The sequence below is a fragment of the Arachis stenosperma genome, chromosome 8 (assembly GCF_014773155.1).
Source record: "Arachis stenosperma cultivar V10309 chromosome 8, arast.V10309.gnm1.PFL2, whole genome shotgun sequence".
Lineage (NCBI taxonomy): Eukaryota > Viridiplantae > Streptophyta > Magnoliopsida > Fabales > Fabaceae > Arachis > Arachis stenosperma.
Genome location: NC_080384.1, coordinates 16546238 through 16618326, shown reverse-complemented (window position 1 = coordinate 16618326; position 72089 = coordinate 16546238). Strand labels below are relative to the sequence as shown.

Genomic DNA, 72089 nt, shown 5'->3' with positions numbered 1-72089 from the left:
AACCTTAGTGAAGAAAAAAGAGTACAATATCCTTTAGAGATGGGGACTGCCTCATTAAAAACCTTGTCAAGAAAAACTCAATGGGAAAAAACCTTGACCAAGGAAAAAAGAGTACAGTCTCCCCCTCTTGCCGACATTATTTTATATCTCGAAATCAGTGCATCCCAATCTGATGTACCAATCTTTCAAAAGAAGATTTTGGGAGTGACTTTGTGAATAAATCTACCAGATTATTACTTAAGCGGATCTGTTGGATATCAATTGTCCCTTGATTTTGAAGATCATGAGTGAAGAAGAATTTGGGAGAAATATGCTTTGTTCTATCACCTTTGATATATCCGCCTTTAAGTTGAGCAATACATGCTGTATTATCTTCAAACAGGATAGTTGGAGCTATCTTCTGATCAATCAGTCCACATGATAACAGAATATATTGGATCACACTCCTCAGCCAAAAACACTTGTGACTAGCTTCATGTATCACTAGTATTTCAGCATGATTAGAGGATGTTGCTGCAATCGTTTGTTTCGTGGACCTCCATGATATAGCTGTACTACCATATGTGAATAAGTATCCTGTTTGAGATCTCCCTTTATGTGGATCAGAAAAATATCCAGCATCTGCAACGCCAACTAATTGTGACTTTGATCCATAGGGATAAAACAATCTCATATCAACCGTTCCATGAAGTTATCGAAAGATCTGTTTGATTCTACTCCAATGTCTTCTGCTTGGAGAGGAACTATATCTTGATAGTAAATTCACAGCAAATGATATATCAGGTCGTGTATTATTAGCAAGATACATTAGTGCGCCAATAGCACTAAGATATGGTACTTCAGGACCAAGGATATCTTCTTTCTCTTCCTTAGGACGGAATTGATCCTTTTCCACATCCAAAGATATTACGATCATTGGGGTACTCAAGGGATGTGACTTATCCATATAAAATCTTTTCAAGATCTTATCTGTGTATGTTTTTTGATGAATAAAGATCCCATTTTTTATTTGCTCGATCTGCAGGCCGAGACAAAATTTAGTTCTTCCAAGATCTTTCATCTCAAACTCTTCTTTTAGAGTTTTTATAATTGTTGGAATCTCTTCAGGAGTTCCAATGATATTTAAATCATCAATATATACAGCAATTATAATAAACCCAGATGTAGATTTCTTTATGAAAATGCATGGACAGATATCATCATTCTTGAATCCATTTTTGGCCAGATACTCAGTAAGACGATTATACCACATTCGTCCAGATTGTTTCAGACCATATAAAGATCTTTACAATTTGACTGAGTATAACCCTTGCGAATATTCATTGGATGGTTTAGATATCTTTAATCCTTCAGGGACTTTCATATAGATATCACGATCTAATGAGCCGTACAAATAGGTTGTTACCACATCCATTAAATACATATGCAGTTTATGATATGTAGATAAACTGACCAAATAACGCAACGTTATCGCATCCACTACAGGGGAATACATTTCTTCATAATCTATACTGGTCTTTGTGAAAAATCTTGTGCCACAAGTCGGGTTTTGTAGCGCACAACTTCATTTTTCTCATTTCGTTTTCTCACAAATACCACCGGTATCCAACAGATTTTACATCTTCTGGTGTACGGACTACAGGTCCAAAGACTTCACGTTTTGCAAGTGAGTCTAACTCATACTTCATGGCTTCTTTCCATTTTGGCCAATCATTCCTTTGTCGAGATTCTTTGACTGATCTTGGCTCAAGATCCTTACTTTCATGCATGATATTCAATGCCACATTATATGAAAATATTTTATTGATAATTGTCTTATTTCGGTCCCATTTCTTTCCTGTAAAGACATAATTTATCGAGATCTCGTCATTTTCACAATTTTCAGGTACCTGAACGTCTTCTGGCGTTAAAACTATATCAGAATTTTGTACAACTGCAGGTGTCTTTACTATGTCTTTTTCAACAGAAATCGTATTTACCTCTTTTCTTTTTCGAGGATTTTTGTCTTTGGAACCGATAAGCCTGCCACGCTTCTGGCGTGAATTTGCTTCAGTGGCTACTTGTCCTATTGGGACATCAATTCGAATTGCAGAATTTTTCGCTGGTATATAAGATTTAGTTATCCTCTTTGAATCAAAAAATGCATCGAGCAATTCATTTGCTATTCTTTGTAAATGTATAATCTTTTGAACTTCTAGTTCACATTGCCCTGATCGAGGATCTAAATGCATCAATGATGATGCATTCCAATTAAGTTCCTTTTCAAGAAGCTTATTCTCTCCCCTTAATGTTGAAAATTTTGATTCATCAAAATGACAATCCGCAAATCAGGCTTTAAATACATCTCCAGTTTGTATCTCAAGATACCTCACTATAGAGGGAAAATCATATCCAACATATATCCCCAATTTTCTTTGGGGTCCCATTTTGGTGCGATTAGGTGGTGCAATGGGAACATATATTACACACCCAAATATTCTTAAATGGGAGACATTTGGCTGCTGGCCAAATGCTAATTGTATAGGAGAGAACTGATGGTAACTCGTTGGCCTCAAACGAATAAGTGCTGCGGCATGTAAAATAGCATGCCCCCAAACTGAGGTTGGAAGATTTGTTCTCATAAGTAAGGGTCTAGCAATTAATTGGAGGCGCTTAATAAGTGATTCTGCTAACCCATTTTGTGTGTGAACATAAGCTACTGGATGTTCAACACTTATTCCATTAGTCATACAATAAGCATCAAAAGTTTGGGAAGTAAATTCACCAGCATTATCAAGACGAATTGCTTTGATTGGATTTTATGGAAATTGTGCTTTTAATCAAATAATTTGAGCCAGTAATCTCGCAAACGCCAGGCTGCAAGAAGATAATAAGCACACATGTGACCATCTCGAAGATGCGTCTATCAAGACCATAAAATATCTAAAAGATCTACATGGTGGATGAATAGGTCCACATATATCACCTTGAATCATTTCTAGGAATTCAGGGGACTCAAATCCAATCTTTACTGGTGATGGCCTTAAAATTAACTTCCCTTGAAAACATGCAGTACAACAAAATTCACTAGATTTAAGAATCTTCTGGTTCTTTAGTGAATGTCCATGAGAATTTTCAATAGTTCTCCTCATCATGATTGTTCCCGAATGACCCAATCTATCATGCCAAGTTATGAATTCATTTGGGCTAGTAAACTTCTGGTTTACAGTGGCATGTGATTCAATTGTACTAATCTTTGTATAATATAATCCAGATGAAAGTGAGGGTAACTTTTTTAATATAACCTTTTTATTTAAATTATGAGTTGTGATACATAAATACTCATGATTTTCCTCATTTATTGTTTCAATATGATATCCATTTCAGCAAATATCTTTGAAACTCAACAAGTTCCTCAGAGACTTGGTAGATAATAGTGCATTATTTATTATAAATTTTGTTCTTCCAGGAAACAAAATTATAGCTCTTCTGGAGCCTTCTATCACATTGCCTGAGCCAATAATAGTATTAATATATTCTTCTTTTGGCACAAGATGGGTAAAATATATATCACTTTTAAGAATAGAGTGCGAACTTGCACTATCCGCAAGACAAATATCTTCAGAATATGTCCTTACCATTTTTCTTTAAAGACAAATGATAATAATAATAAAATGAGTAGAAGTACATGCACAGTAAAATTATTCACATGAATACTTAACAAACACATACACATATCAAACTATTCCATCATTGATCAAATAGCCAATATTTCATTAAGAATCCTTAAAGAAATTAGATACATCATAATGAGTGGTGGAATTTTCATCATTTGAAACAAAATTTGTTTCCTTTCCTTTGTCATCCTTTTTCAAGGATGCTTGATAAAGATCAACTAGGTGCCGTGGGGTACGACAGGTACATGACCAATGGCCCTTTCCACCACAATGGAAGCATTTATCCTCAATTGATTTACTTTGCCCATTGTTTCTTTCTTTATCTAACTTCTGGTGAGATCCTTTCTTGTGAACATAATTTCTTTTCCTTCCATAATTTTTCTTGTTATCAAAATCTTGCCATTTACCTCTTTTGGGGTTATAATTTGCCGCATTTGCTTCAGGAAATGGGGTGGCGCCAGCTGGACGCGCTTCATGATTTCTTAAGAGCAACTCATTGTTGCGTTCAGCAACAAGAAAGTAAGAAATTAGCTCAAAATAATTTTTTAAATCCTTTTTTTCGATTGCTACTGCAGGAGCACATTCGAGACATAGAAGGTCGAGAAAGTTTTCTCTAACATATCGGGCTTGAGGAAGTATCACATGATTGTACCTTTTTTCAAGGTCTTTTCACAGATCTGCAGGACTTTTAATGTGAAATATTCAATTTTTCAATCATACGTCAAGATGACGACGAAAGAAAATCATGGTCTTAGCTTTATCCTTCTGAGATATATTATTTTCACCCTTAATGGTATCTCCAAGATCTATTGAATTAAGATGGATTTTAACATCTAGTATCCAGATATATCAAAAGCATTATATTCAAGATGAAAGAGTTTCGACATAATAAAAATTTGTTACCTGAAGTCTTCCTAAAATTTCGTTAGAACTTCGTGCTGATAACGTGTTATGAAATAACTAAATAAATAAAGAAATATAAAGAAAGAGAAAGATGTGGTAGTCGTATAAGAGATAGAGAAATTTTTATTACTGTATAGAATACCTAGTTGCTTCTCTATATATAGGTAAGGAAGTTTTACATTTTTCAACTTCATTAATTTGGTTTGCCTTGAGAAGTTAAACTATTCATTATTGAAATCAAACACCCATATTAATGATGGTCATCCACTTCATCTTTCATCCTTATCACAACAGTTAAGGTTTATTTGTGTTGTTTTAAATTATTTTCTTTTGTGTGGTCTTAAAGGAAACTCATTAAATTGAATTTGGATCCTCTAAATTTTAATTTTGTACTTTAAAGGATAAAATGTGATCTTCTATCCTTGAATGATTTCTCTTTTATATTTATTTTTGGTCTCACCTATAAAATAAATGATAAGAGATTACACTTTACTATCTAAAGTGAATTCAAACTTTAAGAATCCAAATTCCATTAAATTAATCGTGACATTTTAAATTACTATTTCTATTCCGAATATTTAGAATCATAATAAATTAAACGAAAATAATTTTATATTTATAAAAAATAAATTTTAGTTGATAAAAATATTTAAATTTTTAAAAAATTATTTAAAATTTTTAAAGTATTCCCACTAATCGTTCTAATTTTCAACCTTTTTTTACTATTATCATCCAAAGTCTTCGTCAAACTCTCACCACAGCTTATGACTTGATTCTAGTAGATCAAGTTAACTAACTAACTAACTGTAACTGATTTTTTTCTTCTTCCTACCATGACCGTCTTTACCACCACTAACGAATTAAAAAAAAAAACTAATGACCAAAGAAAAACAAATGAAGACAACTCATTTTAAAAAATTAATAAAAACAAAATGATACACTCCTGAGTCCTGACTCCACTAACAATAGAAAATAATTTTCATTCTATTCATCATTTTTTTCTCTTGACGATATCATGTATCTAGATCTGTTTATTTTGGTCAACTCAATTTCTTATAGGAAATCTAAATCCAGGTCGTTGAACACTTACAGAAAAGGTCACTATCAATAAGAAATATCTAAATCTGCACTGCATTGCTCACACACATTTAATCAAACACATGGTGGGCAGTAACAGTGGCAGTGGTACTATCATCATCAACGAAGCAGAGAGTCCCCTGCTACACCAACCACACGACGAAGCCACTCTCATACAACGAACATGCTCCGAATCAAACAGCCTTTGGCAAATTGCTGCCCCTTCCATCTTCACCCGCCTCGCCATGTTCTCCATCACCGTCGTCACCCAGTCCTTCGCCGGCCACCTCTCCGACATCGACCTCGCTGCCTTCTCCATTTCCTGCACCGTTCTCATCTCCATCACCTTCGGATTCTTGGTAACCATTTTCAACCTTCTCGCATTCCTCCACGTTTCTTCCATCTTCACCAACCTTTTCGGTTTCGTTCCTCTTTAGCTGGGCATGGCGAGCGCGCTTGAAACCCTCTGCGGTCAAGCTTACGGTGCCAGAAAGCATCACATGCTGGGAATCTACCTGCAACGCTCGTGGCTCGTTCTCTTCTTCTCTTCGCTCTTCATGATTCCGATCTTCGTGTTCGCATCTCCGATCTTGAAGTTCATTGGACAGCCTTCAGCGGTTGCAGAACGCACCGGTTTGGTTGCCATATGGCTGATCCCTCTTCACCTCAGCTTTCCCTTCCAATTCTCGCTGCAAAGATTCTTGCAGTGTCAGCTCAAGACACGTGTCGCGGCGTGGATGGCAGGTGTTTCACTTGCCATCCACGTGGCAGTGACTTTGGCTTTTGTGTCCAAGATGAAGGTTGGGATTGTTGGTGCTGCGCTTTCTATTGGGTTCTCGTGGTGGGTTTCGGTTGTGGGAATGCTTTCGTACACTCTCTTTGGTGGGTGTAGAGATACATGGACTGGTTTCTCTTCTGAAGCTTTTCTTGGACTCTGGGAATTCTTCAAGTTATCTTTTGCTTCTGGCATCATGCTTCTGTTAGTGTTTTACGTAATTCCCTGTTATTATGTGTGGTTTTCTAATTTTTAGAAATGCGTACTTTTAACAAAGAGTGAAGATAGTTTTTTTATATTAGAGAAAAAATAAAGATATCCTATTAAGTACTCTGTAATTTTTGAGTATAATGTGTGTGATATTGCAGGTTAGAGAATTTCTATTACAGGTTGTTGCTTATAATGTCGGGTTATATGGACAACTCTGAGGTTGCTATCGATGCTCTTTCGGTTTGGTATGGTAGATTGAGATTCCTAGTTTAGCTTGGTATTAATTGCATCCATAGCTTTTCATTTATTGGATTATATTTTATTTTGTTTCGGAATTTTGACCTTGGCAGTAATACTATTTATGCTTGGGAATCCATGATACCTCTTGGATTTTTAGCTGCATCCGGGTATGTTACTTGATTGTAACTCCGCCTTTCTTCCTCTCTCAAAGCATGCTAAATAGTAAATAATGGATTGATAGTAGGGAGAAAAGTATGAGTATATTGAAATGTTAATTATTGGATGAGAAAATGCTCTAAAGTTTGTGTTATTCTGCTATTGCTCTCTATTTGGTTGTTGAATGTTTCCTCTCAAATTATTGTAGCAGTTAGTTCATGTTATATAAGTTCTCTTGCTGAAATTTATCTAGATGAACCATGAGATCCTTATTATTATCATTTGTATTCGATTTTGGATGAGTTTTCTCAAGAGAAAATTGTTTTCTTTCCCCTGCTTCCAAATCATGTTACAGTTTCCTAAACATGCTTCAAAGTTTGTCAATGCTTGACATTTTAATTTGTAACTGATTTTGTGAGACAGAAACTCGTTGATCTCTTGGAGATTATTGTCTATATACTATGCTGAAAACTAAGGTGCTCTTATTGTCTATAAGTCAGAAGTTCCAAGAAAATGTCCACGAGTATTCTTGAAGATTTTCAAGTTAAGATTTTCGTGAATTTTTCAAAGAAAATATCTACCTACATGGATGAAACTTCTCAAAAATCAATTAGGTTGTAGACTTTTGTCTATGATGTTATATATCCAGGGTGCAACATCAACTTGAGATTGTATTACAATTTACTAGGTCTATAAATACACTTATCTTCACCACATAATTTTATCAAACATAAATTCCTCATTATTAGATATAAGCAAATAATTGCAGAAACAAAGTCCAACTGTTTAATGATACCGAACTAACAAAAATCCCACCTGTTTAATTATATAAAACTAATTCTCTGTCAACTATAAAACCAAGTAATTTTTTTTTCTGCTTTACATGATTGATTGACATTATTTAACTCAGGGTGCGTGTAGCAAATGAGCTTGGCGCAGGCAACGCAAAAGGGGCAAAATTTGCAACAGCTATTTCATTGCTAAACACTGTGGTGGTGGGATTTATATTTTGGTTGATAATTATGATCTTCAATGAGAATCTTGCTTTGATCTTTACCTCAAGCTCCGCTATTGTCCAAATGGTCAATGAGCTGTCAATCATGTTGGCTTTTACAATTCTGATTAATTGCCTCCAACCTGTTCTTTCAGGTTAGTATCTTTCTAATATCGACTTTAATGAGCACCAAAGTCGAATCTCTGTCAATGATGCAAATTCTGATGTTATTTGTCTCCAATAAATATGTGGTATCTATTTGGTCTTCACTTTTCTCAGGGGTAGCAGTGGGATGTGGAAATCAAGCAATAGTGGCATACGTTAACATTGCAAGTTACTATTTGATGGGAATGCCTCTTGGGATCCTCCTAGGCTGGTTGCTGCCTTCGGGTATTATTGTAAGTCTAGCTTATACCTAAGTTACCACAAATATATGCCAAATATAAGAACTTGTTAGGTGGTTATTAGGCATTCGAAAATGCTACTTGTCCTTTAAATTTCAGCCTTTGGTTAGCCTTTAAATTTAATAGTATATTATTTTAATTTTTTATACCCACTTTCACGATATCAGTTGTTTAAAAAATTCGGGAAGTTACTTGCTTTTTATTTTTTCTCTTCTTTAAAGATTGAATAAAGGACAACTCTCCTCTAAAGATTGAATAAAGGACAATTTTTAAAGAATATCTAGTTGCACTGTTAAACATTTTGGTTGATCATAACCATAGGAAATTAGGGATAGGATACTCTAGTCAAATGTGACGAATAAGATGATCTAATTTAAATTGATTTAGACTTAATTATTTTGTATGTCTTCATAGTTTCTTTAAATTTTAAATTAGGTCTTTTTAGTTTAAAATTTTGTAATCAAATCTTTATATTAGATAAAAAATTTCAATTAGGTCTTTTCTAATTATATTTTTTACTGAGAAAAAATACAATTTTTCCGGAGTATTCATTTTTGTGTTTAATGTAGGATGAATTATGAGATATTAAAAACAAATATTCAAGATTATTGCATTTTTTTCTAAAAAATAATAATTAATAAGAATTTAATTATAAATTTTTATCTAACATAAAAATCTAATTACAAATTTTTAAATTTTAAAAATCTAATTTAAAATTCAATAAAAATTATAGAGATTAATTGAATAATTAAATCTAGAATTTATATCTAATAAACAATAGTAAATGAAGTATCATGTTGTATACATATCATAATATTAATATGTTAAAAAAATGGGTACAAACTCATAATTTATGTTTATTGCGGATAATGTGATGCACGCTAGAACTTGCTATAAAGTTTGTTTTACCTAAATGATTAGTTAGCTGTAATTGTTATCATGTCAGGGTATGTGGACGGGAATGTTGAGTGGAACGGTGGGTCAAACGTTGATTTTGATCGTTATTACGATGAGATGTGATTGGGATAAAAAGGTATGTAAGAGCAATGAGCACCCTACTATATACGCTGATGACAAAATCTACTGTTTTCGATTCCATATACCTGAACTATATAGTAAGAACGCTAACTTTGGTTAATTTGTCATGATAGGTACTGAAAGCTCAAGTTCTTGTCAAGGAGAAAGCACTAGTCTCCAACCAGTAATACCCAACTTTCACGAGGGCGTAAAGATTCGAACTCATGTATATGCTTCGTGTTGGTATATTAGTACGAGAAGATGACAAAATCTTATATTTGTGTAGTGGTTTCAAGGCACGATTAGATCATTTTATTTAGAGAGATATTTGTCCTCACACTTAATTGTTATAGGGTTGATGACAATGCTCTCTCATGATACAATGAAATCTAAAAATTTTTTAATTAGCAATAATAAAATTTTTTTAACTTTCTTGAACAAAGAAATTTTTTTAATAGTTGATTAAAATGTACACTTAGTACTTGTATATTTAAAATAGTGGAAAGGACTTATTTATACATATTGCACGTAGCAATTATGATGCAATTATGATTAGTTACGTATACAAATGGTTGTGTCTTTTCTATATTCAATAGATACAATGTTTTGAACATACACAATTCTTAAAGAGTGGTGTCATTTTAACTAATAGACACAATGTTTTGAACATACACAATCTTTAAAAAATTGTGTCCTTTCAACCAAATGGTAGTAAACAGTTAGTATTTGTTTATTAATATTAATAATAATGTTAATAATAATATTAATAATATTAATTAATCAAATTTGTAAATACCGTTCGATCTCCCACTATTTACAAAATTTAAATGTCATATAAGTATATGCATAAAAAATGTGTCACTAAAATTAAACATTTTTTTAGTGTAAATTCTAAAATTCTAATGAAGTAATAGGTGTCTAATCGATTAAACCTATACTCCATATGCTAGTACCAAAAATCACACACATTACTTATACCCTCCAAGTTCAAGAGTTTACAATTTTAAGCACTTATATGGCCTTGTGTTCATCCTGATTTCATGAATATTTACGAGAATAAAACTTCTAAAATTCTCGATTAGAGCGGCACCACTCTTATATTTATATAAGTGGAATCTTTTGATAGATAATATTATCATTTCATTAAGTGTTTAAACTCACCCTCTTAATTTATTGTAAATAGCACTAAATCCGATACCTTAGTGCTCCAATTGCTAAATAACTTGTTATTACTCATTAAACCTTAAAACTAGTGGCCTACTAGAATAAGGTTGGGTTCCCATCATTTAGTAATAATAGATTTTAATCCCATTTTAGCAGTAGTCTCTTTGATTTTATCCCTTGACAAACCTTTAGTCAAAGGGTCTGCTAAATTTTCTTGAGATCTTACATAAGTGATGGTAATTACACCATCATCTATTAGTTGCCTCGCAAATTCATGTCTCAAACTTATATGTGTAGACTTTCCATTATAAACCTTATTATATGCTCGAGACATGGTTGATTCACTATCACAGAAGATTGAAATGGCTGTCGTCTATTGTAGCCATAGCTCTATATCATATAACAAATTTCTTAACCATTCTGCTTCTTTACATGCGGCTGATAAAGCTACAAACTCAACCTCCATAGTAGAATGTGTAATACATGTTTGTTTCTTTGAGGTCCAACTTATTGCTCCACCACCTATGGTGAAAATCCATCCTGAAGTGGATTTGTTATCACTAAGATTTGTAATCCGATGCTTCTAAAACTGGGGAATACTCACTATAACGTAATCCCAAGTTTATGGTTTTCTTGAGATAACCAAGAACTCTTGTTATAGCTTTCCAATGTTGATTGCTAGGCTTTCCTGTAAACCTTGTTAATTTGCACATAGCAAATGCTATATCAGGTCTAAGACAATGCATTGCATACATTAAACTTCTTATGGCACTAGCATATTCTAATTGTGCTATAGGTCTTCCCATATTTCTTTCTAATTTAAGATTAAGATCATATGACGTATTGGATTCTTTAATTGTGAGATGATCAAACTTTTTCAATATCTTTTTGATATAATGAGATTGATTTAAAGTAAAGGCAACTTCATTCTTATGCACCTTTATGCCTAATATTGTATTAACTTCATTCAAATCCTTCATCTTGAATTTAGAAGTTAGATACTCCTTTGTTACACGAATTCTTTCTAAATTTGTTCCGATGATTAACATATCATCAGCATAAAAACAAATGATTACTCCATCATCTTTAGTAAATTTTGAGTAAATATATTTATCCAAACTATTATGTGAAAAACCATTTGATAACACCACTGAATCAAACTGCTTATGCCATTGTTTAGGTACTTGTTTTAGCCCATACAAAGACTTAATTAATTTGCAAACTTTCTTTTTATTTTCGGGTAGTACATAGCCTTCCGGTTGCTCCATATAGATTTCTTCATTAAGATCTCCATTTAGAAAAGCCGTTTTAACATCCATTTGATGTATATGAAACTTATGAATGGATGCTAATGCTATAAGAGTCCTAATAGAAGTCATTCTTGCCACAGGTGCGTAGGTATCAAAATAGTCTAGACCTTCTTGTTGTCTAAATCCCTTGGCCACTAACCTTGCTATAAAGGTTTGTAATGAACCATTAGTGTTATACTTTCTTCTAAATACCCACTTACATCCTATAGACTTTGATCTTGGAGGCAAATCAACCAAGACTCAAGTATTGTTAGATAATATTGAGTCCATTTCATCATTTATTACTTCTTTCTAAATAGTAGAATCTCTTGAAGCCATAGCCTCTTTGAACGTTTGAGGATCATCCTCTATATTTATCACAATAAGAATCTTGTTTGTCACAGAATCCCTAGTTCCTTTTACCAAAAAAAGTGATAGCCTGAGAAGAAATAAAATATAGACCCAAGTCCTTTTCTTTTCTCACTCTTAAGTTCTTCCTTGATTCAATCAACTCTTTTTCACTTAGACGTTTATTATTTTGATTATTTATTTCTTGTGAAATATTAGTATCATTTTGGGGATATTCTGAATTAGAAGTTGAATCATTGATAAATTTATTTTCAATAAATTCTACCTCTTTTGATTCAACAACTACATTAGACACTAAGTCTAATATTTTATATATTTTAGAGTTTTGAGCATATCCTATAAAAGTGCCTTTTATGACTCTTGGCCCCAATTTGGTTCTCTTTTGATCAGGAACTTGATAAAAGGCTAAACACCCCCACACTTTAAGATAATTCAAATTAGGTTTCCTTCCTTTCCAAATTTCATAAGGAGAAACCTTTCTATATTCTGATGGTATCATCTTATGAATATGACATGATGTCAATAATGCTTCACCCCACAAATTGTAAGGCAATTTCATATTTAGTAACATTGAATTAACCATATCCACAAAGGTACAGTTTTTTCTTTCCGCTAAACCATTTTGTTGTAGAGTATATGGAGCAGAAGATTCATACACAATACCATGTAATTCACAAAAGTAATCAAATTCATTAGAAAAATATTCTCCACCTCGATCACTACAAAGAACTTTTATTTTCTTATTATGCATATTTTCTACTTCCATTTTATATTTTTTAAACATTTCAAAAGTTTCATCTTTATTTCTAAGCAAATACACATAAGTAAATCTAGAACAATCATCAATAAAAGTTATAAAATATCTTTTTCCTCCTATAATAATATTACCATTTAGTTCACAAATATCACTATGAATCAACTCCAATAAATGTGTATTTCTTTTAACTTTAGGAAAATGTTTCTTAGTAATTTTAGATTATATGCAAATATCATATTTCTTATTAAAATCCCTGTTACTAAGATCAATATAGTTATTCTTTTGCATATATTCAATTGATTTGTAATTTAAGTGTGCTAATCTACTATGCCATAAATCACAAGAATCAACAACATACAATGAAACATTCACTTTATTAATACTAAGTTTAAAAATGCCTTCAGTACAATATTTTTTTCCTACGAATACATCATTCTTAAGCAAGATCACTTTATCAGATTTCATTTCAACTTTTAATCTTTTCTTACACAAGAGACTAATAGAAACTAAATTTTTTCTCAAATCTGGAACATAAAGTACATTTATTAAACTTAATTTTTTTCCAGATGTAAAATTCAATTCTACAGTTCTTTGACCACAAACTTTGACTGAGTTGTCATTGCCCATTAAGACCTCTCTATTGTTCACTTCTTCATATGTTTTGAATTGGTTGCAATCATTGCTAACGTGAACAGTAGCTCCTGAATCTAACCACCATTCAAGTGATTTTTCTTGTGTTGCTACGTTAACTTCTGTAACCATGCCAATATGCATGTTTTGTACTTTTTCTACAACCATAGCAATTAGATCCTTTTCTTCCACTAAGTTGGTCTTTGGTGCTTCTTTTTTTAGAAGCCTACATTCTTTGATACAGTGTCTTTTCTTGTGACAATGATAACACTTTTTTTGTCTCTTCTTACCTTACTTTGAATCTTTAGATAACTTTCTTTTATTCTTATTGGTGTTGTTTTCACCAATATAATTCACTTAAGAACTTTGAGAAAGATACACAGCATCACGTTTTTGAGTTTCCTCCTCTATACGTATATGCCTTAGTAATTTCACAATTGTGAAGTCCTCACCAAGATGTAAAAGTTTCTTCCTATAACCATTCCAAGATGAAGGGAATTTTAAAATAATTGCTTCAACTTGTAATGATTCAGGGATCACCACTTGTAGATCACAAAATCTACTCACAAGGATTTGTAATTCATGAATTTGATCCATGACAGGCATAGTATCATTCATAATAAATTCAAAATATTTCATCATAATAAACTTATATGTTCCTTGTCGTTCGGTATTGTACTTTTCTTCCAAAGATTTCTAAATCTCTAATGGTGATTGAATTGACATGTAGAAATCATAAAGTCGGTCGGATAAAGTATTGAGAATATGACCTCGACATGCAAAAGTATCTTCATCACGTTTCTTCTTGAATTGAACAATCTTTTCTTTCTCTTCCGGAGTGGAATTTTCAGCGGCATCGGCAATTGGTATAGTCTTTGGGTCAATCACATATACAAGATTGAGAACTGAAAGAAGAAACATCATCTTGTCTTTTCAACGGTTGAAGTTCGTTCCATCAAAGCGATCTAATTTGACAAACTCTTGATTCATGACCTTGAACGTAGTGTTTTGATCTTGTGCCATCTTCAAGAAATATCTCTTTAAAATTGTTGGGTATATTAGTATGAGAAGATGACAAAATCTTATATTTGTGTAGTGATTTCAAGGCACAATTAGATCACTTTTTTTAAAGAGATATTTGTCTCCACACTTAGTTGCTATAGGATTGATGACAATACTCTCTTAGAATACAATGAAACCTAAAAATTTCTTAATTAGCAATAGTAAAAAATTCTCAACTCTCTTGAGTAAAAAAAATTTCTTAATAGTTGATTAAAATGTACACTTAGTAATTATATATTTGAAATAGTGGACAAGGACTTATTTATACATATTGCACGTAGCAATTATGATTAGTTACGTATACAAATGGTTGTGTCTTTTCTATTGTCAATAGATATAATGTTTTGAATATACACAATTCTTAAAGAGTTGTGTCCTTTTAGCCAATAAACACAATATTTTAAATATACACAATCCTTAAAAAATTGTATTCTTTCAACCAAATAGTAGTAAACGGTTAGTAACCATTATTAATATTAATAATGTTATTAATAATAATATCAGTAATATTAATAATATTAATTAATTAAATTTATAAATACCCTTCACTACGACCCTTTTTTATTTTGTCAACTGTTATTGGCTGTGTAATACTCGTTTAATTTGAAGTGAAAATTCAAGTTTAATTGTCGGCATGGATTAACTATTAACTTTACATAAATATACTTGTCTTAATATTTATTAACTATTATCTTCATATGCAGACGATTACACTTTAATTTAAATGAATTTGAGATTAATGATTATTGGACGTTTCAATATCAGAAATGTTCAAGTGAGTGTTCTGGTAACCAAGTTACAATCAAGTCTCCAAAATGCTATTGGTTTAAATTTTAATGTGTAGTGCATATGTTAAGTGATTGGCTTACTGCAGCATGTATTATATTCGTTTTCTTTTGGATGTTATTTTCGAACTTTCAACACATTTAAAGTAAACTAACTATCAAAATAGTATCCGAAAATTTATATTGCTCATAAAAATAATTTTAAAAATTTTAAAAATAAATAAATTCTTAAAAAATTTTAAAAATTCAACAAAAAAACTAAATATTAAATAAGTATTTTTAAAAAAATTTTAGAAATTAGATTTTGATATAAATTTTTATAAATATTATTAAAAAAAATATCTTTGTATTTAAAAAATTTAATAATTTTATGTTAAGTAAATTTAAAAAAAAATTTATTATGAATGATGAATTTTTTTTTAAAAATAAAAAAAATTTAAAGGTCAAATTTTGTTTAGAATTTTTTATATATTTTTAAATATTTATTCAAATATTATCACAAAATTTTGAATCAAATAAATAAATTATTTGTTAAATATAATTTTTTTTGTTATTTATAAAAAATAATTAACAATTTATTTTATTATATTTTTAAATTATTTAAATATCTTTTTATTAATAATATTTTTTAAAATTTTTTTGTGAACATTTGAATTTTTTAAGTACTAAATTAATAATTAACTCGTTAAAGTATTAATCTTTTGCTCTTTTCCGTCCACATGAAATAGGTTCGTTCTTTGACCAAATTGTATTTATGTATGTACAGTTATACACCTTAGAGGATTCGTCTAATAAAGAAAAGAAGTTTGAACTAATTTTCAACCGGTAATTTTAAGTAATTAATTATTTTTTTAAACAATATAAATAATAGATATTCAATTTATTAAATATATAAATAATTATTTTAATATTAAAATTTAAATAAATAATTTAAAAATATAATATATTTTTATTTTATTAAATTTATTATTTATATTATTCATAAAAATTATTGTCTACCTATACTTTTCTAACCCAATAACAAACTTCACAAATAGAAAAGAAACACACCATGAGACGCTGATTAATGAAAAATGATATCTGAAAGTGGGTCACCTGGCCTTTACACAAGTGGTGTTATTTAATTTGTACAAATTTTAAAAGGATCAAAATCATCCTCAAATTTTATAAGCCGAAAAAATAGCCTTCATTTTTAATAATTATAAAAATATTTTTAAAATATTATAAAACATGATAAAAATAATAAAAAATAATATTTTTTATAAGTAACTATCGATTTTTGTATTCTATAAATAATTTATGAATTTAATTTAAAATTTTATAAAAATATTTAAATAATTATTTAAAAATAAAAAACATATAAAAAATTAATTTCTAAAATTTTATTATTATTTTTTAAAATCATCAAATTCTAAGTTTAAAAATATCTTATATTCTAATTATATTTATAAAAAATTTGTATCAAAATTGTTCAGTTGTTCGGATACCGGACGGTTCGGGTGGAATAGGGAGCGCTTCGGTCACGGTCGTGCTGGGGTCCGGTCTACCGGGCAGCCAAACTCTCGTTGTGGAAGGAGGGGGTGTCACCTGCAAAGACACTCCGACGCTCTAGTCAGCTAGTGCGCAGGTGAGAAAGTGGGTTAGATGGAGTGTGTGACGTACCTTGGGGGAGGGGTAGGACCACTCCCCTTATATCTTATGTCACGTGTGGGTCCCATGAGGACAGAACTCACCTTCTCCGAAGCTTCCTAGCACAGCTGTGGTGGCCAGCTGTCCTAGCCGCGTGTGCGGGTCGGATATGGGTGCGTTGTCCGACCGTTCAGGTCGGGTGGTTGTTGGGTCGGGTCGGCCCAAGTCCCCTTTTGGGCCAGGCCGTAACAGTGCCCCCAACGCGCTAGCAATAGTTGCGTGGGCTGTTGGTGGCGTGTTATTTCTGCTTCCATGTGTTCTCACTAGGTCGGCCGCCCGTGGGGGGACGTGCTTTTTGTGCGCGTGCCTGTTTGTTGCTGGGGCTGCCATTCATCGCCTCGTTATTCGCATTGAGCATTAAATGCTCATAATGGGTTTTAAACCCTTCGTGGAAAGACTAATATGCCCCTCGACTTTCGCGCTCCTTTTGGTGGTGGTTTTAAACAGTTTGTGATGCTTCTGGTGTTCATTTGGTGTTTGTTTCTTCGCTTTCGATTCAATCATTCCCATCTTCTTCTCCCTCTGCCGTTCCAGAATTTCGTCTCTCTTCCGGATTTTTGCTATCAGGACAGGTAATTTCTTTTTGCCCTCTTTTTGCTTCGGCCATTACTTCCTCTTTGTGCATGCCGTATGTTTATCTTGCATGATGGCTGATCTTAGGTCTTAAGTAGGTGTGTTAGGGGGGGTTGCCATTCTAGAGTAACTTTGTTTAGGTCTTACCATTTTTAACCGTGTTTAGCCTTAGTTGCGGAATAGACTGAGTGTAGCTTCTGTATTCACTTCCGAGCACCCGACCTCTTAGACTGACTGGATGGTCCCCCCGTGTAGGTATGGCTCGCACCGCCTCCCGGGCTTCCCCTTCTCCCGCGGCGTACGACCCCTACGCCTGGGTTGTTTCTGACGTAAGGGACTCCCCCAATCAAACGGGCGAGGAGGAGCTCACCGAGTTCCGTCAAAACGAATATCTGTGCGGAGGAACTGATGAGGAGTCCAACTACGACGTCTTCGTCCCGGCTCCTCACGAGCGCTTGTACGAGCTCAACTTCCATGCTCCCCGAGTTGTCGATTGGATTTGGTTTTACAAATCCATGTTTACTCAAGTGGGAGTTCGTATTCCGTTTTCTGCTTTCCAAATGGCGCTTCTGGGCCGGGTTTCCGTGGCACCGTCACAGCTGCATCCGAACAGTTGGGCTTCAATCTGCTGTTTCGAGATGGTTTGTGAATATCTCGAGCTGCCGGTGTCTGTAGATGTTTTTCTTTTCTTTTTCAACCTTACAAACCCTTCGAAGGAAGGGAAATATAAGAAGGAGTTCATGTCCTTCCGATCTGCCTAGGGTCGGAGGATTTTTGGTTTGTTTGAGGACTCCTATCACGGATTCAAGGATAAATATTTCAAGGTCCGCCCTGTCAAAGGTCGTCATCCTTTTTGGTTGTCGTTGGAGGGGGCACGCCTCATCCCGACCTATTGGAGCTTCGGGGCGGGGTCCAATGCCTTCGTCAAGGTAACCTACAAGGGCATGTCTGCAGTGGATAGGAAGGTTGCCGATGTGTTACTGGCAATCTTCGGGAGGAATCACGTGAATCCTCACCTCCTCATGGGTGACCGGGAAGCCGGTCGGAGCTATATTTGTGAGAAGTTTTTACTTGCTTTGTCTTTAGTTTCTTGCTTTTCCCATTGTTTCATTGTAACTAAAGGATTTTCTTTTCTTGTTTCAGTGGGAATGTCTACCGAGATAATGGGTCTCCCTAACTTGTTCCAAACCTTCTTATGTGCTAGTGACAACGAGGCGGGTAATGAGAAGTCGGCTGCTCCCCCGGAGGACGAGAACAAGGCCACTTCTGAGCAAGGGGCTGTGGCCGATGAGACCGGTACCTCGGCTCAGGCTGCCTTGGCTCAAAGCGACAGAGGAGTGCGCGTTTTCCCCTTCCGCGAAGTAGTCGGCACTGGGGGTTTGACGTCCAACCCCGCTGCCAATGATGAGGTGGAGGAAGTGCCCAGCCTCAAAAGAAGAAGGGCGTCCAGCAGTCCCGAGGGGGTTCTCACTGTGATGGAGAAAAATTTTGATGCGGGAAATTTTATAGATTCTCAATTGATCCCCGGGATTGAGGAGCACTTTCACGAGTCATCTCTTGCCGGGCAAGCTAGGTGGATGTATCGTACCCTCTTGCGCGGCGCGGTGATAGCTCGGAAGGCCGAGTTCGAGTTGTCTGGGATGGAATCTCTTCGCAAGAGGCTGGAGTCTGCTGGGAAGGCCAATAATGAGCTCAAACACGAGGTTGAAACTCTCCGGGAGAAGCTGACCCAATCTAATGAGAAGCTTGACGCTGCCGAGAAGAAAGCATCTGCTACCGAGAAGAAGGTCTCTACTGCTGAGAAGAAGTTGGAAGAGTCGGACGCCACGGTATCCCGTCTTGTTGAGCGAGAGATGACTTTAGAAAGTCAGGTTGGTGTGGCCCAAAGGCGGGCGGCCACATTAGAGAAGGAGAAGCAAGCTGTCGAAGCTGAGCTCGCAACGTTGAAAACAAAGTATAAAGACATCGTCAAGCAGGGGAAGGGCGCGATCCTGGCAACCGAGGAGGCCCTTAAAGCTCAGGTCAAAATTATTGCTCCTGATTTCGACACGTCGGTAATCGGAGTCTTCAAGGTGATCAAGGACGGGAAGATTGTTGACGTTCCCAAAAAGTGATTCCTCTTGTTTTGTATGAAACTTTTGGTTGGCCGTTTGTTTTGGCTTTTGTGAACAGTTGTTTTATTGGGTTGTTTGCTCGTTTTGTCATAATTAATACTTTTTTATTCGTCTGGTAGTGTCGTCGTTCATATTCACCGTTATTGGTTTGTAGTTGCTGTTCGTGGAGCCAAGTTATGGCTTTGTAGTGTAGCCGTTTGCTATTGTGGTGATTGATGGGCTACCGGGGTGATCAGTCCCAGGGCCGCGTATCGTTGTCGATTTGTGAGGAATCTGCTTGCGTAGTGGGTTGTCCAGAAAAAGCGAACAAAACAAAAGAAACAAAATTTGCACAAGTATGTCTTATTCGGTATTTGCGTAAAAGGCCCATAGACCATAACGAAAAGTACAATTCCGTGAATTGAATACTTAGCTCGATTGGTCGGCATGTCGCCTCATGTACTAGGAGTAGAATCTTCTCAAGTTGTTCGCGTTCCACGTTCTTGGGACTTCTTTGCCATCGAGCCTTTCTAACTTGAAAGCGCCTTTACCCATCACCTTTTTTATTCTATAGGGGCCTTCCCAGTTTGCCGCCAGCTTGCTTACTCCAGGGGTCGGTAAGCCGATGTCGTTACGCCTTAGGACGAGATCGTTTGGTTCAAACTCTCGTTTGAGCACTTTGGTGTTATAGCATAGGGCCATTCTTTGCTTCAGCGCTGTTTCCGCCAAATGGGCCATTTCTCTAGCTTCGTCTATCAGGTCCTTCTCCACGGCTTCCCCCACTCTTCTCAAAAGTAGTCGCGGGCTCGGTTATCCGATTTCCACGGGTATTACCGCATCTAGCCCGTATGTCAGACGGAAAGGGGTCTCCTTAGTGGAGTACTGTTCGGTTGTTTGGTAAGACCAGAGGACCGAGGCAAGCTTGTCGGCCCAAGCACCTTTTTTATTATCCAGTCGCTTCTTAAGCCCTAACAGGATAATCTTGTTCGCGGACTCCACCTGTCCGTTTTTTTGGGGTGCTCTACCGAGGAGAACTTCTGTCTTATACCCAGGCCGGTGAGGAACTCCGTGAACTTCTTGTCGGTAAACTGTGTGCCGTTGTCCGAGATAACGATCTCCAGAATTCCGAACCGTGTTATCACCTGCCTCCACATGAATTTCCTGCAATTGGATGAGGATATGCTGGCCAGCGGCTTGGCCTCTATCCATTTGGTGTAGTAGTAAATGGCAACTATGAGGTACTTGACTTGTCCAGGACCAACTGGGAAGGGCCCCAAGAGATCGACTCCCCATTGTGAAAATGGTCGGGAAGACGTTAACAGGCTTAGCTCTGAGGCCGGTGCCCTGTAGAAACTAGCATTTTCTTGACACTTGGCGCATTTTCTGACGAATTCTTTAGAGTCTGCCATCATTGATGGCCAATAGTACCCAGCTCGGATTAACTTTCTTGCTAAGGCTTTGCCCCCTATGTGATGTCCGCAGCAACCTTCATGGACTTCCCTGAGGACGTAGTTCGTCTGGTCGGGGTGTAGGCATTTCAGTAGGGGCTGGTTGAGTCCTTTCTTGAATAGCTGTCCCTGGATGATCGCGTACTTGGCGCTTCCCTTCTCAGTTTCGTGGCATCCTTTTCGTCGTCGGGAAGTTTGCCGTTTTCTAAGAAGCTGGTGATGGGGTCCATCCATGAGGGGCCTAGCCTTGATAGGTGCAGAGTGACCGCCGGCTCCCTCATCATACCTTGGATGAGAGATCGGTTACCCTCTCCTGGCTTGGTGCTGGCCAGTTTTGATAGGAGATCTGCCCGTGTGTTCCTTTCTCTGGGCACGTGGTGGATCGTGACCTCTTCGAACTTTTGGCTCAAATCCTTGACCTTTTCCAAGTACTTTTGTAATAATGAGTCTCTGGCTTGATAGCTCCCGTTTATCTGGGAGGTGACGACATGTGAATCGCTGCATATCTCCAACCTCGTTGCTCCGACTTCCATTGCTAGGGCTAAGCCCCCTATGAGGGCTTCATATTCTGCTTGGTTGTTCGAGACAGAGAATTCAAACTTGATTGACTGCTCGTATACGACCCCAGCTAGGCTTTCCAGAATGATCCCGGCGCCACCGAACGTCTGGTTGGAGGCTCCGTCCACGTGGAGCCTCTACCGTGTGCTCGTTTCTTCGGTTGGATCTCCCGTTACTTCTACCAGGAAATCTGCCATTGCTTGCGCCTTGATTGCTTGCCGGGGTTCGTATCGTATGTCGTATTGGGAAATTTCAATAGACCAAGTCATCATCCTTCCCGCCAAATCGGGTTTTTGAAGTACTTGTCGGATTCCCTGGTCCGTTCTTACGACAACCTGGTGACCTTGGAAGTATTGCTTTAACCTCCGTGAAGAGGTCAAGAGTGCCAGAGCTAGCTTTTCTAGTTTGTTGTACCTTAGTTTTGCCCCTTGTAGGGCTCTGCTCATGAAATAGACTGGTTGTTGAGCCCTCCCTTCTTCTCGCACTAGAACCGCGGCCAGGGCATCTCTAGTTATGGCAAGGTATAGGTATAATGGCTCCCCGTCCTTTGGCTTTCCGAGCACAGGGGGTGCCGCCAGGATTTCCTTGAAGTGTCTAAAGGCTTCTTTGCATGCGGGGCGTCCATTCGAACGCTATCCCTTTCTTCATGAGGTTAAAGAAGGGAAGGGCCTTTGTTGCCGACGCTCCGAGAAATCGGGATAACGAGGTCAGCTGCCTTGCCAATCTCTGGACGTCCTTGATACAACCTGGGCTCTTCATCTGGAGTATCGCTTGGCATTTCTCCGGGTTGGCTTCTACCCCTCTCTGGGTTATCATGAATCCTAGGAACTTTCCAGCTTCCATGGCGAAGGCATATTTGAGGGGGTTGAGCCTCATGCCGTGTTGTCGGAGAGACGCGAATACGTTTGCCAGGTCATTTAGGAGATCGCCGGGTCGCGTTGTTTTCGCGAGGATGTCGTCTACATAGACTTCCACTGTTTTGCCTATGAGGTCGTGGAATATCTTGTTCATCAGCCTTTGGTATGTTGCCCCTGCGTTTTTTAGGCCGAATGGCATTACCTTATAACAGAAGATTCCTCCTGGCGTTATAAACGCTGTTTTGTCCTCGTCGGGACGGTGCATCGATATCTGATTGTAGCTGGTGTAGGCGTCCATGAAGCTCAGATAACGGTAGCCCGCCGCAGCGTCGACGAGTGCGTCTATGTTGGGGAGGGGGAAACAATCTTTAGGGCATGCCTTGTTAATGTCGGAGTAGTCTACGCACATTCTCCATTTGCCGCTGTGCTTCCTTACGAGAACTACATTCAAGAGCCACGTCGAGTAGTCTAGTTCTCGTATGAAGCCTGCTTCTAGGAGGTTGGCCGTCTGCCTGGCCACCTCCTCTGCCCTCTCCCGTGACATCTTTCTCCTCCGTTGGGCTACCGGGCGTGCTCCCGGCTTGACGGCCAGGTGGTGTGACATAATTTCGGCGTCTATGCCCGGCATGTCGGCCAGTGTCCAGGCAAACAAATCCCTATTGGCCCTGATCATTTCCACCAAGGGCCCCTTCAATTCATGTGGGAGATTCCTGTTGACGAACGTGAATTTTTCCTCCGTATCGCCGACCATGATTTTTTCCAGGTCCCCCTCTGGTTCCGGTCTGGGTTTGTCGTCTACTCTGGCGTCCAGGTCAGCTAGGAACACCCCAGACGCCTCATTGGATTTCTTCCTTAGGGAGAGGCTGGTGTTGTCGCAAGCGACTGCCGTCTCAAGGTCTCCTCTTATGGACCCTATGGATCCGTCATCGGTAACAAACTTCATGAATAGCAGCTTTGTGTTGATTATCGCTTCAACATCGTTAATCTTCTTTCTTTCCAAGATGATGTTGTAGGCAGTGGAATCTCGGAGGACCACGAACTCGGCCATTGTCGATCTTTGGCTTTGAGCCTGTCCCACTGAGATCGGCAGGGATATTATTCCATCAGGTTTGATGAAGTGGTCGCCCAACCCAATGACCCCGTGCTGGTGAGTAGATAGGTCGGCGTCCCTTAGCCCCAGTGCGTCAAACACGTTGCGGAACATGATATTCGAGCCTGCCCCCGTGTCGACAAGGATTCGTTTGACGAGACCGGTTCCCACTCTGGCCGTGATGACCATGGGTGGATTTTCAGGGGCCTCGTCGAACCACTGGTCTTCCGGGCCGAAAGAGATGGAAGGGGGTTTCTTAGAGCTTCGCACCAGCGAGGAGGAGACCGCCAAGACCTTAGTGTCTTTTTTGTGCGCCGATCGTGACCTTGGCGCGGCATTTTTAGCCGTCACTACGTTTATCACGGTGAGGTTGTGATCTCTGTCTTCTGGCTCCTGTTGCCGTTTTGCTGACCGGGTATTGCCTTCTTCGTCTTGGTCGCGATGACGCCTCCTCGGCTCCCTTATAAGATGGGAGAATTCTGTTAGCTTACCCTCCCTTATCGCTTGTTCCAGTGCATCTTTCAGGTCAAAACAGTCATGTGTTTGGTGACCATAGCCCTTGTGATAGTCACAATAGAGGTTCTTGTTTCCCCCTGTACGGTCCTTGAGTGGTCGGGGCTTCGGCAGGATTCCTTTCTCGGCAATTTGCTGATAAACTTCCATGATGGGAAGAGTGAGCGGAGTGTAGTTGGTGAATTTCCCGACCCGGGGGAATGGCCTGGGTGCCTTGCTCGGCGCTCCTTCCCTGGCTTGTTCTTTTTGTCTTTCTCCGTTACCTTGCTGCCTAGGTTGGTTGTAGCCGGAGTGCCGTTTATTGGCAGCCACGACTTGGCTGACTTCCTCGTCATTTATGTACTCCTTGGCCACCGTTTGGATTTCATGCATCGTCCAAACTGGTTTCGTGGTAAGGTGCTTTCGAAAGTTCTCGTTGAGGAGGCCGTTCGTCAGACAAAGACTGGCCACCGAATCGGTTAGGCCGTCAATTTCCAGGCATTCGTCGTTGAACCGGTCCAGGTATTTTCTGGTCGGCTCTCCTTGTCTCTGGGTTATCCCCAGAAGGATGATCGGGTGTTTTGCCTTTGCTATTCGTGTTGTGAATTGGGTTAGGAAAGCACGGCTGATGTCCGAAAACCCATAGATGGACCCCTGCGGGAGACCGTTAAACCACCTGATCGCGGTCCCCGCCAGGGTCACCGGGAAGGCTCGGCACCTCACCTCGTCCCCTACTCCCTCCAGATTCATCCTTGCTTCGAAGGCTGTAAGGTGTTCCAAAGGGTCTTGGTTTCCATCGTACCTCATGTCCGTTGGTTTGTCGAAGTGCTTCGACAACCGGACTTCGAGGATGGATCGGTGGAATGGGGTGGCGCCCATTATCATGGGTCGCCGTGTCCTCTCGGACCTCTCTTCCCCGTCTTCGCGATCTCGTCCCGTGTAGCGTGTTTCTTTGTCCCGGGAGTAGATGATCGTGTCATTTCGTCTTCTCGGGATGGGTGACTCTTCTCGAGTGCTCTCCGCTTCCGTTTGGGATGCGGAGGCGTGTCGTAGACGACTTTGGCGGGAATCTCTCTCTCGGCTTTCAGGAAATGGGGAGTAGCTAGGATCGGTGGTTCGTCGGTCGTGCTCCTGGTCGGCTAGCTGCCATTCCAGGTTTTAGATTCTGTGACGTAGCTCCTGCATTATTCTGGCGCTGACGCCGCCAGTTCCTCCGAAGGGTCGCGTCCTTGCGTGTGGTTCAGTGCGTTGACGGGGGGACCTTCGCCGTCCTCTTGGCGAGGCGACGGAGGCTGCCCCCTCTGCTCCGGCTCCTCGGCCTAGGTCTCCGTCGCCCGACACGACGTCCATTTAGGCGTTCCCACAGACGGCGCCAATGTTCGGTTGTTCGGATACTGGACGGTTCGGGTGGAATAGGGAGTGCTTCGGTCACGGTCGTGCTGGGGTCCGGTCTACCGGGCAGCCGAGCTCTCGTTATGGAAGGAGGGGGTGTCACCTGCAAAGACACTCCGACGCTCTAGTCAGCTAGTGCGCAGGTGAGAAAGTGGGTTAGATGGAGTGTGTGACGTACCTTGGGGGAGGGGTAGGACCCTCCCCTTATATACTATGTCAGGTGTGGGTCCCATGAGAAAAGAACCCACCTTCTCCGAAGCTTCCTAGCACAGCTGTGGTGGCCAGCTGTCCTAGCCGCGTGTGCGGGTCGAATATGGGTGCGTTGTCCGACCGTTCAGGTCGGGTGGTTGTTGGATCGGGTCGGCCCAAGTCCCCTTTTGGGTCAGGCCGTAACAAAAATTTAATTTATAAAATTTTTTTACAAAATATATATTTAATATTAGATATTTTTATCATATTTTAAAATATTTGAGATTATTTTTATTGTTAACAAATGTTATAGTTATTTTTATCAACATATTCAAAAATTCGGAATAATTTTGAGAATTTATCTATCTTCTATGGTACATTTCTCTTTCTTTTTTCTCCTTATTTATTAAGGAATAATATTTAGACTAATTTTTGTATTTATTTTTCTATACCAATTGTTTTTTATCTTATTTTATTTTTATGAATCACTTTTAATAATAAAAATAAAAGATACATAAAAAATAGTACATACAACGTGCTTTTTAGTTTTTAATAACTGAATTATTTTCACAAATTCCTCTTTCCTCAAATTTTCTCTTTAAGGATGTAGTATTTAACTATTTATTAATATTATTGCTTTTCTGAAAGGGAAATTAAAAATAAAGAAAGAAAAAAGACAGTGATTTTGTGGCGGATATGATTTGCCCATTTTTCTTTGCCAATATGGAAGTATGAAACTAGAATCCAATTTGGAATTGAGCACCATCATGTTTTCTCTTTAAAAAAACAAAAAAATAGTCAAATTGATAAGGTATTGCCATCGATGAAGAAACACGGTGAACACGAAGAACATGGCAACCTTACCGAAACCCTCCTCCTTCAACATAACGACCAAAAGATACAACATCAGCTCTGGATCGAGACCAAGAAGCTATGGCACATCGTGGGCCCCTCCATCTTCAGCCGCGTTGCCACCTTCACCATGAACGTCGTCACCCAAGCCTTCGCTGGACACCTCGGCGAACTCGAACTCGCCTCCATCTCCATCGCCAACACCGTCATTGTTGGCTTCAATTTTGGCCTCCTCGTAAGTAATATAAAATTATTGATAATAATTTAATTTAATCATTTCTAGTTTTAATTTGGAGAATGGTGACGTGGACAAAACAGTTGGGAATGGCGAGCGCGTTGGAGACACTGTGCGGGCAAGCGTTTGGGGCAAAAAAGTACGGCATGCTGGGGATATACATGCAGAGGTCATGGGTGGTTTTGTTTCTGTGCTGCTTCTTGCTCTTGCCATTTTACGTATTTGCCACTCCCATCTTGAAGCTTCTAGGGCAGCCTGATGACGTGGCGGAATGGAGTGGTATGGTGGCTGTGTGGCTCATCCCTCTTCACTTCAGCTTTGCATTCCAGTTCCCGCTGCAGAGGTTTCTTCAGTGCCAGCTCAAGACGGCGGTGATTGCGTGGGTTTCGTTGCTGGGCCTCGTGGTCAACGTGGTCACCAGCTGGCTCTTCATCTATGTGTGGGACTTTGGAGTTGTTGGTGCCGCCATTGCTCTCAATTTGTCCTGGTGGGTTCTTGTCATTGGGATGTTTGCTTATACTGCTTGCGGCGGTTGCCCATTGACTTGGACCGGTTTTTCCATGGAAGCGTTTTCTGGTCTATGGGACTTTCTCAAACTCTCTGCTGCTTCTGGTGTCATGCTATGGTATGCTCTAATTATGAGTTATACTTTGTATACACTAAAATCAGTCATTAAAATCAGTTATTAGTATAAAATATATGTTAAAATATAAATATATATTAAACATAAATATATTAGTGGCTTATTTTAGTAATTGATTTTGATGTACAAATAATATTTTTTTAAAAAAAATTTCCTGTAAGTATTTTATTAAAATTTAACTAATACTTAATTTAAAAAAGAAGTGAGTAATTTGCATGGATACGATGCAGCTTAGAAAACTGGTATTACAGAATATTGGTGCTAATGACTGGGCAGTTAGAGAATGTGACGATTGCTGTTGATGCCTTGTCGGTATGGTAAGTTAATTTCTTCAATGTAATTTATATTTAGTGGAGGTTTAATGTTTGAATTAATTTGAAATTTTAATTTACAGTATGACTATCAATGGTTGGGAAATGATGATTCCCCTGGCTTTCTTCGCTGGTGTTGGGTACACTTCTGGATCCTTCTTCTTTCTTGAGTTCCGTGGTTGTGTTTAATTCTTTAAATTTTATGCGTACGTAGATATGAATGTGCATAGATACAGATGCCATTTCACGTTTTGTTCATGTCCCCTTTCCATAACTTCGTTATATGTATTTTCCAACAATAATAATATGAACCTTTATTTTGAACTCTCTATTGTTCTATACTTTTCCTTTTTAAATTATTATACATAAATAAAAAATTAATTATATATTATATTTGTACTATTTTTACTTTTTTGACCAATCTTTTACTGTCTTTCTTTTCATTTCTTTTTTTTTTTCAACACATACACATCATCTTTATCTTTATAAATTCTACGTATCAAAAGTGTGATGATACAACTAAAATTCAAACATATTTATATGTATAATGTTAGAAAATGTCACTATCATGGTATCCTATCCCCTTGTGGCCTTGTCTCAGCGGCCCACCAGATGTCGAATATTAATTATATGGATGTGATAGGATTTTAAGTGTTATAGGCGAGTGAATTATATTAATGATGTTTTACAGAGTAAGGGTAGCAAATGAGCTAGGCGCAGGAAATGGGAAAGGAGCAAAATTTGCAACACAAGTGGCAGTGGCACAATCAATTGTGATTGGGGTTGTGTTCTGCGTGATAATAATGATTTTTCACGACCAATTCGCTTACTTATTCACCTCCAGTCCCCAAGTCCTTGATGCCGTTGACCACATGGCTTTCCTCTTAGCCATCACCATCCTCCTCAACAGTGTTCAACCCATTTTGTCAGGTCAACTTTTCTCTTCCATCCTAACTAATTGTTCGGTTTTTTGATCAAAATGATATAATATATGGTGTATATATATGATACAGGAGTGGCTGTTGGTTCGGGATGGCAAGCATATGTAGCATATATAAATATAGGGTGCTATTACGTTATTGGACTCCCTCTTGGAATAATCATGGGATGGATCTTCAAAACTGGCGTCGGAGTATGTATCAAACTCAATATAGTTCTCAATTTAGTCAACCATTATTTTAACTAACGTCTCAAATCAACCGTGACAGGGTATATGGGGAGGGATGATATTTGGGGGCACTGGAATCCAGACGCTCATACTCATCGTTGTAACGTCACGATGTGATTGGGAAAAGGAGGTAGAGTTCTAAATAAATTAAACTTGCTAGCTCTCTCATTCTTTATAATTCTTATCCTTTAATTTTCCACATTTCCCACCAAGAAACGAACAAACTCATATATATCACACATTTCAACTTTTGCCTACGTCTATGTCTTGCCTTAGCTGATAGTATATATCGTTGTTAGTTAATATTAGTCGCCCAAAATTTGCCAACAATTATTTTTATATGAAGTTAAAAATTAAAAATAAATAAATAACAATTATTTAATCGATTTTAATTATCAATTTTACACACATATATATAAATAATATAGACTATATGAATTATGCTATGTATATATTAAAATCAGTCATTAAAATCAGTTATCAATATAAAATACATGTCATAATATAAATATATATTGAAAATAAATTAAACTATATATATATTTATATACAAATACATTGGTAATTAATTTTAGTGTATAAATAACATTTATATATATATATATATATGAGTCTCTAATTTATTAGTCAATATTTACTTATATAAAAAATATTTTAATTTAAAAATAATAGTTAAAAATAGTTAAATAACTTAATACTATTTGATGTAATACTTATCTACACCTCAATTATTATATATAAGAGATGTTTAGGTGAATAATTACATATTTAAGAATATTTGTTGTCACTTTGTTCTCAACTAGGGTAATTAGATGTCGTTTAACTGTTTAAGGGTTTAACATATTTTGACAGATTTTGCTAGCTAACATTCTAATTGAGAACAAACTCATAGTTAGTATTTTATGAAGAATAAATGGTTAAATTAGTTGTCGAAGGATCATTTATTTTTTAAACTAGATACTGAAAGATTTTTCTTTAATTAAATTTATTTTTTAAAAATTTTAAGTTAGTTATTTTAATTTTTTTGTTACTTTCGTTGTTAATGGTATTAAAATTTATTGATATAACATATTAAGTGATACTACAATATACATTTATAAGTTTTAATTAGTAACTAACTTAATAAGTTTATGAAATTATATCAAATCAATTTTAAATTGAGTTTTCAATGTCACAAGTTCTCCCCTCAATTAGATTTTTATTTGATTTAATTTCATAAACTTATCATGTTAATAGTTAATTAAAACTCTTATGTGTATGAGGTAGTATTACTGAACATATCACATTAACAAATTTTGGTATCATCAACAAAGAAAATAACAGAAAGACTAACTCGATTAATTTAAAATCTTTAAAAAATAAATTTAATTAAAATAAATTTTTTGAAAACTAATTTAAAGAATGAGTAATCTTTCAAGAATAAATTTGACTATTACTTCATTTTATAAAACTAATAATAACTATCAAAGCCTAGCTAACTGTGTTAGCCAATAACATGCATGCATGTGCTAATAATTTTTCTTAAATTTTCCCCCTTCTCTGGCTTATTATTATTGATTGCATTTTGGCAGGCTGAAGAAGCTAGTTCCCGGGTAAAGAAGTGGTCAAATTCTAAATCGAACGACCAAATAGAGGGCACCTCTGATCCCCATTAATATTAGATTAAATATGATCAGAACGATTATATATTAGCTAACTCGAGTTTTGATTTGTTTGCTGCTCCAATGTCCGGCCAGTTACTAGAATTTGCCATTATTATGTGTGTATCAGTGTATGTAACATTCTTTGAATGCGGCTTTTGAAGTTACTTCATATACAAAAGTTCTGATCAAGAATAAGCCTTGCACTGTGTGCCCATGTTATTCTCTTTTTCTTTTTTGGTTGTCCATGTTATTCACTTTAGTGATGCCTACACAAGTCAACAATACGCACCATACATAGATGATTAGGGAGTGTGTTTGATTCAAGCTATATTATTTTATATTTAGAGTAAAGCTCAAGGCCAAAAATAACCGTATTTTTAGATATCAGTCCAATATTTTTTGTCTAATAATTTAATAATATATTTTTAGTTTATATTTTTAAATATTATTAAAAATAATAAATTTTGTTAGTCATTTAACATTTTTTCTATATTTATTCTAGAATTTAAGTAGTTTATGGGATAACAGAGTTTTATTTTGATCCCTTCTTTATTGTGTTAGCCAATTGATGTTGTTAGTGGTTTTCGTATGATTTATTGCCTTCATATCTTTTTTTTTTGTTGATATGCTTTTATAGTAACCGTATTAAAGATAATCAGGAAATTTTTTATTTATTAAAATCCTTTAATTACAATAAGGAGCTGAAAAAGAATGTTCGTCAAGTATTTTTGTTTTTATATCTCGGAAGAAAACAGTTGTATCTCAAAATATTTTCAAACGATTAAAATAATATTTAATCCAAGATATGAGCCACCTCTCCATAATTCGTATAGAATCTCGAAAATAAAACAAATAGTTGGTTACATTAAACAATATTGAATACAACTATAAACAAAGTTATTAGACACATGAGAAAAAGATCAATACTTACGGTCCTAGTGTTTTCAACTCTTAAAAGATATTTATTGACTTGAGCGCCAGAATTTTTTTGGCAAATTCCACGCTCAGGTTCAAATTTCGAAGTGTCTATACTACAGTTATTTGTGAGACAAAGAAAGAGGTCATTAAATAATAGTAACGAGTTATACTCCATATTGTGTACTCTCGACGAATATAGGACTTATACGTAGACGGGACTTCTAACAACGAAGGTTGTGGAGCAGGAGTTGTTCTCAGGGGTGCAAGTGGTGTCTTTGTTTAACAATCAATCAAGTTCTCGTTCCAAACAAGCAACAATCAATCTGAGTATGAGGCCCTGCTTGCTGGTTTGCGACTTGTCAGGGAAGCAAATGTCCAACACATTAGAGTACACTGTGATTCTCTGCTAATCGGCCAATAGGTAAGTGGCAATTTTTAGATACGAGATAACCTCTTAGAGCAATATTTAAACACAGTAAAGAATTTACAACAATTTTTCAACATTTTGAAATAGTACATATACCTCGAGAACAAAATAATCGAATTGATATCTTGTCTTAATTGGCTACATCTAGAACACAGGACACCCCACCAGTTTTATCACAACTAACACTTGGGAAACCAAGCATATATGGTAAAGATGTTACGAGTTTGTCATAGGGAACAGATTAGAGATACCCATACATATAATATCTGAAAATAGGAAAATACCTATAGAAGAAAAGTCAGAAATCTTTAAAAAAAGAGCAAACTATTTCACCATCATCGGGGACGACCTTTACAAAAGATGATTCTCCTAACCATTACTCAAATGTCTCTATGATAGCTAAAAAAAATGCACGCCTATCGATATAACTTTTTCATAAACGGGAGCTTGATATCCTCAAACCTTTTCCGATATCAACCTGGCTAGGTAAAATTCTTACTAATAGTTATAGATTACTTTACAAAGTGTGTTGAAGCGCAGCCACCTGCCAAAACAACCTTGGACAAGGTACGCTATTTTATCTGAAAAAAGATTTTAATATGTAAATATGATTTACCCAAAGGAATCATTACCGACAATGGTCAGCAATTTACTGATAAGAAAATTGCGCCTTTTCTAGCAAATCTTAATATTAAACACCATTTTTTCTTTGTAGAGCATCCACAAAGCAACAGACTTGCAGAGACAGCTAACAAAATCATTTTGTAGGATTTAAGGAAGAAATTAACAGAGGCTAAAGGACGATAGGCCAAAGTTGTTCCTGAAATTTTATGGAGTTACAATACCACACCACAATCCTCAACAAAAGAAACACCATTCCAACTAGTGTAGGCTGCCCTTGATACTAGTAGAAATCTCCCAAGACTCACCCCGAACCGACCTATTAGACGACGCGACTAACAAAGAGATATGGTTAGTCGAGCTCGACACATTAGATGAAGAACGTGAGCTGGCCAGATTTCGACAACAATATATACAAATCACAATACAACAAAAGTACAACAAGAAAGTGCGTCCAAGAGTATTGCAACAAAGAGATTTGGTACTCAGAAAAATTAAAGATGTTCAGAAATCCCAAGGACATGGGAAGCTCGCAGCAACTTGAGAAGCCCCTTTCAGGGTAACAAAAGTGCATAGAAAATGAGCACATTCTCTACAAACATTAGCTGGAGCCGAGTTACCTAACACTTGGAGCATATCATCACTACATTTGTACTATAGCTAATACCTTGTAAAAGACAGGGCAGAGAGATACTATTTTCCTGATCATGAGATTTTTTCATTTCTGCATTGAATTTTACTCAAATAAGTTTTAATGAGGCCAATCACCCTACACCTTCCACAATAGAAGGTTTTTCAATCAAATGCTATAAACTATCTTATTCATACAAACCAACATACAATAGTTGAAAACTATAAAGTCATTATTACTCGTTAACAAAGAGCAAATCATTCAAACTATCCAAACCACCATTTATACAAAATAAAACCGACTTCAAAGGTCGGCCAAAATTTTAACAAGTTCAAAATAAAGCTGACATTAAGGGTCGGCATAATCAAAACACAAGATTCAAAACAAAGTTTCCAAGACAAAGAACCAAGTCAATATAGTCACATACAAAAGTTTCTTTTACCAGTAGCCATGTTCTCGTCCTCAATTTCACCTGCTTGATTGTCAACGAGCTTGCTATTTAAAACAATTTTTGTCACATCAAAGTTACCAACATCAAACTCCGGTGAAAAAGTCAACACTCAACTCACTGCCCAATCAAAACATGCAGTGACCATTTCTAACACTTCATTCTCCAACTCATGAATTTGGAAAGTCCTTTTTCCTTCTCATTATCAGATTCCTTCATTTGGATCTGCAATAGCCAAATCTGATCTCGTAGCTTCGTTGCCTCTTCTTGTTTGTTTTTCATCTTAGTAGTCACATCCACAATCACATCATCCCTTTCCTTCAAAAACTTTTCCAAATTCGCTACCCTCTCCACAACACCTCTTTCCTCGGACCCTACTAGCTCCATTGTCCGACCTATACATAATAACCTTGAGGCAACTACCTGCAAACATACAAATAATCAAACTAAATAAAAGGAAGAACAAGCACAAGTATACAAGTCAATACTCTAATACATACATGCATATACTTCACAATAGCCTCTTTTCCAACCTTCTTTAACAGCCTAACGTCACCAGGATGCTGGACGACCTTATCAGCTAGCTCCGCAATTGGAAATTGCTCACTCCATAAAGACTGAACACCGGCTCCATCAGCATAGCCATGGAGCCTCTTCTGCTTTTCAAAGGAAGTTCTGCCTCCAGTTCCCACATCTATCTCTTCCTCTGAGAGAACCTCCAACGACTTTTTGGAATCAAACATTTTCCTCTTTACTTGATGAGTAGGACGAGCACTTGACTGGGTGACATCAACATCGATGTCTTTTTCAGCGCCCATAGAAACGTCATCCTTGTCACCTTTCTTCTTCTGAAGAAATGACATCAAACATGACGAAGTCAACGTCAGAACCTTCCTACCTAGCAAAAACAAGCATACGAGCATTAAGATAACGTCAAAAGGAAAACAAAATTCTACACACCATTCCCTTACCTATATACTCGCCTAGGTCTTTCTTATATGATTCTACTTTTAACAAATAAAAAATAACAAACAAACACTCCCCGGATGAAAAGCACTCAATTAAAAAATTCAAAAATCAGTTTTCTTCATGACTCCTTTCCATCACTTCAGGAATTTGCATAGGTTCAGGGCATCAATAAAGTGGAAATTTTTTGACCAACTGGTCATAAAAAAAGAAGGGATACTTGGTTTCAGAAGAGCAGACTTTTACAAACATTTCCTTAAAATCTCTAAACGAATACTTATATAACGAAGATACAGAGCAACCAAGAAAACTGCTAAGGTTAACCCACATATCTTTTCGCACATCTTTAGATTGAAACAATGAAAAAAAAATGTTTAACGATGGTGGAAACTCAAGAAATTTCATCAAACATTCATAGGCTCGAAGAAAAGCCACGAATTCGGATGTAATTGTGAAGGGGCACAGTTCAGTTGGGTTAACACGGAAAGCAGGAAAAAAGAAAATTTCAAGTTTAACTCTGTGAAACAAGGAGTGTATAAATAAAAATAAGCCCAATTTCCTTCTTTCACAAACCCTTTCTTCCCCACTAAAGGGAAGAAATTCAACACCAATGGTTGCACCATCTTTGACCCAGCTCCCAACCCTAAGCGTGGCAAGAGACTCCGCACTACTAAAGACTGACGCACAAGACTTCACATCAACATGTACCCAATGGTAAATGTCATTTTTTACCTTCACAATTTTATCCCTAACCATAAGAACACAGAAAAGAGCAAAGAAAAGAACAAAACACTAACCTTTTGAGCTAATATCTTTTTCTTCCTCGAAGTAAAAACAGTAGATAAAAAGTGTTCCTTTTCCAACGTTTGGTTACACAAGTAATAAAAAGACAAAAGTTGGTTTTTAAATCATTTTCACATGTTTTGATAATAACCGTTTGATCACCAAACTGTTCATTTCCCACTTGAAGAAGTGGTAATGATTCTCTTGGAAAAATTGCACGCATCATTAAATATATTTTATTACACTTTTTGCATTCTAAAAGTGAAAAACCCAAGCTTCCTTCGATAAATGAAACATCATAAGTTGAGCTTGAGGGCTCGTGGAATAACATCACTCCAAAGTATAGCAACATTTCGAGATATAACATCATAACAGCATCTTTGTTTAAAAGCTCAAACTTGCTAAAGGCAAAACTATGATCTAGTAAGTTACGCTTGAGGGCTATGATCCTCTTATATCTTGGAAGAAAGCAGGCGCAGGATTCGGTGGTCCAGGAACCTTTGGACTACTTAGTGGTCTAAGTAAAAAACATGTTTTTAGAGTTTTTTTATCAATTGCTACGTAGTCCTTGGACTAATTTTAATTACAAATCAACTCCATATATTTTATTTAATTATAAAAATAGTTTTTTATTTTATAAATTATTATTTTATCAATTTTCTATTATATTTATTAACAATCAAATACAAAAATAACAACCAATTATATCCTCCATTCATCCTAATAATTCCAATTGATTAAAAAATTTACGTTCGTCCATGGCTTCCAAATCGTGTTTCCTTGAAATTCAATCGATTGGTTTTTCAAAACAATCGATTGAATGATAACTCAATCAATTGGTTTACACTATATCACAAAACAATCGATTGAAAGTTGTAAGGTAGAATGGTAAAAAGCTTATACCAATCGATTGTTTATACTTTCCAATCGAATGAATGCCTCAAAACAATCGATTGAATTCACGAAAACAACATGGATTTGCCAAATACAATCGATTGGAAAGTGATGACATTGAAGTTTTAGCCAAATTCAATCGATTGGTAATGTAATCCAATCGATTGGAAGGTGATGAAGTTGAATGTTTTGCCAATTTCAATCGATTGGTAATGGTACATAAAATTAATTTATAGATTGGTAATTTATAAAATTAATTTTGCCGATCAATAGTACCTTTTGCTTTTATTCAAGTAAGGCAGAATAAAAAATACAAAAAATATATGATATTGATAAGGTAGCAGCGTATCAAGTAGTAAGTATGCTTAATTTATTTATTTGTGTTATGCACAAATTTAGTTTCGTTAAAATATTAGTAACCAGTGCTCTAATTTTTGTAAATATGTTTTGGGATAAGTGTTTGCAATTAGTTAAATGTTAGAATATATTGAGTAAATTCTTTTAATATATTTAGAGTTAATATAAAACTGAGGGTAAAAAACGTATTTAAGCTAAGGAGAGAAGTTTATTACGCATATAAGCCAAACAAGAATCTGATACAAGAATTCACCAAAGCACACTTTAATGTAATTCGAAACAACTTTATTCGAATTACATTCCTTAATAATTCGAATCAATACAGCTCCAATTATTCCAACCATTGCATACAAGTAATTCGAATCAACTTAGAACGAATTATAAAAGCATAATTCGAATTGTATCAATTCGAATTAGTAGGAACACGTGAGTAGGAGGAAGTTCGAATCAAATTGATTCGAATTACTCACATTTCGAACCAAATGGTAATTTGAATTACACATTGTACAATAAGATACTAGAAAAAATACAATATAATATAAAAAAATATACTAAAAGAAGTATAAAATAAAATTATAGTAAATTAATTTTAGTATAAAATTATTAAATATAAATTAATTTTAACTCCTATTAGTACATTGAATTAAAAATAACATATAAAAAAGTACTTGTATTTATTAAATTTTAATAACATATAAAAATTTAATAACTTTTTAAATATTTTTTTATAATAGGAGTACATTTTTATATACTTTAAATACTTTATATAAAAATGTACTTACATTTATCATACAAAAATAAAGTGTTGTGCCAATATAATAACATTATAATATTTTAAATCAATTTTTTTCTAGGATTTTAGATTAAAAGCAGCACATGAAAAAGCATTATTGGTATTTTAAAGCTAACTTAATTAAAAAAGATAAAACTGTATTTTTTTAGGATTTTATGTACATAATTAGGCTAATTTTTTTTTAATATTGTTCAAAGATGTGTGTTACACTATGTTATTTGGTTTCAGCTAAGTTTTACTCAACTATAATTTTTTTTTTTACTTTTCATAAGACACAAATCTAAAAAATTTTATAAATTAATTTAAAAGAAAATATCATTGACGTTTTATAAATTTTATGTACCATTATCAATCGATTGAAATTGGCAAAACATTCAACTTCATCACCTTCCAATCGATTGGATTACATTACCAATCGATTGAATTTGGCTAAAACTTCAATGTCATCACTTTTCAATCGATTGTATTTGGCAAATCCATGTTGTTTTCGTGAATTCAATCGATTGTTTTGAGGCATTCATTCGATTGGAAAGTATAAACAATCGATTGGTATAAGCTTTTTACCATTCTACCTTACAACTTTCAATCGATTGTTTTGTGATATAGTGTAAACCAATCGATTGAGTTATCATTCAATCAATTGTTTTGAAAAACCAATCGATTGAATTTCAAGGAAACACGATTTGGAAGCCATGGACGAACGTAACGAGATCAAAGTTAATTTTTTAATCAATTGGAATTATTAGGATGAATGGAGGATATAATTGGTTGTTATTTTTGTATTTGATTGTTAATAAATATAATTGATAATTGATAAAATAATAATTTATAAAATAAAAAACTATTTTCATAATTAAATAAAATATATGGGGTTGATTTGTAATTAAAATTAGTTCAAAAACTACGTAGCAATTGATAAAAAAACTCTAAAAACATGTTTTCTACTTGGACCACTAAGTAGTCCAAAGGTTCCTGGACCACCGAATCCTATGCCAAGAAAGCAGTTATATTTCGGAACGTTTTCAAACAATTTAAACAATATTTGACCGAAGATATGGGTACCGCTCCAAATTCTGCATAGAATCTCGGAAACAAAACAAATAATCGGTTACATTAAACAACTTTAAATACAAGCACAAACAAGGTCATTAGACACACAAGAAAAAAATCAATACTTCAGTCCTATTGTTTTCAACTCTTGAAAGATATTCACTAACTTAAGTGTCAGAGTCTCTTTTGCAAATTTCACGCCCAAGCTCGAGTTCCAAAGAGTCTCTATTACGGCTATCTTTGAAACAAAGAAAGAGGTCATGAAACAATAGTGACGAATTATACCCCAAATTATGTATCCTTGAAGGAACAGTTTCTATTATTATTGTTTATTTATACGATCATGTTTTATGAAAAAAATAGTCACTTATCAACTACGAGATAAGAATATATATCTAGTGTTTAAAAAAATCTTTGACCATGTTATTAAAAAATGTTTTCTATTATGAAAAATTAAATTATTCTGCTACGAAATATTTGATATTATTCTAGTGGTTATGTTTTAAAAAAAATTAAATAATATGTGAAAATATATTAAAAGACCAATAGAATTTATTGTTTTTGGCCATTACTTTTAATCGTCAATCTAATTTTTTTAGTCTAGTAATTCAATAATATATTTTTAAATTTTAACTCACACTATTAAATATTGATGGCTAATTGATAGTCAAAAATAATAAATTTTGTAATTTTCTAAAAATCTTCTTACAAAAATATTAGTAACCAATTAGTAACTAATTTTTGGCATTTATGAAATATTTTTGTTATTCTTAACATAATTGCTTCCATTCTTAAATGACATAAACAATCTATATAGATTTTAAATAAAAGATATTGCTAACATGTACTTTAAAAATATATTTTAATAATTATAATAAAAAAGTATTTTTTAAAATTATTAAAATATTTCTTTATATTTTAATATATTAAATATATCAAAAATTTTAAAAATTTTCTATTATTATATTCTTAAAATATATTTGTAAGACATAAATTAGTTGAATAAGTGATCTATGTTTCACTCTTGTATGTATCAATGCAAGGGTGATATTTTTTATTTGTGATTAAAAAAGATTAGCTCATATTGGGAAAGAAAAAAGATGTAGTATCTTTTGTGTGTAAGCCTGGTAAAGGAGGCCCAAATACCGATTAGAAATATTGGTTATGCTATTGCTAACTAAAGTGTTTGGGTCAGGCGCTAACAAAAAATAATCATTTGGAATAGCAGAAAAAAATTGAAAACCAACCATTTATGTTAGTTGTAGCGTCTGCCTGCAAAGCTGAGATTTGGGGTGTATATATAGGTCTAAAGATAATATAGATCATGAGTCTGAAAATATATTTCTTTTTAATGATTCTAGAAATCTAATCATCCAAATGCTTTAATTAGAGACATTTATAATTGAAGGGCTAGAAATTGGGAGTTATTTTTTGTATGGAAAAAGTTTGGAACCAAAGTTAGGAACCAAAATCAGCCAAATCTTCTATTTTTAATTTTATTTAATGAGATGAGTAAAATTTAATTGCTATCTTTTCACGCGCTTATTTTTTTTATTACAATATTTATTCTATATGAAAACATTAACTACATATATTAAATAGCATATTATAATTTATAAGCACATACGGTTAACATTTTATATTCTTATTAAATGAATACACATAATTCATATTTATAGTATTTAATTTATATTATAATAATAAAGCACATTTTTTATTTATTATGTAACATCTATATATATACACATAATTTTTATAATTAATATATTTTTACAATTAATATTATTCAATTTTAAACTATATTTTATTATGTATTTCAAATTATTTTATATATATACTAATAAATCATGATTCAAAATATTTTAATATTTTATTTTTGAAAACATTATACATTTAAATCAACGTATAATTTTTTAAATCACTGTCTTTGATAATTTAAAAATTTATTTCATGTTTTTCAAAGTGAAAATTATTTATTTTAATTCACATATATTTCTAAATTTTACTATAATTAGTTTTTGAAAAAAATGTCAAATACCTAAATTAATTTATTCAATTGATAAATTTATTCATAACATCCACAAATTCATACACGTAACATTCATAATTAAGTAAGATACACATAACATCCAAAATTTTATATTAATAACATCCATAATTTTATATTTATAACATTCATAATTTCATACATATAATATTTATAATTAACAATTTTTTATAATTAATATTACTAAATTTTAAACTATGTGTCTTGTTATATATTTCAAATTATCTTTACATGTAGACCAAAGGGTCATAATTTTAATATTTTTTATTTACTATTCATATGTATACTTATTTATTAATTTTAATATGATAAGTTAATAATTATTTTTAAAATTTTATTTTTTAATTTTTATTTATATTTTATTTTTTATTTTTTTTATTTTATAATAGCCTATATATAAAATATGAGTTGTATACCAGAAGTTGTTAAATTCTCTAATTTAACATCCATATTTTTATACGTGTAATATTTATAATTATATATATATAATATCCATAATCAATAAATTGGTGCTAATTTATTATTATTTATTATTTTATTTTGCAGGTCATGAACTAACAATTTTGGATATTTTTAATTTTCAATAAATAAAAATTGATTAAATTTAAAATATTTTATTTTTTATAAAATATGTTGAGGTGATTTGAGTTTTTTTTTTAAATTAAAAATATAAGAATTTGAAATTTTTATTTGAAAAAAAATTATACAATTATAAATACATGTAGTAATAATGAAGGAGAAATTTTCGCAATCTGATTCACATTAAATTTGGAATTAACTTTTAGTATAATTAAATAAGGAAAGATAATTAATTATAGAAAAAAATTAATTGCGTCAATTAAATTAGGAGAGTGATTCACACTTTCTTATAAACGCAAATACTATTAATCATATATCTTTATTTATTATCTATAATATTTTGTTTACGTAGCATTGCCCTTTTTGTATATATCTATAGAAAAAGTAACAAAAACATAAATTATCTTGCACAAAAAAATTTAGAACTAGAATATGATTTCTATTTTTGGGATAATTCTCCTAAAGACATAGTTAACATTTTAGCTGATAATGAACAAGAGGTCTTGTCCGACTAGTTTGTATTTAAGTTCTTTTTTGTTCGAACTTGAGCCCTGCTTTAATACTATAAAAAACAAAATGTTACTTGTAGAGTATGTTAAACCGTTAAATTAATACTCAAAGTGGGCTTTAAATTTATAGTCGAACTTTTATGTCATCTCTAAACTTAAAATTATCTCAAATTTGTCTCTCAATTTAACAATAGTTGTCCCTAAAATACTTTTCAATAACGAAATGATAACGTAATTGGACGGAAGTCATGTTAAAAGTCACGTTGGACTGATAAAATGTCGTTATTTTATTTTTGGCGCTCAAATAAAACATAAACGACATCGTTTATGGTATTTTGAGGAGTTTTAACATATTAGAGTTAAAATTCCTTAAAATACTCTAAAAGACATGGTTATGTTCTATTTGGTTGTCAAAAATAAAACGGCGACGTTTTACTAGTGGCTTCCAGCGTGGCCTCCATCCTACTGCATCATTATTTTGTCATAAAAAATATCTCAGACATGACCGTTGTTAAATTAAAGAACAAATTTAGAACAATTTTAAGTTTAAAGATAACATTAAAATTCGACTATGAATTCAGGAACATTTTAAATATTAACTCTTATCCGTTTGATGAAATTAATTTGGGAGTAGCAAACATGAAAAAAAAATTTGGGAAATAGATTAAGAAAATCTAGTCCAGGACCAAAAATAGAAAATCTTCCTCAGATATTTAATATACAATATCTGAACTCTTAATCATGAGAAATATTTGAAAAATAAAGAGTAAATGTCTTTGCTGGTTTTTAATCATTTATCCAATGGACATTGCGCCCTCTAACAATTCTATAAACATAAATCGATCTTTATCCACTTTCGTATTTGTTCAATCCAGTCCTTGAGACCGGTTGACAGCATGTCAATGCTAACATGTCAGGTAACTATGTCTACGTAGTTTTGTATCCTTTGTAATAGGAACAAATCGCCTCTGAACCCCTCAACAATCTCCCTCCTCTTCTCCCTCTTTTTCATTGTCTCTCTCAACTCCAAAACCCTAACCCCAACACCCCCAAAATCATCAAAATCATCATCACTGCAATCATCATCAAAATTACCGTATTCATTTCTCCTCATCCTCATTACAATCATTATCGTCATCAATAATATTATTATTAGAATCCAAAAATTCAAAAACGAAAAATATAATCACACTAAAGAAGTAATCTGGTTGCTTGGGAGAAAAAATTCATTTATTTTTTGAAAAAATTACCAGAAAAATAAAGATTAAAAAAAAAGAAAAGTTTGAGTGTTAAAATAAATAAAACTCGTGATGTTGTTGTGGTGGTGGTAATGGTGAGTGAGAAAGGAAAATGAGAAAGTAAAAAAAAAATGCATAAAGAGAAGAAAGAAAGGAGAGGAGGGAGAGAAAGTTTAGAAGAATATAAAATTTTCATTAATTATCATGCATAAAGGATGGTGATGATATTGTTAATGATGATGATTATGAGTGTGGTGATGGTGGCGAAGAGGGAGAATTGGAGGGAAAGAGAGGAGTGTAAGTGAGGTAGCTGTGGAGAAGAAGAAAGAGAGAAAGAAGAAAGAGTGTCGAAAGAGGGAGATGATTGAAGAGTTCTGGGGTGATTTGTCCCTATCATAAAAGAGACGTTACCTCATATGTCAACATTAACTTGTTGTTAACTGTTTTTAAAGACTAGATTGAACAAATACGAAAGTGGATGAAACCGATTATGTTTTTATAATTGTTAAAGGACGTAATGTTCAACGAATAAATGGTGAAGGATTGAAAAAAAAATTTTACTCAAAAATAAATTAAGCTTTTTTTTTCTGAACAAAAAAAAAATTCAATAAGATTTAGTTTATAAAAGGAATAAAAATTAGTTAATAAACTTTTAGATGCATAACTTTAAATTTTGAAATTTTGTTTTTTTAAAAATTCAAATACACTTTATATAAAAACTAAGAATTAAATAATTTAATATATTTAATTAAATTATTATTTAATAATTTTTAACTATTAATTTTGTAAATAGCATCCGAAATTTTACCTTATTTTTCGTTAAGTGATTTTTGTTATTTCCCTGATATAGTTTGAAACTTTGAATAATTGGATTAACACTTTACAATATTCACCGAATAGAAAATTCAAGTCAGATACAACTCGTATTTCAGCTGGAGACTTTTTATTTGAATAATAATTACCACCTAAATAGCCGTCTCCCATGCTTTAATAAAGTAAACATGAAAGAAACTCAACTAAAAAATTCTCTTAGAAAACTCTTATTTATATTTGTGATTTTGCTACATAAATCTCTATCTTGAACTGCACATTATGATTTATCTGTACAATATACACGAATTATCTGTCTACATGCGATCACTTTAATTATGCACACAACAGCAGACAGCCATCCCCACACCCACACCACTATAACAAAAGAAATTAAAGAAAAAAACCAAAAAATATTTTTTAAAAAAGAAAAAGGAAAAAGCCACCTTTGGAGTGAAAGAAAAAAGACCGTTGGTTGTCATCTTACCGTTGCAAAAGCAGAACTGGTGAGTGGGACCGGACTGGTTTGACCGGGTTCAAGAAACGGGTTAGTGTTAAACCGGGTGGAATCGGCGGCGGTCTTGGAAGCCACCACCACCGTGAGCCACTTGCCTTCAATTTCCCCTTTGATCTTCAACCCTCTCTCCTTCGTTTCTCTAACCAAATCCCAGAAGCCACCGTTCCTCCCTTTATTAACGAACAGCATCACAAGCTTCTCCTTACACTCCTCCATCCTCTTCACATACCCAACCAACTCACTCACTTCACCAACATCCAAATTCTCCATTCTACCTTCCATCTCCTCCAACCTCATCACTATCTCTCTCTGAACGCTTCTGTAATCTTCCCCTACAAGCTTCACCACTTCATAAACCAGCTCCTTCTTCTGAAGCTGCAATGACTCTGGAACCTTACCTAGCTGTTCCAAGAACGCTACCAGAGCTTCTATCTTGTACAGTAAATCCGCGTTTGAAGTTCCAAGAGTCAAAGAGTTTGTTTCTTGGATGGTGTTAGAAGAAGAAGATGATGAATATCGGAGATAATAGCCTAGGATTCTTGAAACGGTTAGGCTTTGTTCTATGACGCCGGCGTACCAACGAACCCAATCACTGAGTTGGAGCGATTCCAAGTCCGAGTCGTCGCGGAAGGTTGAGAGGTTAAGGAAGTTGTGGCCGCCGTAGGAAGGGTAATAGGCGAGCTGGTCTTTGAGGGTGAAGGGTCCCTTGACGACGACGTTGTGGAGGGTGAAGAGACACTTGAGTGCCACGGTGGCACTGCCGGTGCGGTGGAGGCGGTCCATCAGGGCATCGATGCAGACACGGGGGAGGAGGTGGGAGGTGTTGTTGGATGATGCGACGGCAAGAACGGCGGCGATTCGATCCTCGGAGGGAGGGCCGGTGAGAGCGTGGGTAGTGGCGCGGAGGACGCGGACTCGGACGGAGGACACGTGGCGCTTGATGGAGAGGGTGGCGACTATAACAGAGGCTTTGTCTTTGATATTGTAAGCCAAATTCCTGAGCTTATTTTTGTGTTGGGCCATCGCGGGAAGAATGAGGAGGGAAATAATAATGTAGAGACAGCTACGACAATATAAAGGGTTTTGCTCAAGGTGCGGAATTAAAGGATAATTATTATAATAATCACAAGAAATTAAATTGGATTAAAGGTATATAATTGTGTTTGATGTGGCTACACTTTCCTAGTCCCTGCTTTCGTGTGTTGTTAACGCGGCCAAGGAACCTACATTTTATTATACCTGAAATTGATGGATAATGGATTGTGGATTATATATAGTAGTTTTGGACGGCAGTCGGCAGAGATCCAATGATCGTGACACATATGGTAAGAGTGTTATGTTTCAGATTTTTAATTTAATTTTAATGATCTCCCGTTCCAATTTTTTTTTTCCACTAAACAATCGGATTCGTTCCTAAAATATTATATGTTCTCTAAATTAATTTTTAAAATATTTTTTTAATTAGAATCGTTCTTTAAAATTTTAAGTTAATGATGTTAGTGTTTTTTTTGTCATTTTTATTATTGATAACATCAGAATTTATTGATATAATATGTTAAATAACATTATAATACAAATCTGATAATTTTAATTAATTGTTAATATAATAAATTTATGAAATTAAATTAAATCAATTTTAAATTAAAAAAATAATGTCTTAAAATTCTCTTCATTTTGAATTAATTTGATATAGTTTCATAAAATTATTATGTTAGCAGCTAATTAAAACTGTCATATTTGTGTTGTGGTTAATATGGTGTCACTTAACATAAATTAGAGACATGCTACACGTACAAATTTTTTTGGCTTACAAGCTATACAAGTTGTTCCAAGTCCAAGAAAAAAACACGTGCCCCTTCAACAACACCGTTCACTCTTCGTCTTCTTCCTCAATCAAAACGCAACTCATCAAGAAAAAAACATGTGACCCTTCCACAACACGTTCACTCTTCCTCTTCTTCCTCAATCAAAACGCAAACCATCAAGATTTAAGGGACATTCGAAACAAACTACTACAATTCTGCATAAACGTTCCAACTCCTCGCGAAGAGTAGAAGAAATCAAGAAGAAAATATACAAATCTCCATCAAAAATCACCAGAAAAAAGGAAGAAACATTATTCAAGGTACTGTTTTACTGTTCTTCTAGGTTTTTCTTCTAGATTGTTTCTGCCATGTGTCTCATCCTTAACCAGCAAAACATTAAAAGATTTCAAGAAAAAATATACTGTCTCCCCCTATTTTAGGTGTATTTTTTAAATCCTTTGGGTGTATTTTTGTAATCTTTTGGGTGTATTTCTGTAATCCTTTCTGTAACCGTTTGGGTGTATTTCTTTAACCGTTTGTGTGTATGTCTGTAATCGTTTGGGTGTATTTATGTAATCGTTTAAGTGTATTTCTGAAATTCCATTATCTTCAAAACGATTTCAAGGCTTGATTTCAGAAATCATGAAAAAAAAAACAAAGCAAAGAGAGAACGCACGAAGGAGATCCAACAAATTTGACAAGAAACTCGAAAAAAGAAACGAAATCTTTTGAAAAATGGAAGTTATATTTGTTACGGCCTGGCCCAAAATCCGCGCGGGTCAACCCGATCCAAGCAATACCCGACCCGGACACGCGCCCCCCAACCGACCCGGACACGCGTCCTGTACGGTTCACACGCAGCTACAGGACAGCGTCCTTGGGGATATGGGCCTGTCCTCTCAAGGGGGCCCACTACTGACATGTATATAAGGGGAAGATTGGCTCTTCCCCCGAGGTACGTCACATCTTTTCACCTCGTTATTCTGCCCGCCTGCACATTACTGACTTGAGCGTCGGAGTGTCCTTGCAGGTGGCACCCCCCTCATCTTCTCTTCAGACCAAGTGCTCGTCCGCTCGACTAGTTCGCCTCCGGTGCGACCCAAGCTAAAGCGTCCTCACCCCTTCACTCGCACACCCGACCTGTCCGGAAACCGACCACCGAACATTGGCGCCGTCTGTGGGGACGTCTAAATGGAAGTCGTACTGGGTCCCGGCGACCACGCTCGGGCAGCCGGAGCGGAGGGGGCAGCCTCCGTCGCCTCGCAAGCGGGGCGGCGGAGGTCCCCCATCGACACACGAGGACACGACCATTCGGAGGAACGGGCGGCGATAGCGCCATAATAATGCAAGAGCTACGCCACAGAGTTCAGAACCTAGAACGGCAGCTTGCCGACCGGGAGCGGGAGGGACGGTCTACCGACCCGAGCTACACCCCGTCCCCCGGGAGCGAGGAGGAAGACTCTCACCGAAGCCGCCCGCGGACGGAAGCGGAGAGCTCGCGGGAGGAGTCACCCATAAGGAGGAGACGAAATGACACGATCATCTACTCCCGCGGCAGACCGACCCATCGAGCGACAAGAGGTCGCGAAGAAGGAAGAACACGACAACCTGTCATAATGGGCGTCACCCCGTTCCACCGATCTATCCTCGAGGTCCGGCTGCCGAAACACTTCGACAAGCCAACGGACATGAGGTACGACGGAACTCAAGATCCTCTAGAACACCTCACGGCCTTTGAGGCCAGGATGAACCTAGAAGGAGTAGGAGACGAAGTAAGGTGCCGCGCCTTCCCGGTAACCCTAGCAGGACCAGCGATCAGATGGTTTAACGGCCTCCCTCAAGGTTCCATCTACAACTTTTCGGACATCAGCCGTGCATTCCTGGCCCAATTTACAACGCGAATAGCAAAGGCCAAGCATCCTATCAACCTTCTAGGGGTAACCCAGAGGCAAGGAGAGCTGACTAGGAGATACCTAGATCGGTTCAACGATGAATGCTTGGAAATCGACGGCTTAACCGACTCGGTGGCCAGTCTCTGCCTGACAAACGGCCTCCTCAACGAGAACTTCCGAAAATACCTCACCACGAAGCCGGTTTGGACAATGCACGAAATCCAGACGGTGGCCAAGGAGTACATAAACGACGAGGAAGTCAGCCGAGTCGTGGCTGCCAATAAGCGGCAGTCCGGTTACGGCCAGGCTCGGCAGTCTGGTGGCGACGGTGAGAGAGCAAAAGAAAAGGCCAGGGAGGAGGCATCAAACAAAGCACCTAGGTCGTTCCCTCGAGTCGGAAAATTCACTAACTACACTCCACTCACCCTCCCCATCGTGGAAGTTTATCAACAAATAGCTGAGAAAGGAATTCTTTCGAAGCCTCGACCACTTAAGGACCGTACGGGAGGAAACAAGAACCTTTATTGTGATTACCATAAGGGATACGGCCATCAAACACAAGACTGTTTCGACCTAAAGGATGCACTAGAACAGGCGATAAGGGAAGGAAAGCTAGCAGCGTTCTCTCATCTCATTAGGGAGCCGAGAAGACGTTATCGCGATCAAGACGAGGAAGGCAAGACACGCTCGGCCAAGCGGCGATAGGAACCCGAAGACAGAGACCATGGCCTCACTGTGATAAACGTGGTAACGGCAAAAAACGCTGCACCAAAATCCCGATCGGCATACAAGAAAGACGCCAAGGTTCTGGCGATCTCATCCCCGCCAGTGCAAAGCTCTAAAAAACCTCCATCCATTTCTTTCGGCCCGGAGGACCAATGGTTCAGCGACGCCCCGGAAAACCCCCCCATGGTCATAACGGCCAGAGTGGGAACCGGCCTCGTCAAACGGATCCTTGTCGATACAGGAGCTGATTCAAATATCATGTTCCGCAACGTTTTCGACGCACTAGGGCTAAAGGACGCCGACCTGACGACTCACCAGCACGGGGTTATCGGGCTAGGCGACCACTTCATCAAACCGGACGGAGTCATTTCCCTACCAATCTCGGTGGGGCAGATCCAAGGTCGAAGGTCGGCGATGGCCGAGTTCGTAATTCTCCGAGATTCCACAGCCTACAACATCATCTTGGGAAGAAAAACAATCAATGATTTTGAAGCCATAATCAACACCAAGCTGCTAGTTATGAAGTTCGTCACCGATGATGGATCCATAGGGATCATAAGAGGAGACCTCGAGACGGCGGTCGCTTGTGACAACACCAGCCTTTCCCTCAGGAAGAAGTCCAAGGAAGCATCCGGCGTGTTTCTAGCCGACCTTGATGCCAGAGTAGAGGACAAGCCGAGGCCAGAACCAGAAGGGGACCTCGAGAAGTTTAGAATCGGTGACGAAGAGGAAAAGTTTACATTCGTTAACAAGAACCTCCCACGTGAGCTGAAGGAGCCTTTGATTGAAATGATAAGGGCCAACAGGGACTTGTTCGCCTGGACACCAACCGACATGCCAGGCATAGATCCAAAAATCATCTCACATCACCTAGCCGTCAAAGCGGAAGCACGCCCAGTGGCTCAACGAAGAAGAAAGATGTCGGCGGAAAGAGCAGAGGAGGTAGCCAAGCAAACGGCCAGCCTCCTAGAAGCAGGCTTCATACGTGAAGTGGACTACTCGACATGGCTCTCGAATGTGGTATTGGTGAGAAAGCACAACGGCAGGTGGAAAATGTGCGTGGACTACTCAGACCTTAACAAAGCATGCCCCAAAGATTGCTTCCCCCTCCCCAACATAGATGCACTCGTCGACGCCGCGGCGGGATACCGGTATCTGAGTTTCATGGACGCCTACTCCGGTTACAATCAGATACCGATGCACCGTCCCGACGAAGACAAGACGGCGTTCATAACGCCAGGAGGAACCTTTTGCTATAAGGTGATGCCGTTCGTCTTGAAAAATGCGGGGGCGACATATCAAAGACTGATGAACAGAATATTCCACGACCTCATAGGAAAAACGGTTGAAGTTTACGTGGACGACATCCTGGCAAAAACAACACGACCTGACGACCTCTTGAACGACCTGGCAAGTGTATTTGCGTCTCTCCGTCAACACGGTATGAGGCTGAACCCCCTCAAGTGCGCCTTCGCCATGGAAGCCGGCAAGTTCCTGGGATTCATGATAACTCAGAGAGGGGTAGAAGCTAACCCGGAGAAATGCCAGGCAATAATCCAGATGAAGAGCCCGGGTTGCATCAAGGACGTCCAGAGGTTGGCAGGACGGTTAACCTCGCTATCTCGATTTCTCGGGGCTTCGGCGACAAAGGCCCTGCCATTTTTCAACCTCATGAAGAAAGGGATGGCGTTTGAGTGGACACCCGCATGCGAAGAAGCCTTTCAACACTTCAAGGAAATCCTGGCGGCACCTCCCGTTCTCGGGAAGCCAAAGGACGGGGAACCACTATACCTGTACTTCGCTATAACAAGCGAAGCCCTGGCCGCAGTTCTGGTACGGGAGGACGGGAAAGCTCAACAGCCAGTCTATTTCATAAGCAGGGCCCTGCAAGGGGCAGAATTAAGATATAGCAAGTTGGAGAAGCTAGCCTTAGCACTCCTAACTTCCTCGAGAAGGTTAAAACAGTACTTCCAAAGTCACCAAGTTGTCGTCAGGACGGACCAAGGGATCCGGCAAGTTCTCCAAAAACCCGATCTGGCTGGAAGAATGATGGCTTGGTCCATCGAACTCTCCCAATATGACATACGGTACGAGCCCCGGCAAGCCATCAAGGCGCAAGCCATGGCGGATTTTTTAGTTGAAGTAACGGGAGACCCAGGCGAAGACATGGGAACACGGTGGAAGCTCCATGTGGACGGAGCCTCCAACCAGACCTTCGGAGGTGCCGGGATCATCCTGGAAAGCCCGATTGGGGTCGTATACGAGCAGTCGATTAGATTCGAGTTTCCCATCTCGAACAACCAAGCGGAATACGAAGCCCTCATAGGAGGCTTAGCCCTAGCGGCAGAGGTCGGCGCGAGAAGACTGGATATATGCAGCGACTCCCAAGTCGTCACTTCCCAAGTAAACGGTAGCTACCAGGCCAAAGACCCCTTGCTACAAAAGTACTTGGAAAAGGTTAAAAGCTTGAGTCAAAAGTTCGAAGAGATCACGGTCCATCACGTACCCAGAGAAAGAAACACACGGGCAGACCTCCTATCAAAGTTGGCCAGCACAAGGCCAGGGGAGAGCAACCGATCTCTCATCCAAGGCATGACAAGAGAACCAGCAATCACACTGCACGTAACGAGCCTAGGTCCTTCATGGCTAGACCCCATCATCAACTTCCTAGAACACGGCCAAGTCCCTGGTGATGAAAAGGATGCGGCGAAGTTAAGGAGAGAAGCGGCCAAATACGCCGTCATCCAAGGACAGCTATTCAAGAAAGGGCTCAGCCAACCCCTGCTGAAGTGCCTACGCCCCGACCAGACGGACTACGTCCTCACGGAAGTCCATGAGGGCTGCTGTGGGCACCACATCGGAGGCAAAGCCCTAGCAAGGAAATTAATCCGAGCTGGATACTACTGGCCGTCGATGATGGCAGATTCCAAAGAGTTTGTCAAAAGGTGTGTAAAGTGCCAGCAGAACGCCAACTTTGCCAGGGCGCCGGCCTCAGAGCTAAGCTTGCTAACGACCTCCCGGCCATTCGCTCAGTGGGGAGTCGACCTCTTAGGACCCTTCCCGGTCGGCCCTGGGCAGGTCAAATATCTCATAGTGGCAATTGATTACTATACCAAATGGATAGAAGCCGAGCCACTGGCTAGCATATCCTCGGCCAATTGCAGGAAATTCATGTGGAGGCAGGTGATAACACGATTCGGGATACCGGAAGTCGTCATCACGGACAATGGTACACAGTTTACTGATAAAAAGTTCACAGAATTTCTCAGCGGCCTGGGTATAAGGCAAAGGTTCTCTTCGGTAGAACACCCTCAGACGAACGGACAAGTAGAGTCCGCCAACAAAGTTATCCTTTCAGGGCTAAAAAAGAGGTTGGACAACAAAAAGGGTGCTTGGGCCGACGAGCTAGCATCGGTCCTCTGGTCTTACCGAACAACCGAGCAATCCTCCACCAAGGAAACTCCTTTCCGACTAACGTACGGGGTGGATGCAGTAATACCCGTAGAGATCGGTGAACCGAGTCCGCGGTTGCTTTTGAAAGGAGTAGAGGAAACCGTGGAAAAGGACCTGATAGATGAAGCTCGGGCAATGGCCCATTTGACAGAAACGGCGCTGAAGCAAAGGATGGCTCTGCGCTACAACACCAAAGTGCTCAAAAGGGAGTTCGAGCCAAACGACCTCGTCTTAAGGCGAAATGATATCGGCCTGCCGACCCCTGGAGAGGGCAAGCTAGCGGCAAACTGGGAAGGCCCCTACAGAGTCAAAAAGGTGATGGGAAAGGGGGCCTTTAAGTTAGAAAAGCTTGATGGCAAGGAGGTCCCGAGGACATGGAACGCGGACAACCTTAGAAGATTCTACTCCTAGAGGACAGAACGACATGCCGGCCAATCTAGCTAAGTAGTTAATTTGTCGTTTGAACTTTATAATAATTTTCAAGTCCTTTATGTGGTTACCGAATAAGATATACTCGTGCAAATTTTCTCTCCTATTTTGTCACTTAATTTTCCAGATAAACCACCACGTCCAACGACGACGCGCGTCCCCGGGACTGATCACCCCGGGAACCCGTCAACCACAATCGTAACGACTACACAAAAGGCCGTCGGCCATTGATATAAGTGACAACAATAAACCAAAAACGGTTAAAAGAAGCGGAAATTCATCACGAAAACATGAGCAAACGATTAAAACGGTCACTGATCGCAAGCCAAGATAAAACGGCTAAACATCAAATCGTTCACAAGTCAAAACAAAGCGGCTAGGCAAAAACCATAAAAAGAGAATTCATTTCTTCGGGACATCGACAACCTTGCCATCCTGAATAACCTTGCGGACACCAATCGCCGACGTGTCAAATTCGGGGGCAACAACTTTAATTTGAGCTTTCAGGGCTTCCTCGGTAGCCAGGATCGCACCCTTGCCCTGTTTGACGACGTCCTTATACTTCGCCTTCCATGTCGAAAGTTCGGCCTCCACGGCCTGCTTCTCCTTCTCAACTTCGGCCACACGCTTTTGCGCCGCACCGACCTGACCCTCCAAAGCCATTTCACGCTCGACCAAACGTTCAACCGTCGCATCCGACTCCTTCTGTTTCTTCTCGGCAGCTGTTGCCTTCTGTTCGGCGGCGGTAGCTTTCTGCTCGGCAGTGGCGGCTTTCTTCTCGGCAGCGTCCAGCTTTTCCGAAGATTGAGTCAATTGCTCCCGAAGGGTCTCAACTTCACTCTTTAGCTTGTTATTAGCCTTCCCGGCAGAATCCAACCTCCTGCGAAGGGACTCCATCCCGGACAGTTCGAACTCGGCCTTCCGAGCTATGACTGCGCCGCGAAGGAGAGTGCGATACATCCACCTCGCCTGCCCGGCAAGGGACGATTCATGGAAATACTCCTCAGTACCGGGGATCAACTGCGAATCTATGAAAGTTCCGGCGTCAAAGTTTCTTTCCATGACAGTAAGAACGCCCTCGGGGCTAGACGACGCCGTGGAGGCTTTCCTTTTTCTCTTCAGCTTGGGAACCTCTTCGACCTCTTCATCATCGTCCGGAGTAGGCACGGAACCCCCTGTTCCAATCACCTCGTGGGAAGGGGAGGCATGGACTGCTTTGCCGCCTTCGACCGCGGCACCCTGAGCTGAGGTGCCAATGTCGTCAGTAGCGGCCACCTGCTCGGGAGCACCCTTGTCCTCCGGAGGAGCAGCAGGCCCCTCAGGGGTTGGTTGCTCGTCACCCTCCTCGTCTTCACCACCTAGAAAGGTCTGAAACAAGTCGGGAAGACCCGTCACCGACGCAGACATATCCACTGCAGGAAAACAAAGAAGGTCGGTTAATCGCCACGTACTATCAACAGAAGAAAAAAGACAAAGGGTAAAGCAAAAAGCTTCTCACAAATATAATTACGACCGGACTCCCGGTCACCCATGAGGAGGTGGGGATTTACTTGGTTCTTCCCAAAAACCGCCATCAATACCTCGGCAATTTGCTTATCCACCTTCGACATACCCCTATAAGTTACTTTAATAAAAGTATTGGACCCTGCCCCGAAACTCCAATAGGTCGGGATGAGCCGTACCCCCTCCAAAGACAACCAAAAGGGATGACGACCTTTGACAGGGCGGACCTTAAAATATTTGTCCTTAAACCCATGATATGAATCTTCAAACAAACCGAAGATCTTCCGACCCTGGGCAGACCGGAAGGTAATAGCCTAGGATAATAGGCGAGTCGGAACTCGGTGAGCTCTTCCTCGCCCATTTGGTTGGGTGAATCCCTCACGTCGGAAACAACCCAGGCATAAGGATCATACGCCGCGGGGTTAACGGAAGCCCGGGAGACCGTGCGAGCCATACCTACACGGGGGGATCATCCAGTTAGTCTAAGAGATCGGTAGATCGGTTGCTCGATTCAAGCACACCACTACTCCCCAACTAAGGACAAACACTAGAGGTGGACAGGGAAAAGCCTACCCTGGAATGGCTCCCCCCCTAACACGCATAACCGCCATTGGAAGGCCACACAACAGTAACAGAACCAAGCAACAAGCAAACAAAAATAATGCATAGAAGGGAGAATGATTCGAAAGTTACCTTAGTTGGTGAGGAGAAGATGAAGTTGCGAATCTGGAGAAATGCAAGGCACCACAGCGATATACACAAATCTCGTAATGGAGGTGAAGAAGGAGAGGAATGGGAAGTGTGAAAAAGCACAGAAAAAAGGCACAGAAGCACGAAACCAATCATTTAAAAACCACCCCAGGAAGCGCGAAACGACTGGGGGCAAGATGGTCTTTTCAAACGGGGTTTTTCCACCCCATTATGAGCATTCAATGCTCGGCGCAAGAAACGAAGCGATAAAACGGTTGCTTGAGCAACCAAGGGACACGCGCGTTGAGGGCATATCCTTCCCACGAGCGGCCGACCAAGCGAGATGCGAGACGACACGCCATTGGTAGCTCCCACGACTACCATTGGCGCGTGGGGGCACTGTTACGGCCTGGCCCAAAATCCGCGCGGGTCAACCCGATCCAAGCAATACCCGACCCGGACACGCGCCCCCCAACCGACCCGGACACGCGTCCTGTACGGTTCACACGCGGCTTCAGGACAGCGTCCTTGGGGATATGGGCCTGTCCTCTCAAGGGGGCCCACTACTGACATGTATATAAGGGGAAGATTGGCTCTTCCCCCGAGGTACGTCACATCTTTTCACCTCGTTATTCTGCCCGCCTGCACATTACTGACTTGAGCGTCGGAGTGTCCTTGCAGGTGGCACCCCCCTCATCTTCTCTTCAGACCAAGTGCTCGTCCGCTCGACTAGTTCGCCTCCGGTGCGACCCAAGCTAAAGCGTCCTCACCCCTTCACTCGCACACCCGACCTGTCCGGAAACCGACCACCGAACAATATTTTTGTGCGTTAATTAATTTGAATTGATTTAAAATTCTGTTAAAAAGGTACGTAACATAAGCCGCGCGTTTAATGGGTGGGTTTCATTCAGACTTGTAAAGCTTGTAAATACAAAACACTTGTATGTAGAGATTAATCCAAATAATTAATCTTATTAATTCTTTTAAAGCAGGAATTTAGTTAAAAAAATCTTTCAGGAATCAATTTAGAGAACAACTAATTTTTTAAGAATGAATTTGGCTATTTATTTATTTTTTGAGTTAACTACTAATTTAGTAGTTAAAAGATTTAGACACTAATTCAAAATATTTTTTTATTATAAAATAAAAATATTTAATTCCAAAACCATATTAAACTAATATTAAACTCTAGAATCCGTTTTGTTTGGGAGTTTTCATGAAATTCGCTCAAGCCCTCAGCAAATTTCATCAATTTTTTCATAATTCGTCTGATTTCTCGGCAAATTTTACCATATTCGTCCAGTTAGATAAAGTGGACTTCCGAAATTTATCATTCACTTTATTTATTCCACTTCTTTTCGTCTCATCTCCTTGCAAAATTCTCACATTTTTTAATCTCTACTCTATTTATCCTTCTTTGCATTTTATTAGACACTAAATAATTTCTCTTCTCTTCTTTTTAAGTTAATTTAATTTATTGTTATATTTTTTTTGATAATTTTATTATATTTAACTATTTAAAATGGATATTATGTAAAAATAGTTATTAGATATTATAGAAATAATTATTTAGATAGATATTAATAGAATAAATAATGTTATATACTTATATTTAACTTATGTTTTATTATATTGGATAATATTAGATGTCAGTGTATTTAAAAAATATTTAGATTAATATTTTCTGATATTAGTTAGGTAGAGTTAATATGTTATAATTATTTTATTTAATATTTTTAGTTTATATTTAATATGTTATAATAGTTTTATCCTATTTTGTGTTAAAATTTATTTTATGTTAATTTGTTAAATTAGATTATTTTAATGGTTGTTATGATAATAAATTTAGTTTAGTTCATTTTAAATTGTTTTATTATATTTATTTTATTTTATTTTATTATAATTTAATGTATTTTAGTGTAGCTTGATGATGCAAAATTTATTAGACTACAAAGACATCTTTTATAGATTAGACTGTATTGACTATATTGTTAGAAGACTCGGATAATTGGTATAATATCTAATTTATGTTTTTTTATAGATTAAAGTATGACTTTTTTGTTAGGGTGTCTGGTTTTAGGAATGAGAAGAAATTTATTGACGAGGTTTAACGAGGACATCAGGACACACATTAGACGTGTTGGATTTGAGTACGTAGTTTATATGATTGAGTGGGACTATAACTGAATATTAGTGTTTGCTTTGATTGAAAAATGGCATCCCAAGTTACATGTTTTTTATCAGTTTTGTCATGAGATAACTATTACCCTGCAAGATGTGGCATATCAGTTGAGTCTTAATATTGATAAAGAAATGCTTATGATCTATTGACAATCCGTTCCAAACTGAATGCACTGCACTGTCTGCACAACCTATCTTAATTAATTATTATCTAGTATCTTATACTCCACAATCCTCCTAATGATATACATCTTAACTGTCGTAATAACTTTTTCTTTATTTTCAAACTATTGTTTCATCTCAAACTGATTAGTCAGATCTTCCTCGAGGCCTCTCTAACCAAATGAACAATCTTGATTCATTACCTCGAGATTCAACAGAAAAAAATAAACAGGGTGATCATACAATCGTATGTCAGTGCGAGTTGTGAGTTTGTGAAATAGTTTATCCCTTCCTTTTCCTCATCAGGTATATCCACAAGTTCAATCAGATACAGAATTTAATTGATAGGGATTGGTCTTTGGATCTCTGATCACATAACTCTCACGGCTTTCAAAATATGTTTGCAATATCTCATCATTAGAATTCTTAAGATTTGACCCCCTTAACTATCCTTAGGTGGCATGTTTAAATCAATCATCAACCTTTTAATATTTGTTTGAGTTTTTTCACTTGAGGAGGCTTTTATATATATATATAAATATAAAAAATAATTTAATTCCTTAAATACGCAAAAAGCAAAAGTATTATCAAAATACGTATGATCAATTCATATGAAACGTCTGCGAAATGGATTTTGTCACCATTTTAGACACAACACTCCTAAAATAGAGCCAGTCTCAAAGCCATTTCTAATACATCTACTGCAAAATGGGTGATGCAGAAGAATAGAGTAGAGAGAACAAGAGCATAAGAAAAAGATAGAATAAAAATAAAAAGAAAAAATTAAAGAAAGGAGAATAAAGTATAAGAAATTATTTTTTTTATGACAAATATGTATAACATGAATCTTATTTTGAAAAAGAAGAAGATGCATCTTAAAAAAAAAAGAATAAAATAGCATTAGAGGAGAAAAAGGAACCAAAAAAAAGAAACTAAAACAACATATAATATATTGGATTATCATATATTAAATTATATTAGGCATGATCTAACATATTTTTTTAACACTATAAAATAAATAATAATGCATAGTTAATGAAATTTAATTTATAATTTAAATTTTTAATTTTGATTTATTATTTAAATATTAATTTAAAATTTTATTAATAGTTTTTTGTTATTAGTGTTATTTTAATTTTTAAATTTTAAATCTTTAAATAATGACATAATTAAATAAAGTATTTAATTAGTTACGTAAAAATTATTTAAATTTAAAATGTTTAAAATTTAAATATTTAGTTAGAATTAAAATATTAATTTTACAGGTAGAGTTTAAATTTTAAAAACTTAAATACCAAAAATGTAATTACATAACAATTTAAACTTTTAAGTTATTTAAAATTTAAATATTTTTTTTATAACAAACAAAATATTTTACTTAATCTGTATCTATTAATTAAAGAATTTTTTTATTTAAATTATTTAAATATAATATTTATGAAAATATATAATCTATATTATATTTATATTTATCCGTTAACAGTCATATCTTCGATAAAGTGCCCAAAAGCAGGTTAAACAAATATTCTGCATACCTTGTACCTTAGATATGAAACACGCCAACAAAGCATAACCTGGATACTACCGGATATGTTTAGAAGGCAGAAACCGAATACTGTGTATCCAACAAAGTACTCGAGATGCCGTCTACCACTATATAAGGATTGGGCTTTTTTATTAAAATAAATAAAGAAAAAATATTAATTCCTTAAATACGTATCCATGAAACTAATTTCCACAATACATAGCTCCATCTCAAGAAAATCACCCACGAAATGGGTTTGGCTACCAACTCATAGGAACCACCCACGAAATGGACCAGGATCCACCTCAAGGACTGCAACCACAAAATGAGCAAATCAGGTCCAGCGTCTGCGAATTGGATCAACACCATGGGAGTACACGCGAATTGAAAGCAGATGGACAAATCTAGCGGGCCAGATGCGAAAAAGTTCCTATAACAGAGGAATTTTTCATTGAGAGTGTTACCGGCAAGCACAATGATGATATTGCCTTGGCTCTCTTTCTTGGTGATCTTAAACGAGGCTTAAAGTTTGTAGATGACAAGGAAGACATGTTCCAAAAGTATATACTCTGCTAACCTAATTTTCTTTTTCATTGTTGTTTGTTTTAAAATTCATAGTATAATTCACTTGATGGACTGTACAGATTGGCAAAAGAGCAAGTAAAGCCATTGAATAGCCTTGATAAAGTGAGGGAATGGATTGAAAGTCGTGGGCTGAAGCGAGCGGCAGTGACCAATGCTCCAAGAGCTAATGCAGAACTCATAATCTCATTGCTTGGTCTCTCAAACTTTTTTCATGCTGTCATTATTGGTGGAGAATGTGAACATGCCAAGCCAATGCATGCATGTACGGACCGACGCACTGGAAACTTGTAGCCTTCATAAAAAATCCAAACTATTTTATTGCTGCGCATTTCGTGGGCGCCGAAATGAAAATGCACCATTTCGCGTGGGCCAGCCACGCCTTGGCCCAATTCGTGGGCGCCTCACCTGATATGCTTAATTTGGAGTTTCACGTAAATTTTGTCAGGCAATCTCTCCATTTCGTTTGTACCTTTCCGGAGTTGGTAGCGAAACCCAATTCGTGGGTGACTCCCTTGAGATGAAGGTGCGTATTGTGAGAATTAATTTCATGTATGCGTATTTAAGAAATTAATGTTTTTTCTTTATTTATTTTAATAAAAAAGCCTAAGGATTGTGTAACGGAAATTCATTGTTTCATTTCACATTTTTAGAGCTTATGATAGTTTTAAAAGTAGACATAATTAGACGAGAGAGTTACATTTGATCAGAATATATTAACAGATTGAACGCAATCTGGCATGTAGCTGAAGTTCTGGATTTCGAGATCAGTTTTATCTATTAGTTATTTTTAATAGGAAATTAGTTAATATATTTTGATTTATTTAGTTTTAGTTAATTATATGTTTAGTATTTACTTGGATGAGAATTGTTAAAAAAGTAGAAGATTAGAATTTAATTATGTGTATATGATATAATTTTTATTTGTTATTTTTAATTAAATAATATATCCTGTTGTGCATTAAATTAATTAATGATATGAAATATTTTTTATTTGTCGTGTTAGTTTATTATGAAATAATTATAATATTTATTTTTTATTTTTAATTAAATAAAATATTCTTTTGTACATTAAATTAGTTAGTGATATGATATAATTTTTATTTGTCATGTTAGTTATTATAAAATAATTATAATTTTTATTTGTTATTCTTAATTAAATAATATTTTTTTGCATTAAATTAGTTTATGAGTCATGCTTAAATTTAAGTAAATTGTATTATTAAGTAAATAATACATATATAATCATGTGCATTAGCTTGTTTAATTAAATTTAATTAAGTTATATTCGTAATTATTTTATTGTAAAACAATATCAAATGAAATAGGCAATAAGTTTTAGAAGACTAATGAATAGTAGTTGTATAATCACCTGAATTGCTCTTGGCACGTCGTGTGACTTTGGGGCTTCCGCTGCCTGAGGTGCTACTACCTTATATAGGGAGGCTGGGTTTGGACATGCAGTAGAGCTAAGGAATTTCATCTTCGATAATACCTTACTCTTTGCATTTGTAGAGCGGTGGAGACTAGAGACCCATACTTTTCACCTTCCGCGGGGTGAGGTTACCATTATACTCTCAACGTATAAGACTACACAGGTGGCTCCAGTATATCCTCCTATACAACCCACATGAGCGTACCAGACTATTGTGCCACCTCCTTCACCTCCAGGTTATCAGTCACTCTCGTCATCTGGTCATCAGTCATTCTCTTCACTTACCAGCCTGTGATTTGTCTGTAATAGGCACGTCCATCTACATATGGGATGAGTCACTGGCTTGATCACCATCCTGGACAGTCATAGTTCTTTCACTGTATCTCTTTTATAATGCTTCGTATTGTATATTTGTTTTCAGGTACTTATAACGTTTAGAACTCTTGTTACTAGCTGAATTATGTAGTAGTTGCTCATCTTTGATATGTATGTTATATTATTTATCCGAATGCTCTATTTGAAAACATGAAAACTCACCATAATGATGGAAACAACGCCTTTTATTCAAATGATTAAAGACTTGGACACAAACGTTAAGATTACATAAACTTTTTGAAGTTAACATAAAACAAGATTACATTGATATTAAAAGACTATATCACTGATGATTCGATATTGGAGCGTTAGGACATTCTCGCCTTGTATGATCTTGCTGCCGACAAAGATCACACCTCTTCTTAGATCTCTCAACTGCGTCTATCTCATTACGCAGTTGTGTTGATGCCAGTCATCCTTTCACTTTCTTGCAGATAGATGGATTTGGCTTGAGCCTTGTACCATACCATGGGGTTCGCATCTTCTCGTCTGATATAGAAGAAAACTCAATCTCATAAACTTTGAATACTGAATCCATCTGATATACTGGATCAACAAATGCGCCCCACTCAATGCTCGCTGCAGAACATGCAGCTAAAGCGTGACGATAAGGATAGTGCAAGGCTTGGAAAACTCCACAATCGCACTACCGCATGTTAATCCTAACATGATATGAATTTTGGCTCCATCCCTCCAAAAGCTCCGTCTCATCCATACTAAAAACTAAAGCCCTACGACCACAATGAGTGACCATCATCTTTGGTAGTGACTTTTTGTTCTTCTCTATCACTACTAGCAGTTGTTGTGAGAACACCTGACCAGAATTCAATTGAGCTTGCACTTCATAATCCTTGCATACAAATAGTTGTTGCAGCCGCTCATAAGTTGCCCTCACAATAGCAGCTACAGGAAGGTTCCTCGTCCCTTTAGAACAATGTTGATATACTCAGAGAGATTCGTTGTCATGTGACTAAGCCAAGGACCTTCATCACAGTGCTGGAGCCATAGTGCCTTCTTAAACCTTAGTGCCCAATCAAGCATATCTCTTGATAACCCCTTCAACGCGTCCAAGTATCAACCATATTCTTCCTTATTGGGACTATAAGTTACATTTACAAGATACCGTTTTCTCTCTGCATATTTGAACTGGATATTGAAGTTGGAAGCCATATGACATATGCAATAAGCATGGTGAGTTGTAAGAGGATGCCAACTACTATTGGCAGCATTCAGAGCAACATGAATGGCTTGAGATCTATCATATCTAAGAAGGATGCCATGCTACAGAGTAACGTGCTCCGTCATGTTCGTTACGAAAAAAATAATACCATGACTCAGTAAACTCGGATTCAACTAGTGCAAAAGCGATGGAAAGAATGTTATTGTTTCCATCTTGGACAATAACAACTAGTAGCACACTCCCGTATTTGCTAAACAAATGTGTTCCATCGACCAAAACAAACGGCTTGTAGTGCTTAAAAGTTTTGAATATTTGAATAAATATTTAGAAGATGTAAAAAAAATTATAGCAAAATTTGGTTTTTAGGTTTTTCTTTTTATTTTTCAAAAGAATTTGGTCATTTGTGGTAAAAAAAAAATTTTTTAAATTTACTTGATATAAAATTATCAAATTTTAAAAATTAAAAAGTTTTATTTCTTTAATTGTACTTACAAAAAATTATATCAAAATCTTATCTTCAATATATATATATATATATATATATTATGTTTTTAAATTTTTCGAAATTTTATTTGTCGTTAATTAGCATCTTTTAAAGTCATTTTTGTTAGTAGTATAAACTTTCGAATACGTTCCAATTTCCATAAATCATATTCATTGACTGACTTATTTTCTTAATTTTCCCCTTTATTCACAGCAGTTAACTATCATTACTACATAATTGACTTTTACTAACATTTAAAAAATATTACCAAATCATATTAAAATGTTACCTATATATATTAGTAACATTTTAACAAATGTTAAATATCCCCTATGTTACTAAAGAGTTTTACTAACATTTTTCTAAAGATTTAATAACATTTAGTAAAAATGTTACGATAGATCTTCTATTGTAATATTATGAGAAATGTTACAATAGACTTTCCTTGGTAACACTTAAAAAAATGTTACAATAGATATATTTTGTAACACTTAGAAAAATGTTACCATAGATAACTTTTTGTAACACTTAAAAAATGTTACAATAGATATTTTATGTAACACTTAAAAAAATGTTACCATAGGTATTTTTTGTAACACTTAAAAAATGTCATCATAGGTATTTTTTGTAACACTTAAAAAATGTTACAAAAGATATTTAGTAATATTTTTTTAGTTATATTATACTATTTTTTATTTTATATTATACACAATATAAATATACTAAAATTAATTACTACAACATGAAATATTTTACTAAATTCACAAATTCACAAAATAAAATTTTTATAACCTCTTTCATTAATCAATAATCATTGTACAAGTTTGTTTCGTGATGTAAATAAAATGAGAAAAGAAAAAAAAACTTATAGCACTTATACTCTATGAGAAGTCATTGTACCCATTAGGCATAAAGTCATAAACCAAAGCTTGTTTAGAACCTTCAAAGCAAAAGCCAAGAAGAGCAACAATGTTAACATGAGAAGTTCTGCTCATGCTCACAACTTCATTGATGAAATATTCACCATCGCCTTTCAATTCACTTAGGATCTTCACTGCAACATGTTGCCCATCCTTTAATTGTCCTTTGTATACACTGCCAAATCCCCCTGCACCTAGTTTGTTTTTGAAGGAGTTGGTCACTTTCTTCATGTCGGAATAGTTGTACCTGTTGATTTGAAGGTGTCCATGCCTCTCCAAAAAGGTATCAACCAGAAGGTGTTTCGGGTTTTGCTTCTTCCGTCTCGTGTAGTAGAGGATGACCATCACTAACAGCAGAGTAACTGTAGCAGCTGCAGAGGTCATTGAATTGAGAAAGTAATGAATGCAATGTTGAGAAATAATATCGTTAATGTTAGATATCTTTAAGTTATAACAGAGATTATTATATGTTATATGAAAGGCACACTATGCTACCAAAAAATGATGAACAATCTATCCCTTTACCTAGTCCGAGTGCAAGTCCCATCTTCATGGAAGCCTTGCTTCTACCATCTGCAACTCAGAAGTTGAAAAGGAACCACTATTTAGCTTCAAATAAGTAATAACTAATGACAAGCAGAAACTCGGAGAAAATCAGTGATCACAAGATAAAAGTGGAAACCATAAGGAATGATAGTGATACATGTACATAAATCGATTCAATGTATAAATATCATTTTTCAATACTCCAGCTCTTTCGATCCACGTGTAAGAAGAGAGAGAGAGACACACACACACAAAAACCTGTAATAATATCACATTTGGAAGCATGAATTCGATCAGTGCAGTAACACTGGAAAGTGAATATAGTTGAATTGAAGCCACACCTTCCTCCTGTGCTATTGCACAACTTGCAATCACTTGCTGTCTAATTCAGCATGAACCCTCTCCTCAGCTTCTCTTCTATCCCAACTCCTTCACTCTCTTCCACCACCGCGTCCACCACCTCTCCGCCAGTCTCACAACTCTTGGACACCAAGCTTACTGTTTTTACATCGTCCTTATATAATGCCAGAACCAAACCATCCGTTTTGTTGGTCGCTTCAGACCACCCAATTCTATAATCTAACAACTCTAGGGGCATGGATGACAGGTTACAGCTAAAGAACAACATGATATCCTTATGATTATTCTGATGAAAATTGAAGGTACTGGTTGGAGGAAGGGTGAGGTTGTGTGTAGCAGAAATACAAGAATCTGGTGTATTAGTGTTGTTGGTTGATGAAAAGGCAGCATTGGAAACTCTGAGTGATTGATTATGGTAGAATATTTGATGGATGATGTAAGGAGTATTAGTGAGACTGAGAATTGGAAAGCCATGAGTATCACAAGAGATGCCAAAACCGGGGTAGCCACAGAAAAGATCTTGTTTGCCTTGGATGTAGAAAGGGTATGTTATGGATTGGTTGTCGCATGTTTGGGGTTCACTTATTAAGATATTGGTATAACAAAACCATGTAGGAGAAAATATATACTTGGTTAACCATAGGAGAAATCTTCCATAAGATGACCATATATAACAAGATAATCCATAAGGAATATGAATTAGATAATGAAACATGCAAATGATATATTAATGATCATATGCCTTTTAAAAGCAACAACTAAAACATATACATAGAGCATCAAGAGAAACTTCAATGTGAACCTACATAATTCAAGAAAGATGATTATCATGACCATTTTAGTGCATAACACAAGACGATCTGACAAAATTTTCTCCATTCAAGACAAATGGGGAATTATTGCAGGAGAGGGAGGATACCAAGGTGATTGGTTGGTTCATCAAAGTAGAAGAATGGTTGGGTTCATAAATAGAGTTTGAGCTAGTGCAATTTTCATTCTCCAACCACCAGAAAAATCACGTATCTTTTTTGCTTGCATCTCCTTGTTGAAACCGAGACCATGTAAAATTTTAGCAGCACGCTTTTCTACAGTTGCTGCATCTAGGGCCTCTAATCGTTCATAAATCCATTCAAGAGTTTCACCACCACCATCGTCCTGAAATTAAAGTCACTTGGATAAAGTGACTTAACAAATGGGGTACTAGTCAGTTCCCTTACTACTTAAAATAAACCTGAGCAGCCAAAGCTTCCGCTTCTTTTTCCAACTTCAATCTTCCCTCGTCGCAGTTTATGACTGCCTCCAATGCAGACATATCTGTGGCTTCAATTTCCCTGCTAAGGTGATTGATATCCATGTGCTCAGGAATCGGAAGTTCACGGCAACCTATTGCCGTAAGCAAAATAGATTTTCCACATCCATTCAATCCAAGTAAACCATAGCGTCTGAAAGAAATTTAGAGTACTTACAACTATTAGTAAGAATCCAGTTACACAGACAATAAAATATCTAAGCCTATCAGGTGAAGGCAGGCAACAAACCTTCCATAGTTTAACTCCAATTCAGAATCAACTATTAGTTTAACTCTAATTAATATTTAACAACACAGACACGTCCTTTTACTACACAATATTACAATTTTACCTACCTCCAAAGAATTTGTAATAGGTGAGTAATTGGTTACATTCAGAAAGGAGAACCAAGCTATTGACCCTACCAACATGGTAGAATGCCCATGCTACAGACCCAGCTGCTCGGCTAAGCGCTCAAATACATGCACCCACGCTAGCAACAATAAGCTAGAAGTAAGACGCACTAAACCGATAATATCTACCAAGTTTTAGAGAAATTATGTATTACCAAACTTGATAACTTTTTTCTTTTTGGGTATATTTTGCTCAAGAAAATATGCATCATTAATTAAAGTTTCGAATAGCTAATTAAAAAGACTTGCAATTAGAAATAAAAAATAAATGCTCAAGAATTGACTTATATTAAACTTTGAAGCATGGAAAATGATGGTGGAAGGGCATATGCAATCATAAAAAATTTGAAATTTAATTTATGGATCACACTCTTACATTACTTAACTGCCATGGTAACACATATATGATCTATGAAAGGGATTTCAAATTTCAAATTTGAATTTCAACCAGAACAACAACAACACGAATCAACAACAATGTCAGATCATGCAGGATTTCAGTATCTAATTTCAGAATTGCAATCAAATTTAACTCTAAATCCAAGAAATCACTTACTCTTAGAAACAATTCCGAAGAAAGTAGCAGATTGCAACAATAATAGAGAAATCAGAACATCTTTTGACGAGTCCAGCAAACCCGCTTTTCTCGCGGGATCATCAACAGCGACGTTTGCGTTTGCGGTGACAAAGACGATGTCTGAGGGCGATGACCAAGATCGGAGGCGGTTTTGCGATGACTACAAAGCCAGGAGCAACGGAGGGCCACCTACACGTCGACAGTGACAATGATGATAGCTAACGCGGCAAACATTAGCAGCAACAACGAGCAGCGATAATTCAGATTTGGATCGAAATCAGCAATAATTGAGAAATTGAAGAACTTTGTGAATAGAAAAAAATTAAAGAAGAGAGAAAATGCTTACCGCAGTGAATAGTGAAATTGAGAATTTGAATCTGAAGGCAGAGCAAGAGATGATTGAAGTCTCAAGAGTAGCGAAATAGAGTTTAAAGCATTTTTCCTAACGTAAGGAGGATTGAGAACGATTGTGAGTGGTTTCTATTTACCTTTTAAATTTGTTTATTTGAGAATTGGGAGTGACTTTTAATTGACAATAGGTAACATTTTTAGGAAGTGTTTTAAAAACTTAATATATTTACTAACATTAATAAATAAATGTTACTTAATATTAAATTTTATGACCAGTACTAACACTTTAACAAATGTTAAATGAAAAATGTTACTAAATCTTCAAAATGTAGTAGTGTATTCAAAGAAGCATGTGTCCATACCGTGGATAAATGTTTGAATTTTCTTGTGGTTCCTGAGGAATGAATAATCGTTTTCCTTCTTAATTTGAATATTCAAACTATCTCTATTAGTTGCGTCATATACGTGTGTTTAATTTTTCCTCCTTGTTATTTTAAATGTTATATCCCACGTAGTATGAAAGCCAACGGGATAATTTGACATTCGGGAATTGGATACATTGATATATATAAGGAATCCTTGCAAACAAATAAATACAATTAAATTTTTTGAACGAATAGAAACCGTTAAGGTATATACATAGAGCCAAAAACAAATATATTCATCATCCCAAATTAATTTAATTTCAATTTGATTATTGGTAATTATTTTTATTTCTCAATTATCCTATGCATTATTTATTTTTCTTTTGTAATAAAATTATAGAATGTAATTATATATTTTAATTTAAATATTAGAATTGTTCATATACCCTGACTCAATACTAAAGTTTAGGTCCAGATGAAAGGCCTAATATAAAAATTGGCCCTCATTCGACACCGACCTTCTCCCAAGAAGTCGGATCTAACCACGACTTACTCTAAGGAAGTCGGGAGGGAAGATTAGCTAGCAGATAAAACCTATTCAAATAAGTAACTGTCCCTAAAATCTCTCAACCCACTTTCAAGAGCCATATCTCAACTTCCCTAAAGGGACGGTTATCCTCCTAAAAAGGTGAAACTACTCCAACGGTGGTTATTGGTTCACCACTATAAATACACTGACACCCCTCAGGTATCTTTAAGTTCCAATACTCTAAAAACCTGCTTACCCCTTTGCTAACTTAGATATCGGAGTGTCTTTGCAGCTACCACTCCCCATTCTCTCATACACACAAGTCGGACGGAGGCTCCCAGACGCGAAGCTAGTCAAAGGGCTTTCTCCTTCAGACGATTGGGCCAACCCAACGAGTCCAGTCCACTAACCTCTGGTTACCCAACGTAACATTGGCGCTATTGTCAGGGACCTGCAAGATCAACCAGTAATGGCGGATGACTCACACGAAGATGGCCATATTGCATCCGATTCCGAGCAAGAAAATCAGGACGTTGGAAACAACAACGACGATATCGACAATCACCAAGGGGTGACCAATCAACATAGAGAAGGCACCTCTAGGTTGAAAGACCCAAAGGCAAACTCTTCTAAAGGGTGCGAATCCGAAAAAGAGGGGCAACCCTATGCGGCTAACTTCATAGGATTGTTCCACGATCACCAAGGGCGCCTAGAACAGTTGGAGCAAGAGCTGGAACGACAGCGAGAGGCTGAAAGGAACTTGCGGAACGAGATAGAGCGACGAAAAGAGGTAGAAGAAAAGCTCTTAAGGTTGGAATCTACTCTCAAAAGTCGAAGCTCCCGTAGCGAACGAGAAGATTCTCCCTTGGGAGGAGAAGACCCGTTCAATGAGGACATCATGAGGGTAAAAGTTTCAAGGAACTTTAAAAGCTCTGATATGGACTTCTACGACGGAACCACTGACTCAAAGCATCATTTGAGCAATTTCAAAAGTTGGATGTATCTAGCTGACGCCTTTGATGCTACTCACTGCAAGGCTTTCCCCACAACTTTAACAAAAGCAGCGATGAAGTGGTTCGATAGTCTTCTCCCGAGGTTGGTCACCGGTTTCGACGACCTCTCGCGAAAGTTCCTGATGCGATTCTCTATCCAGAAGGACAAAGTAAAGCATGCACCAAGCCTCCTGCGAATAAAACATGAGGTCGGGGAATATTTGAGAGACTATATGGAAAGGTTCAACAAAGCGTGCTTGGAGATTCAAGACCTGCCCATGGAGAAAGTGATTATGGGCCTAGTAAATGGACTTCGAGAAGGTCCCTTCTCCCAGTCCATATCGAAAAGGCACCTGACCTCTTTAAGTGATGTACATGAGAGAGACGAGAAGTACATCAATATGGAGGAAAACGCCAGAATTCGAGAGCCAAGCTGGCGACCTGGGAACTCTCACTCATTAAAAGAGAGAGAGAGCCCAAGAAGAAAGAGGAAGTTGGCCTTGAAAGGCCTAGGAGATATCACTCCTATACTCCTCTGAGGGTTTTTCTAGTCGATGTCTACAGGAAAATTTGTCATACTGAAAGACTACTTCCCCCTAGACCCATCAAAAATAAAAAGGGAGAGAGTCGTGGCGACTACTGTGAGTACCATAAGATATATGGTCACTCAACGAATGAGTGTTATGACCTAAAAAACGTGATAGAAAAACTGGACAGAGAAGGTCGGCTGGACAGATATCTCGTTGAAAGGTCGGATCATCATGGGAAGAGGAAGCGAGATGACAAGGACTGAAGAGATCCACCACCACAAACCCGGAAAGACATATACATATGATCTCAGAGAGATTCGGTGGAGGCGGCCTCACAAAATCATCTCGCAATAGACACTTGAAGGAAGTCTTCCAGGTCGGGGGCGAGGAATCATTCCTAGACATGATGATCCAGTGGTGATAACTATGATTCTTGAAAATGCCCATCTTCACAGAACCCTGGTGGATCAAGGAAGCTCAGCCGACATCTTGTTTAAACCAGTATCTGATAAGCTAGGATTAGACGAAAAGGAATTGAGAGCTTACTTTGATACTCTGTATGGACTGGGGGAGACACCAATAAAACCACTGAGATTCATACCCCTTCACACAACTTTTGGAAAAGGGGCGAAATCCAAAACTCTGAGCATCGACTTCATAGACGTCGATGTAGGGTCAGCCTACAATACCCTAATCGACAGAACTACCCAAAATTGGCTCGGAGCAGTGGTATCCATCCCTTACCTTTGCATGAAATTTCTAACACCAGAGGGAATAGAAACTATCTGGGGAGACCAGAAACTAGCAAGGAAATGCTACAATGAAAGCATGAACCAGAGAGAAAAAGACAAGGAGGTGCACACAATTGAGCTCAGAGGGGTTAAAGCCAAGGAAGAGTTGCGACCACAACCCGGGGAAAAAACTGAGGAAGTACAAGTCAAAGAAGAGGAAGGAAAAAACACCAAGGTAGGAGCCAACCTGAAAGAAGATTTGAAGAAAAAGCTTATAAAGCTCGTACAAGAAAATTCTGACCTCTTCGCCTGGAAAGCCTCCGACATTCCAGGGATAGATCATGAACTCATGTCGCACAAACTATTAGTTTACCCCGGTTCGCGACCTGTTCAGCAAAGAAGAAGGAAACTTGGACTTGAACGAGCTCAAGTAGTGGAATAACAAGTGCAAGCCCTCCTAAAAGCCGGGTTCATCAAAGAGGTCAAATATCCGGTGTGGCTGACAAATGTGGTGCTAGTCAAAAAACAAAAAGGCAAGTGGAGAATGTGCGTCGATTACACCGACCTGAACAAGGCGTGTCCCAAAGACCCATATCCACTTCCAAGCATTGATACTCTGGTAGACTCCAGCTCAGGATACCAGTACTTGTCATTTATGGATGCCTACTCGGGATACAATCAAATCCCGATGTACAAACCGGATCAAGAAAAAACATCATTCATCACGCCTAGGGCAAACTATTGTTATGTGGTCATGCCCTTTGGACTAAAAAATGCTAGAGTCACATATCAAAGGCTGATGAATAGGGTGTTTACACCTCACCTTGAGGGATTGATGGAAGTCTACGTAGACGATATGCTGGTAAAAACCAAGGATGATGCCGACCTCCTAGCTGACTTTTCGTAAGTTTTCAGCACCATAAGGATGCATGGGATGAGACTAAATCCCGCAAAATCCACCTTTGCAGTGTAGGCATGAAAGTTTTTAGGATTCATGCTCACACAAAGGGAAATCGAAGCCAATCCCGACAAGTGTAAAGCAGTCCTAGAAATAAAAAGCCCAACTTTCTTGAAAGAAGTCCAGCAGCTGAACAGATGGCTTGCTGCCCTCTCCAGGTTCTTGGCAGGATCAGCATTAAGATCCCTACCACTTTTTTCTCTACTAAGAAAAGGATGCCAGTTTGAATGGACTTCTGAGTGCGAAAAAGAATTCCAGAATTTCAAAAGGTTTTTAAGCCAACCTCCCATTCTGACCCGACCTAAGGTTGGGGAAGAACTCGTCCTGTATTTGTCTGTAGTAGACAAAGCTATTGCATCAGCTCTAATACGGGAAGATGAGGTCGGACAACATCCTGTGTACTTCACCAGCAAAGTCCTACAAGGCCTTGAATTGAGGTATCAAAAACTTGAAAAGTTTGCATATGCCTTAATTGTAGCCTCTCGAAGGTTACGGCCTTATTTCCAAACTCACACAATAAAGGTTCGAATAAACCAGCCCATGAAGCAAATCCTCCAAAAGACGGATATTGCAGACAGAATGGTCCAATGGGCAATAGAGCTATCCGAGTTCGACTTAAAGTACGAAACTCGGACGATAATTAAAGCCCAATGTCTCACTGATTTCGTGGCAGAATATGCAGGAGAACAAGAGGAAGCCTCCACTACATGGGAGCTATATGTAAATGGATCCTCAAACAAAAATGGAAGTGGTGCAGGCATAATATTGGTCAACTAAGAGGGAACACAAATAGAAGT

General features: G+C 37.0%; 6 protein-coding genes across 6 annotated transcripts in view; 4 read left to right on the top strand and 2 right to left on the bottom strand.

The window, feature by feature from the left end:
- The first annotated feature begins 5436 nt into the window (after positions 1 to 5436).
- Positions 5437 to 9887, top strand: LOC130943680 (protein DETOXIFICATION 27-like). Its single transcript, XM_057871667.1, has 8 exons — positions 5437 to 5995; positions 6074 to 6615; positions 6780 to 6866; positions 6972 to 7028; positions 7928 to 8166; positions 8291 to 8409; positions 9362 to 9448; positions 9567 to 9887. The coding sequence occupies exons 1-8, from the start codon at positions 5720 to 5722 to the stop codon at positions 9618 to 9620; spliced, it is 1461 nt and encodes a 486-aa protein (XP_057727650.1). The 5' UTR covers positions 5437 to 5719; the 3' UTR covers positions 9621 to 9887.
- A 16716-nt stretch (positions 9888 to 26603) lies between these two features.
- On the top strand, positions 26604 to 30951 carry LOC130946614 (protein DETOXIFICATION 27-like). Its single transcript, XM_057875415.1, has 8 exons — positions 26604 to 26956; positions 27040 to 27581; positions 27830 to 27916; positions 27994 to 28050; positions 28602 to 28840; positions 28924 to 29042; positions 29119 to 29208; positions 30650 to 30951. Exons 1-8 carry the CDS (start codon positions 26693 to 26695, stop codon positions 30731 to 30733), a joined length of 1482 nt encoding a protein of 493 aa, XP_057731398.1. The 5' UTR covers positions 26604 to 26692; the 3' UTR covers positions 30734 to 30951.
- Positions 30952 to 44026: 13075 nt separating this feature from the next.
- Positions 44027 to 45332, bottom strand: LOC130945471 (putative clathrin assembly protein At4g40080). Its single transcript, XM_057874184.1, has 2 exons — positions 44280 to 45332; positions 44027 to 44083 (listed from the first exon to the last, which is right to left on the bottom strand). Exons 1-2 carry the CDS (start codon positions 45330 to 45332, stop codon positions 44027 to 44029), a joined length of 1110 nt encoding a protein of 369 aa, XP_057730167.1.
- Positions 45333 to 47457: 2125 nt separating this feature from the next.
- On the top strand, positions 47458 to 48711 carry LOC130945470 (uncharacterized). Its single transcript, XM_057874183.1, has one exon. It carries the CDS (start codon positions 47458 to 47460, stop codon positions 48709 to 48711), a length of 1254 nt encoding a protein of 417 aa, XP_057730166.1.
- Positions 48712 to 64579: 15868 nt separating this feature from the next.
- Positions 64580 to 66651, bottom strand: LOC130945469 (uncharacterized). Its single transcript, XM_057874182.1, has 5 exons — positions 66641 to 66651; positions 65789 to 65999; positions 65594 to 65712; positions 65300 to 65359; positions 64580 to 65012 (listed from the first exon to the last, which is right to left on the bottom strand). The coding sequence occupies exons 1-5, from the start codon at positions 66649 to 66651 to the stop codon at positions 64580 to 64582; spliced, it is 834 nt and encodes a 277-aa protein (XP_057730165.1).
- Positions 66652 to 71871: 5220 nt separating this feature from the next.
- Positions 71872 to 72089, top strand: part of LOC130945468 (uncharacterized) — a 1353-nt gene continuing 1135 nt past the window's right edge. Inside the window, exon 1 of the mRNA XM_057874181.1 lies at positions 71872 to 72012. Coding sequence (XP_057730164.1) covers positions 71872 to 72012 — 141 coding nt within the window. The remainder of the gene's footprint in view (positions 72013 to 72089) is intronic.

What these genes read in the sequence shown, in the direction of transcription:
- LOC130945469 (XM_057874182.1), bottom strand. An exon ending in CTCGGTTTCAACAAGGAGAT is followed by an intron (nt 65,360 to 65,593) that starts GCAAGCAAAAAA and finishes TGAATTATGTAG; the next exon opens with GTTCACATTGAAGTTTCTCT. An exon ending in TTAGTTGTTGCTTTTAAAAG is followed by an intron (nt 65,013 to 65,299) that starts GCATATGATCAT and finishes TCCAATTCTCAG; the next exon opens with TCTCACTAATACTCCTTACA.
- LOC130945471 (XM_057874184.1), bottom strand. Translation starts at nt 45,332, where the DNA reads ATGGCCCAACACAAAAATAAGCTCAGGAATTTGGCTTACAATATCAAA. An exon ending in CCAGTTCTGCTTTTGCAACG is followed by an intron (nt 44,084 to 44,279) that starts GTAAGATGACAA and finishes TATATTGTACAG; the next exon opens with ATAAATCATAATGTGCAGTT.
- LOC130945470 (XM_057874183.1), top strand. Translation starts at nt 47,458, where the DNA reads ATGCAAGAGCTACGCCACAGAGTTCAGAACCTAGAACGGCAGCTTGCC.
- LOC130943680 (XM_057871667.1), top strand. Translation starts at nt 5,720, where the DNA reads ATGGTGGGCAGTAACAGTGGCAGTGGTACTATCATCATCAACGAAGCA. An exon ending in ATCGATGCTCTTTCGGTTTG is followed by an intron (nt 6,867 to 6,971) that starts GTATGGTAGATT and finishes TGACCTTGGCAG; the next exon opens with TAATACTATTTATGCTTGGG. An exon ending in GATGTGATTGGGATAAAAAG is followed by an intron (nt 9,449 to 9,566) that starts GTATGTAAGAGC and finishes TTGTCATGATAG; the next exon opens with GTACTGAAAGCTCAAGTTCT.
- LOC130946614 (XM_057875415.1), top strand. Translation starts at nt 26,693, where the DNA reads ATGAAGAAACACGGTGAACACGAAGAACATGGCAACCTTACCGAAACC. An exon ending in TGTTCAACCCATTTTGTCAG is followed by an intron (nt 28,841 to 28,923) that starts GTCAACTTTTCT and finishes TATATGATACAG; the next exon opens with GAGTGGCTGTTGGTTCGGGA. An exon ending in TCTTCAAAACTGGCGTCGGA is followed by an intron (nt 29,043 to 29,118) that starts GTATGTATCAAA and finishes CAACCGTGACAG; the next exon opens with GGTATATGGGGAGGGATGAT.